The sequence below is a fragment of the Peromyscus californicus genome, unplaced genomic scaffold, assembly GCF_007827085.1.
Source record: "Peromyscus californicus insignis strain IS unplaced genomic scaffold, ASM782708v3 Scaffold_19__1_contigs__length_69161282, whole genome shotgun sequence".
In the NCBI taxonomy this organism is placed as follows: Eukaryota; Metazoa; Chordata; class Mammalia; order Rodentia; family Cricetidae; genus Peromyscus; species Peromyscus californicus.
The window spans coordinates 43,321,840-43,393,928 of NW_026294491.1; the positions used below are offsets into that span (position 1 = coordinate 43,321,840).

Genomic DNA, 72,089 nt, shown 5'->3' on the forward strand with positions numbered 1-72,089 from the left:
CTGACTCGCCATAGGCCACAGCAGCTTCTTTATTAACCAGTCACAGCAACACATTCACAGCATACAGAAAGACATCCCACAGCACCCCAGTTTAAAAGAGAATCGACTCCTGATTTACCATGCAATTCATAGACGCTAGAAGGTGACTCCATAGTGAGTCTTCATTGATCCAGAGCAAAACCCAGAGAAGCTTACCAAATAATTCTGCTGTAAACACCATTGATTTACTGCATGATATATAGAGGTTCCCATGCAGCCTCACTGTGAGACTCCAACTGGCAAGCAACAACATGGAACAAACTGAGTCACCCAATGTGAAACTCTGGCTTAATATTCATCCCAGTGGGTATTATTATGTACCCAAGCTTAAATTTTTATGAATTCATTGTACTTTTCTCAAGAGAAGCCCTTCCATAGCCTTAGCTAACTGTGCAGCTTTATATGTCTATGGATAACAGCAAGCTGGTACGAAGACACCATGAGAGAGGACCCTCAGAAGATCACGTACCAGCTTCTGATGTGTGTTACAGATTTTCATCAAAAGTCACCAAAAGACTAATGTTACTAATGTGAGTGTGTCAAATCTGAGCAGGAAATAATGCCATGGCCATCTGGAGTGCTCATCCATTTTAAGGCAGGCTGAATTTTATAAATACCTTGAGAATGCTTGTGAATACTTTGACTTGCTGCCTACATTTTGTTTTCCATTTCAAAAAGTCTATTCATCACTATTTGATCTAAAAGGCTACATGTGTTAGTAAAAAAATAAATTATTATTCTAGAGGTGCTGCTGTCATATTCAGTAGGAAATACATATCACCTTTGGCAGGATTTTCAAATCTGAAATTGTGTGGACAAAGCCTTCACATTATAAAATGTGTGAGGTTTCTGATTCTAAAAAGCATTATTAACTTTGTGTTTTCATTCTAAATTTAATTTTAGATATACTTCTTTGGGAGATGTTTTTATTTAAAAGGTTATCATAAGTCTGTTATGATTGAGAAGAAGCCTGCTTTCCTAGAAATCTAATAAAATAAGCTCTTTTTCGAAAGTACCTGTCGAACATAATTTTTCTATATGCTACATTTTTGTTCTCTGTATAAATTATTCAAGTATGCCTTTCTTTTAAGCCTGCATATTTCTCTTCCAACTTATCATACAAATGTACACAGCAGTAAGAAAAGGAGTGAAGAGATTTCAGCCTTCCCTATCATTTAAGGAATGTATTGTAATTTAGCATGGTAGTGAGGTTCCTTTTAACTTTACAGGCAGATGAAAATATATGCTATGCAAGATTGTTCTAGAGAGTTCTACTTGTGAATGCTGGCATCTTCTCTTATATTTTCAGAGCATATTTATAAATAATGATGTTTAAGGAAATGCTTAAATCTCATTAAGATTGTATTTTCTCTCAATCAAAGACAAGATTCTTCTGACATAACACTACAAGTAATAAGCTAACTCTTAAATCATATGTATTGGGCTGAATGGTTACTGTTAAGATTGACACCCTGAGTTTTGATTCCCAGAACCTACTTGGTAGACAGAAAGAACTATAATGCATCCTCTGCCCTCCACACATGCACATGTGCCATGATACATATACTCACATATGTGCACACAAGTACATGAAAATAAATAATATATGTAATAAATAAATAGACATAAAAATTTAAATTCACAAACTAAAAAAAACAACTGTTTCCTTAACCTATCTAAAGCAGTGAGACTTATCTGGAGCTAAGAGGAGGAAAGAAAAGTAGAAGTTTAAATGACATAGGGTTGAAAGCCTGAAACTCATCCTGTTTTCTGTGTATTCTCCCCACCGTGACTATTCCCAAGGAAAGTCTTTTTTTAGACCATAACCCACAACTAGGAAAGGCTTAAACTACATGAACAAGGAAAAGAGACTGCACATTGCCACCTTGTCACAAAAATAAGTAATTCTTTAGTTCACTTGAAAACATGTAATACATTCTGTATAAGTGCCAAGTACTATTCAAGTGGCTTTTCACAGTGTCTAATCTTCACTTTTCTGGCCTGAATATGATCATAAGTCCACTAATGCAGAAATTTAACAGAGACAGCCTTTAAAACCCTTCCCAGCATCTCAGAGACAGCAAACTGTAGACCTGGGACTCAAACCCAGACAGCTAATTCCAGAGACAATACTACAGAAACCCCCTCAACTGCACTTCCCCAATAGACAAAACTTTATTTTGCTCAAAATTGTACTTTGTGTATAAGTCTTATGTAGTGATCTAAATCTACTATAGACACATGTAGTCTTTCAGAGAGAGAGAGAGAGAGGGAGAGAGAGAGAGAATAGTACAAAGGCCAGAGGACAAACAGGAATCTACTGCAGGAATCTATTCTCTCTTTTGATCATGTGGCCTCAGGAATCAAACTCTGGGTATCAAATGCCTGCTGTGGGATGGTCTGTATGTCAAATTGCTCTGATTGGTCAATAAATAAAACACTGATTGGCCAGTGGCCAGGCAGGAAGTAGGCGGGACAAGGAGAGAGGAGAATTCTGGGAAGTGGAAGGCTGAGAGAGAGACACTGCCAGCCGCCACAATGACAAACAGCATGTGAAGATGCCGGTAAGCCACGAGCCATGTGGCAAGGTATAGATTAATGGAAATGGATTAATTTAAGCTGGAAGAAAAGTTAACAAGAAGCCTGCCACAGCCATACAGTTTGTAACCAAAATAAGTCTCTGTGTTTACTTGGTTGGGTCTGAGTGGCTGTGGGACTGGCAGGTGACAGAGATTTGTCCTGACTGTGGGCCAGGCAGGAAAACTCTAGCTACAAGTGCCTTTACCCTCTGATCCATCTTTTAGCCTCCCCCTCCCAGTGCTATTCTTAAAAACATTTCAAACCAAATAAGTCAGAAGCTGTTCAGCCAGAGACCCTTTTTCATACTGTCTTTCCAAGAGGGCATTTGTGATGAAGTGAGACCACTCCCATGTCAAGAAGCTTTTCACTGCTGCTACTGCAAAGCTGATTAATAGTCAACACAGTGGACCTAATGGCACTGCTGAAAACATCCCCTTTTAAAGCATATAAAAAGCCATCCTTCCACATTCGGAGGAGATGCTGGTTGTTAAAACAGCTGTTTGACTTCTGCAGTTCAGAATAACAAACATAAGCCCCCAGGGCATAGAACTTGGAAACATGGGAAAGGTCTCAAAAGTGCAGCAGAGCCTTTGAGTTTTTCTTTCCCTAGAATTTAAGCCTTGTAGAAGGCCCTGTGAACTGTGGGACAGGACTTGTTAGTGCTTCTCAGTCTTAGACAAGCAGAGGAGCTATCTGGTATACTTGTGAAATTGCACACATCTGGACCTGAGGCATTGCCTTTCTTTTTGTTTTTAATTAAGAAAACTTTTTCATTCATTTTACACACCAATCAAAGATCCCATTCTTCCCTCCTTCTACTCCCCCCAGCCTCCCCTACCCACCCACCACCCACTCCCCCCACAAGAAGGCAAGGCCTCCCATGGGGAGGCACATCCAGTAGAGGCAAGTCCAAGCCCTTCCCCCTGCCTCAAGGCTGCACGAGGTGTCCCATCATAGGTAGTGGGCTCCAGGGATGGATTCTGATTCTACCACCAGGGGAACCCCGCCCCCCCCAAGCAGATCAAGCTACACAACTGTCTCGCCATGCAGAGGGCCTAGTCCAGTCCCATGCAGGCTCCACAGAGGCACTGTCTTTCTAAAGAATGCAGAGGTAATGCTGTGGCTACTGCAAGGAGACACTTGGAACTGTGTTGAGCAGTGTGCTCCGTGGCATCCTTGCGGTTCCTGCCATCTCTTTGCCCTGCCTTACATGCTCAGGATTCATTTCTTTTCTTGCATATCCACAAGGCCGAGAAACATCTCTGGAAATACAGAACATGCAAGGATAACATTTTTTCTGATCAAAGGGAACAGAAATATCCTATTAGGTCACTCTGGGCAACACAGGACTTACCTGACACAGGGCGTGAGCATGAAAAATGAAGTGTCCTTGATATGGGGAATGCTTTTAGTCTTGTCTCCACAAGACTCTACTGGGGCAGATAAACTTACCAGTTAAATCTTTGATTGTTACCTGATATTGATAGTAATAAAGATTTAATGCACTGTGGATGAGGAGTACAATTCTGAATCTGTAGATTTCAGCCAAGAGCCCCCTTAGCCTCTGCTTAACTTTAAGCTTCCATTAATCTTCCATTAATCTAATTCAGAGCAAAATTTTCCCTTGAAGTGTTAGATTAAATCATACTAACATGTAGTATCATGTTTTTAAAGGAAGGTCCAAAGCAAAGGTTGTCAACCTGTGGGTCACGACCCCTTTGGGGTCACCTAAGACCATTGGGAAACACACATGTTTATATTAAGATTCATAACAGTAGCAAAATTACAGTTAGGAAGTAGCAACAAAAATACTTTGATGGTTGACGGTCACCACAACATGATGAACTGTATTAATGGGACACAGCATAAGGAAGGTTGAGAACCATTGGTCCAAAGGAACATAACACAACATATTTAGGAAGCTTGCTGGAAGCAGTCTGACTTTATGTGAAGTATTTTTAACTTGTGAAAGAAGGGAAAGTAATTATCGTTGCAGATTTGCTGATAAAGGTCAAGAGGACACATTCACTTTACAGATGGAAGGATTGTGGCTCAAATAAGTTTACTTCTTAAAGATTGCAGGCCAAGATCATAGCAGACTTGCTGTAGGTAATAATGCATGGGGTGAGGTGATGCTGCCCAGGGTGTCACTTAAGTTCTGCCCTGCATGGAGGATATGGCTAAAACTGAGGGGCCAATAGTGCCTTAAAGAGCTGAAGTAGCATTGAGTTTGCAAAGACAGAGTTCGGGAAGGGGATAGGTAGACATCTTAAATGTGTAGAGAGAACAGAGTATATACATCACTAGCCTTCCCAGGCTTTATAAGCAGCAGATGACCAATGACTGAACACAGGGAATTCTAAAGGGAGGTCAATGAAATTAAAGAATAGAGAGGATAAATATGCAGATGTTTTAGTCTGAAAGAGTAACAAAGAGGCCATGAGTTAGACACTTGATGTGTTGAGCTCACTCAGGAAGCCTGTAGAATGTTCAAGAGGAGGTGTGTTTTGAGAAACTAACTCAGCAATCATATGCCTGGCATCAGAAACTCAAGATATGGGACTTGCCATTGGCACCTCCTGGCTCTTCATCTCATAAGGACTCCTCCTACCTAGAGTATTCATGGTTTAGTAGAGAGCACAGCCACGCAGAAGAGGAGTGTGAACATTTCACAAGCTAAACCAAGAAATTTAGAGTAGGTGAGTTCAACTTCATATACATGGCTTGTAAACATAAAGAGTACATATTTGGGCTGCTATTTTAGCACACATTTTCTTTTTTTCTAATTTAAGAATTTTTTTTATTCATTTTTACATACCAATCACAGATCCCCCACTCATCCCTCCTCCCACTCCCCTCCAGCCTTCCCCCTCACCCCACCCTCACCCCACCTCCACCCCACCCCCTGTCCCCTCTTCCAAAAGGGTAAGGGCTCCCATGGGGAGTCAGCAAAGCCTGGTACATTTAGTTGAGACAGGACCAAGCCCCTCCCCACTGCAGGCTGAGCAAGGCGTCCGACAAAGGTAATGGGCTCCAAATAGCCAGCTCATGCACCAGGGATAGATCCTGATCCCACTGCCAGGGGCCCCTCTAACAGACCAAGCTACACAACTGTCTCCCGTATGCAGAGGGTCTAGTCCGGTCCCATGCAGGTTCCACAGCTGTAGGTCTAAAGTTCCTGAGTTCCTACGAGCTTGGCTAAGTTGTCTCTGTAGATCTCCCCATCATGATCTTGACCCCCCTTGCTCATATAATCCCTCTTCCCTCTTTTCAACCGGACTCCCGGAGCTTGGCCTGGTAGCACACATTTTCTATCATGCAGAGAAGGCAACAGAGAGAACCAACATATACAAGAGACAGCGTGATAGTGGCATAAAAATGAAAGCAGGGTTACCTACCATACTTCATTCCCTGAAGAGGTCCATGTCTCATCCTCCTACATCTAAGGTGTGGGGTCTATCAATAATATAAAAAAAAATCCACAAAATTAATCAAGTCTAATTTGATTTCTATCATGTCTAACCAAGAGTCTTAAGCATGGAAAATTAATGTTATTCATAGATATAAGAATATTTTTAAATAATAAGAGGACTAATCAACATAATCAACAATGATCAACATTAAATTTCAAGATAAAATAAAGAAAAGAGATGAAGGGAGATAAGAAAAGAAAACCTACACTGTCCAATATCTTGGAAATCAAGAGGAAACCATCTCAATAAGAGGCAGAAACCAATAACGATCAATTCTGCTGTTCTGCTAGTCATGAAATATAGAGGAGGAGCTGTGGTCAGGGGCTAACAGGAGGGTGGTCACTATCAGCTTCAGGGGTCAGTTGGTGTGTATCGATAAGGAAAGAACAAGAGTATTTGGGGTCCACAATGAGAAGCTGTGCATAGTAAATAGATGAGTAGAAAGAGCAAGATTACATAACACAACAGTAAACTTTAAAGAGAAGAAAATGGATAACTTTGTGTGAGGTTATAATAGACATGGATTTGGGTGTTTTGTTTTGTTTTGTTTTGTTTGTTTTGTCTTCCTCCAGGTATGAGGCCATGTGTGATAAACACATTAGAAGGATGTCAATGTGTTAAACTGAAGGCAGACAAGCATATCATGAGAGGGGCATACCATAGAGAAAGGCATCTGAGGAGCCAAGAGGAGCTTGATACTGAATAGACCTGAGGAACGTGATGAGGCTGCAGGAAGATGGCAGCTCCGTGGATGGGGACTGAGGAAGTAGTGCTGCCTGGCTGGTACAGCCCCAATTTTCCTTTTTCAAGTCCACAAGTCATGGGGTCTGACTGACCCCTGCCATCCAGGGGGAAATATGGGTGGGGCCAAGGAAATCTATGACCCAGAAAAGACCTTAGTGTCATTTGATCAATGATGCCTCTACACTGTTTTTTCTATCTCCTAATGTATATGCTTTGTGCTGTGTCTGTATATAAGCTCATAATATAATTCATTTAAATGAAGCTCCAGCTAAGAAAAAGTAATATCCATGTTTTTCTAACATCTTTTCTACAGATCATTAAATAGGAAATACTAAATGATAAAACGGTTTTAGATTGGTAGAGGAAAAAATGTTTAGTCCTTTCCAGACCTATTTGCTCCAGATTCATCCAGAATTTAAGAAATCTGAATTAACGTCAAACATCACATAATTTAACTAACATTTCTTACTTTTAACATCTCTTGAATATGCCCTGAACTGTCACTGATGCCATATCTTTACAGTGCTACTGTTTCTTTCTCTTGTTGCATGTATTTAATACCTATTAAGCAAAATATATTCAAGTGCAAGTCATGCAATTGGAAACTTCTTTATGGTATTAGAATATCTAATACATTTTTGTGTTTTCATTCATTGAAGATTTGGTTGCTTTCCCATTTAATATTAAGCTTTGCAAGGATAGCTGAGGCCCTCGCTTGATGACTGTTTAACAGTACGTTGCTGCCCTCTAGCTTAAGTTTGAAAACTAACGTGCAACCATTTATTCAACAAGTTTTTGTCCAAGCCTCGTAAATTGACAGCCATTGCTCTTAACTGAATCACATCTTAGCAGTTGCACAGAATTGAATGTCCAGGGTTATTTGATTAATTTCTTCTCTTTCTAGCTAAAATTAACATGGTCAACTAAGAAAAATCCTAATCTAAAAAAGAAAGCAAAATCTCCTAGCCTCTTTGTTGTGTGACACACACACACACACACACACACACACACACACACACACACACACACATACACACACATACACACACACACACACACACACACATACACACACATACACACACACACACACACATACACACACACACACACACACACACACACACACACACACACACACACTTTAATTTGCATGTTCTCCCTTCCTTTAGGCTGTTAATGAAATTCTGTGTCTTCTCCTAGCCTCTTTGTTGGGTGGCAACCCCCCCCCATCCCCCCGCCATTCCCCACCCCTGTTTTTAATACACCTTCCCCATTCCTTTAGGCCATTACTGAAATTCCATGAATATTCTTTTTTTCATTTCTCACATTTTTGTTTGTTTGACTGCTTGTTTGCTTGTTTATTTTGGAAGAGGACAGTGGCACATATGTCCTGGCTCACATGGAAGTCAGAGAATAGACTAACAGTTTGGGAAAGCCCATTCTCTCCTTCCTCTGTGTAGGTTGTGAAGGTCAAACTTGTGTCGTCAACCTTGGTGGCAAATGCCTTTACTGAGCCGTTTGGTTGGCCCCTCAGTGAATGGTCTCATCTATCACTCCCTAAATAGCCAGATAGGAGATTCAGATCATTTATGCCCTCAATGAGTACTGAGTATTTGCCAAAGATTATTTCTAAAGATGAATACATAATTGAAATCGAATCAATTCAAATCCTAAAAACTGTCAGAAATTTCAGCAAGGTAATTTTATGTTCAAACATTTATAAAATTATTTGAGGCATGAGTTTCTATTCTTTGAGAGATGTCTGAAATGTTTTCAGAGCATGCTGTTCCTCTATGACGGACGGCCTTTCTGTCATTAGAGGGTTACCAGGCAGAGAGTAACTTAGTAGGCCGGTCCACTTCATTTTAGTCAAGCATATTGGTGAAAGCTGGGGCAGCAGCATTTAACTGGGGTGCGTATTAACAAGGAAAGGTCCAGTTATTTAAGAATCTGCCTACATGTGGGGTTTAGATCCTTAAAACTGACATACAACCCTCGGGATATATTTTGGTGCTGTATGGACTGTATAGTCAACAGTGTTTTGGAATAGCACAGATACCAAGAAACAGACAGAATGGACATGAGGATTTGGTTCCAATTCTTCCAACATCCTCTGAGCCTTACATCTTTGACTTCTAACATATACACATACTTTTCTCATAAAACTGTAGGGCCAATGAAGGAGAAAGCACTTAGATGACCAATGTTATAACCTCGGAACTAGTAGACCTTCATTTATCCTGAATCTAGTGTAAGCATTAAACTATTCCTTGTCTTCTGATTAATGAGCATTTCTTGCTTCTTGCACTTCCTTTTAGCAACTATGTTTCAGCATATATATTCAAGATACTTTAAATAGGAAGTAATGTATCCTTTAAAATATTCAATAATTCGTAGAACCTGAAAGGCCCAGAAATGCAGGTTTGGAAGATATACTTGATGCTCCAGAGAGATTCACAGAAACCATCACTGGACAGCAGCACCACCTGGTGTCAGCACCACAGGCTCCTAACACTCTGATGCCCGGCACTGCTGCCTTACTCAGGCCTACTCACTGTGGGGTTCACATAGGCTCCATGTCTGCACCTGGCATGGCAGTTTCACACCATGGCTGTAAGAGAAACTGAAAAGGTGAGGTTCTGATTTCCATTCTGAGAAACAGAGTCAACAGGGAGGCATTGCACAAAGTAAGAAAAACATTGAAAGGTTCCTTGTGCCCCAAATCATGACTATTCCCCTCCAACCATTTAATACCATCTCCATCAAGCTCATCAAATTTAGTTTCCTCAACAGTTTCTGTGAACAGAATGGTTCTAAAGAAAAATATATCTCAGGGCCAATAAAACCATTAATCACTGTTTTTCATAGTTGTGTCTGTGGCTGCTTCCTCACTGTCTCTGGGTATATGAACATGTATACATTACATGGTTTTAGGACAGTACTACAGTGTAGTTTTCTTTATGCTCTAATTGACTGACATCTTCAAGTCTAGAACTCATTCAAGGAATGAGGCCTATAAAGACAACTATGGAAAGATGTGTGTTCTTCGTTCTCAGAATTCAATCCTAATCAGGAAATGTTATCTGAAGTGTTTTAGGCAACAGAAGAAAGAATCATTGTTAACATACGAGGTATTTAGAAACAGATGTTCTAAGACCTAGAACAGAAAACTCTCTACTAATGATTCTGACCAATAACCCTGCATCATAAACATTGGTAATACTGCTCTGGTTACCAGGTAGCTGAAGGTACATCAGTAGATATCTAACTGCTCAGTGTTAACACATTCAGAATTTACTACATGACTTCAAGTTTTATTCATACTTAAATTTTAGATCTTTCATTACCTTCAAAATCACCATTTCAAGCTTTACTGTTTTTTTCAGACAATATAAAATGAAATTTTAGATTATAAAATATCCTTTAAAATAGTAACATTTTATTATGCTACTAATGTTTTAGTTTTTACTCTTAAAGCATAGTTTTTAATTTAGATTCTTATGTATACTCATTTAATAACCAACTTTAAATTCGGTAATCACATTTTCCTCTAAGCGTTGATTAGAACAATTATGGTAAATGAAAATAAGAAAGTAATTTCTGTAAGGATATTCAAAAGACATCCTTTTCAAGCCATAAAGAAGCCTTATAAATAGTTTTTTTTTTCAGCATAGGGCCTATATTTAAAAAAAGAAACAAACTGTTCCATTCTCTTTAAGACGTGTAGATCCCAAACCTTCTCATTGCCCACCCATTGTCTTTGCCCTAGTCTCCCCTAGGACTGAGGTTGGCTTGCCACACAAAAGGGTGGTCAACATGTGCTACTGAATGGATTTCTGGTCTCTCCCTGCAGACCAAGAATGCAGAGGCTCTAGCAGAACCTCCCTCGCTCCATACTAGGAAACACAGGAGCAGATCAAAGAAATAGAAAAAAAGAGTTCACTAAAAATTTTAGTTAACAAAAAAAGAGTTAACTGAAAAACATCTACCTGCCCCAAGTTCTCCTTAGTCCTAAACTGTGTTGGCCAATGCTCACTTTTCACTTTTTTTTAAGTGAACAAAGGTATACAATTGCACACATCTAATGTGAGTCTCTATAGAGGCTACCATATCAACACATACTCTAAAACTGACTTGTAGTGTGTTGTTGAATGTTTTCTGCTGATTACCACACACTTTGACTGAAAACTCTCCCAATTATATAATGTCCTGACATCAGAACCTTGCATACTGTACTTTTTAAATTATGCTGATAATGCTATAAAGACAATGAACTAAAGAATGAAAACACTGTGATTAGCAGAGTTTTTATAGCATCTTATAGACATAGCAGTAAAACCAAGAAAAACACTAGACAAGTTTCATTAAGGCTTGTGAACTTATAAAAAAAAGATTCTCTACAGCTCTATTAGAGTGAGAAATAATACGATTTTTTGCATGAGTGGATCCCTCTAATTAACTCAGATCCCCATCCCCAACCTCAGAAATGAAAAGTTTTCAGAAACTATCTTTCACTGGACCCTTTATCTTTATCCTTTATCCCCCAATCCTTAACACAGACACAGACACAGACACAGACACACACACACACACACACACACACGCACACGCACACGCACACGCACACGCACACGCACACGCACACGCACACGCACACACACATGCACACACCCACGCACACAAACAAGAAACGTGGTACTTTGTTGCAAATATTTCATCATTCTACCTTCTAGAAGAAATTGGCTTGCCTCATCTTCTAGGAGCCAGTCAGAAAGAGGGGTAAAGACAGAAAGGGGGGGGCTGGAGAGATGGCTCAGAGGTTAAGAGCACTGGCTGTTCTTCCAGAGGTCCTGAGTTCAATTCCCAGCAACCACGTGGTGGCTCACAACCATCTGTAATGAGATCTGGTGCCCTCTTCTGGCCTGAAGGGATACATGCAGGCAGAACACTGTATACATAATAAATAAATAAATCTTAAAAAAAAAAAAAAAGACAGAAAGGGGAAGGCACGGTGACTGCTATTGTCCTCCACAGAACTTAGCTCAAGTTTCCACAGACTGCTTCGCCATAGTCTCCGACTGAACTTAATAACAGCAACGCGTTCAACACAGTGGAGGCTTGGAAAACCACTTGGGTTTTTGTGGTGTCTTCCCAACTGACACACTGAGCTTTCATTACCGAAAACAGAATTTCCTGTTCTGAGCTTCACTTCCTTCTCGCCGCATGCTGGTTCCCTCTAACCTTTATTCCATCTGTGGATTTTATTCTGTTTCCAAACATGTCTTCTGCTGAAAGATGAAAATAAGCTTACAATTAGTGAAGGGCATACTGACTTTCACCGTTTACGGGATGCTAAGAGCTTTAACAAGAGGAGTGAAGTTAAATTCTGCTGTGCTCCTTAAGTGTTTGCCATCTCAGTGGAGACCACAGCCAGTTTTAATTGAACATAAAAATCTCCTATTTGATCCTAAGCAGTGGAGCAGTGTTTTCATTTGCAAGGAAGTAGATATTGAACTTGTTCCCAAGGGAGGCTAAATTTCGGTGATAAGTTGCAAGATTATCACAGACAAAGAAAGGCCTGGAACATTTTCTAGTCTCCAGAGAAACACCAGCCTCTGTGGCAATGTAATTAGTAATTTAAGTGTGTGTTGAAGCTGCAGATGGAGCCTGGGCTACCCAGGCAGGCATTCTCCCTCTCCGCTCAGGAGCAGAGCTGTTTCAAAGGGATGTCTGCTCTGAAGAATGGAGCAAAGCTGTCCGAGCAACCCAGGCCACTTTCGCCCTTCCTGCATCGTGGTGCATTGTTTAAAGAAAGGCTTCCACCACATTTTAAGTCTGACCTCAGTGTTACCTGATTCTTTGTCCTTTGATTCTAGGGGACATTGAAGCCTTGAAATCCCTAAGCCTTTAAAGAGGTGATAGAGAAGTATCAAACGTGAAAAGAGAACTTCCGGGCCCGTCATGTCCTGCTTTGTGCAACTTGACACATCTGAAACTGTCATAGCGATGCACAGCGGACCTCAAGATATTCTCATCAATAAGATTTTGCTGGCCGGGCAGTGGTGGCGCATGCCTTTAATCCCAGCACTCGGGGGGGCAGAGCCAGGCGGATCTCTGTGAGTTCGAGGCCAGCCTGGTCTACAAAACGAGTTCCAGGAAAGAGTTCCAGGCGCAAAGCTACACAGAGAAACCCTGTCTCGAAAAACCAAAAAAAAAAAAAAAAAAAAAAAAAAAAAAAGACAGAGGATATCTGTCTCCCAGGTGGGAAAGACCTATGTCTATACTTGATAGTGTTTCATCTTTTTACCCCAGTCTTTAAAAGTCTGCCTCCTAATACTTACCTCTTTCTTGAACATATGAATATGTGGTTTGCCCCAAACACTACCCGGGCTAACAACACAAAGGAAATGACAGACTGCCAGGCTGAGTAAGTTTGCATATGCTGCTTCACCGCAAATTTATTGTTTATATCTGAGACCAGAACCTCAACAGTCCCATTTCATCTGATGTGTGTGTGGGGGGGGGGGGGGGGCACAGAAGCCTGTCTAGTATTGTTAATAACAGAGGCTCAATCTTTTCTTTCTGATGGCTTAACTACGTGTCATAATAACATCTCCAAAGTCAAGAGTTCCATCCTATATAAAATACTCCAGGAATTTGTTCCCCTCTGCGTCTGTTTCTTCATTTTCCAATTCATACTTCTTCATGGCAACAAAATAGCGGATGAAAGTCTCCCCCAGAGCCTGCTTCAGACACTGATCTTGCTCCAGGGCCGCCAGGGCATCCTCCATCTTCAAAGGGATCTCGGAAGGTTCTGGTTGCTCAAGATCCTGACTCTCCTCTGAGCCAGCCCAAGCACCGTCACTGCTCTGAAGTCCATCCAAGCCTGCCGCCACCGTGGCGGCCAGCACCAGGTAGGGGTTCGCGGTTGCTGAGCCCAGTTTATTTTCTATCTGGGTGCCTTTGTCGCCGTGACACTTGATGTTCAAGGCACAGCTGTTGTCGTTGTATCCCCACGTGGTGGGCACACTGTCCTTCAGGTCTCTGCTGTCCTTGCAGTAGCGCTTGCGGCAGCTGACGGCAGGGGCCATCAGGCAGCTGAGAGCCGCAGAGTGCTTCAGGAGGCCTGCCAACCACTTCTTCCCCGTGAGTGTGAGCCGCTCCACCCCAGAACCACTGCAGAACATGTTTGTCTTTCCACCGACATCCCAGACGCTATGGGACAAAATTCCTGAATTGCAGAATCCGGTCTCGATGACAAGGCTTGCTATATAGTTGTATCTCCTGGCCACTTCTTTGACACCTGTTCTGAGGGTGAATGCGTTGTCGGCTGAGTTAATGCCAAACTCAGGGAGGAAACAGATCTCCATCTGCCCAGGCCTGGTAGAAGATGAGAAACTCTCCACGTTGGCTCCAGTGTGATACAGGCCATCAACCAGCTCCTGCATGAAGGGCTGGTCATGATTACTCAGTAATGTCGAGGCAGGAAAAGATATGGTCTTGGAATTGATCACTTCGGGCACACCAAAAATGCAGAAATCATAGATGAAGGCAGAGAGCAGGGAGAAGCCGGCATCCTGCAGCTGGCGCAGCTGCTTCTTGGCAATGTACCTGGGGGAAGTCGGCAGAGGCTCGCCAGTCACCGTGAAGGTGTCACAAATCACCCGCGCCGTCCTCTCCGCCCACGGCAAGACTCTAAAGGTTGACAGCTCTGGCATGAGGACGATGTCACTATTGAAGCACGTGGCTCTTATGTGATTCACCTCATTGTCCTTAGGGTTCGGCATCAATTCCAGATAACCACGGGGCATGAAAACACCGTGGATCACTTTTTCCTGAAGAAGAAGAGAGAGGATAAATGAACTAGGTCCTGAACCGTGAAGACAAACGGGAAGAAAATCTTGGTAGTAAGAAATGTAAGTCTAATATCTGCGAGTTTATCTCAGGTAAATGTTTTAAGATTCAGAATAAATATCCAAAAATTCAACATATTGAAAGAACTATCTTTTCATAAAGATCTTTTTACAAACATTTTTTAATATTTTAATGCAAGTCTTGATATGCTCATAGATGTGGAAAACAGCAATAATAAATGTTTCACATAGCTATAAATAAATGCTTTAAGGATGAAGAACGGTACAATATAGCAAAAGACAGGGTTTATAACTTTGTGGAAATACTTAAAATTATTGCAATCAAAAATATTTTACAATGCATTTCACTTTATAGTGCAGTTTCCAAGATCTCAGGTAAGGCTTTTCTTTGATTTGTTCTGTAGTATTTTATTACTTATGTATTTTTATTTTTACTTTATATATTTAAGGGGTATATTGTGGTCATCTCATACATGTAAGCAATGTGTACTGATCACATGGTTTCCATTGCCTCAAACTGCTGATAAGATATCTAACAAGTCATTATGAACTATACTTACTACACTGTGTCAGAGAATTGAGACTTGCAACTCCTGCGTTTCCATGCTCATTAACTAGCCACCCTCCATTTTTCTCCCTTCCACTTTTCCCGCCTTTTGGAATCACCATCCTGTTTAGATCAACATTTTAGTATCCACATGTAAAAGAGAACATGCAGTATTTGTTTTCTGTCTCACTTGTTTCTCTTAATTTAATATGTTCCAGTTTCATCTATTCTGCAGCTAATTATAGGTTTAATTTTTTTATGTCCAAATAATGTGCTGTATATATACATATGTGTGTGTATCACATTTTTCTCCACCTTTTCATTCATCAATACTAATCAAGGTTGTTTCTATATCTAATTATTGTGACTAGTGCAGTAATAAATAGATCCACTATATGATCCAGCTCTCTCACTTGTAGGTAAATATCCAAAAATTATCAGTCTATTAAAAAGAGACTAGTGAAGCCATGGTTGTGCTTTATTCTGTTGTAACCTCCAGTTGATTCTTGGAATTCTACAGAAGGAATCCTACATCTTTGTTGGAGAGGAGACTTGGGCCAGACCAACAGGACTCAAGACAGCTGTCTCAGGCCACAAGAGCCAGGACTTCTGAGAGACTTACTCCTCTCTTCACTTGTTCAACCCACTTAAGAGTTATCCACTTGATTGTCTCACCAAGTCCTAGAAAACTTTTCTGTGGTTGTGAACCTCTGTCTCCAAAGTTACTCTTTCCAAATAAAGTGTCCAGGTCAGTGTGAGCCGGGTGCCAGCAGGTCGGACCACTGGTTACAGCTCTTTTACTAATAGTTGGAATGGAGTGAAGCAAGTTTCTGGATGGTATGAGTCAGCATCTATGTCCATAAAACAAGTGTTCAGCTAGACAATGGCTGAGGCCCTTTCCAGCAATGTATCTCTTAAGTCCAGTGGACTTGCATGTTGAACTTGGCTATGTCTCAGGCAACAGGGAAGTCATGAGATTATAAAGCTGGACAGACATATTTTTGAAAATTTTTTGAAATTGTGGAAGAATCTCAACATGGGTGGGAAAAAGTCCCTGACTATCAAAAGCGGTTTTCATAAACTCATGAGCATCGTGGGGTTAGTACAAACATCCTAACACTCCACAAGTGACATTAGTTTGCTCACATCATCCACAGAAACCAAAAAAAAAAAAAAAAAAATGGCCACTGTGCAGGGCCAGCAAATCTGCAAGACCATATGGACTGGCTCCTTCAATGACCTACCACCTTTACATACACTCTTAAATGCCACTTTGACTTAACTGATCTAAGTCTGTGCTCTCCCTCCCCCTGCCCTTATTTCTTGGTTGGTTGGTTGGTTGGTTGAGACAAGGTCTCATGAAGCCCAGGCTTGCCTTGAATGCACTGTGCTGGTCTAGAATACCTCGTCCTCTTGCCTCTGCTTCCTGAGGGCTGAAGTTACAGGTGTGCACCACCATATCTAGTCCCCAAATTTGCTTTTACCAGCAATAAAGAAGGGACTCGCACACTCTTTTGGAAATTGTACACATCAATTTTATGCATATCCACGTGTGTGCACACATGTTCACTTGCATCCACATGGTGAGATTTCTGCATGAACTATTTTAATACTAAATTTTACTAAAAAAAGTAATGTTATTTCCCTATTTGATTATTTCTAGTTCAAAAATCTATATGGTGGTAGCATGTATCTAAAATGAAGGGTAATGTATTTCATTCATGAAACCTCTGAGAGATCACACAATTCAAATCTGTATCATAGCTGCTTTGCTGTGAACCATGGAAAACAGCTGGTCACCATTGGACTCCAACAGTCCTTTGCAAAATGGAAGAATAGCAAAAACTCACACTTTATTCTCTAGGTTCTTTAATCTGTACAGTTGAGAGCACTTTTTTAATATACATACATTCTCTTTTTTTACACATTTTAGACATACATCAGAACTTAAACCATTCTCCATTAGCTGTGGGATATATTTAAACTTCTATACATATGTATGAATAGCTCCATCCATGACACTAACTATCTTAAGCTATATATATATATAGTACTAAGTACTGAAATGGCTTCATACTTTAAGACAGCTCTCTCTGAACCTGATGGAAATTCTTGCAGACTAAGTTGAAACCCTGTGGCACCTCTTATTGGGAGCACAATGAAGGGTCACCTTTTCAAACAGCCCAAGAATTGGTTATGAGATCTATAGTAACATAATCATACTTTTATTAAATCTAGGATAGAATTCACATTATCCATATATAATTTAAACCAAATCAACCCTTTGAGAGATCAAAGCACTATAAGTTTGTTGAAAGGTTGACTGTGCTAATGTCTGTAAGACATTCTGTTCGGTGTCAGGCACATGGGGACCTTTCTAAACAGTGGAGATGCCATTTCGTCACAGGTTTTGACTTTGGCCTCGTCCCGTGGTACACCAGCCTTTTCCTCTAGTCTCAGCAGATGATCTGGTTTTTTGTTTTTAGAAAATCAATGTTTGCATTTAAAATAGGAAGTAACATTTAGTCCAGATAAAGGATAAAAGGAGATTAAAGCTGAGCCGGAGGCAGTAAATACAGGAAAAAAAAAAAAAACAATATCACTGAACTGTTAAGTGATGGGTCACAGGCTAGGGTCTCAGCACTAAGGTTGCCTGGCTGCTTTAGTTTGAGAAAGTTTTTCTGAAGTCTATAAATAGAGATCATGTTATCTCTTCTAGTCATTCATAGTCTAGCCTATTCATTTTAATTTAGCATTTTATTTCCATAAATAAAAATGATTTAAATTTGTACATATAATCCCAGTGCTGAGAAGGGGAAGTGAACATGGGCTCCCATCCCTAACCAAGAAGTTATCTGAAATTGACACCCACTTGCAGAGAAAAAATTAGTTTCCTCCAATAGCGTCTCACTGGGTATATTAGCTACACTTTGGGGTAGACTTCATTCATCTCAAGTGGTAGATGTCCAACACAAAAAGAACTCAAGACTATTTTTGTAGACCTTTTGTCTCAAATTTCTTTGGGTTTTTTTCCCTGTCTGACTGGTCTTTTGCTTGTGTATTTGGTTTCCATTTTTGTGGTGTGTGTGAGAGACAGAGATAGAGACAGAGAGATGGAGATAGGGAGTTTCTTGTCTTTTTATTTTGGTTTTATTTGCTTGTTTGTTTTGTTCTTTAAAGAGGGAAAGAAAAGGCATGGAGTGTGGAGACATGAGGAGGATCTGGAAGGAGTTATGGGAGGGGTGAAGCATGATCAGAATATATTGTATAAAAATGTTTTTCAATAAAAGAATCTAAGCTACTTTTTTATAAAGCCACAGACAGACTATTGATTTCATATTTTTGCCTAAGAGATGTCTCACACATAATTCTATATGTGTTTGTGTGTGTATTTCATATTAGCTTATACAAATGAACTTACATGTTCACAAGAGTGTCCAAAATATATTATTTAGCCTTAAATCATTAATATTTGTGATAAAAATATTAATTATTTATACCTTCAAAAGTTCTAAAATAAATTTAAAGAGTTTTGTTTAACAATGTATGCTCTAGATTATAAAATTAGAATAAAAGAATAATGAACAAAAACTATCCAAAGGAGAATTATTTGAAAACAAAGGCTAAGAAGAAGCAAAACAATGAGAAGGATGTGTGTTGAATTACATCAAATTCTCAGGATAAAATAGTTCCTTCCAAGCCAAGTCAGGGAGGAAAAGTCTTTTGATATGTGGAGTATTGAACAAGAAAACCAGTGCTCTCAATAGCAGTGTTAAACGCAGACATTTTCTTCTTTGTCAATGAAATCAATCTTCCACAAATGTAAGCCAAAGGATTAGCTCTACTTCGGGGAAGCTCTATTTCATGGAAGCACTGGAATGGTGTCCTAAGTGTTTGGTTTTCAAGTGCCACCAGTGAAATAGATGATTAGAATTTGTCAAAAAACAGAATAGCAGACAGGTTGATGTTGTGGTCTCAGGCAAGTGTCTGAAATGTCAGTTGTGCTTTATCACAGAAGAGAACTCATGTGAATTATCCTCTGATCCTGCCCATAGTGATTTCACATTTTCTTATCAGAATTAATGAACATGTAGAGTTCTTAATAAATGTAGAAGAAACAGTATCTATAGGCTTTTTACAGACAAGACTAAATACTTTAAAAATCATTGATTGGTTGATTGATCATGTGTGTATGTGTGTGAGCATGTGTGTGAAGGGGTGGTCAGATGACAGCCTGTGACAATCAGTTCTCTACTTCCACCATGCAGATTCAAGAGATAGAACTCAGGTTTTAAGTGACAAGCACTTTTACCTTTCCATCCATCTTGCTGGTTCCCAAAGAATGTTTTATGAAAGAAATTTAAACTGTTCAAATTCTCTGAAAACTGTTTCGAAAATAGCCCCTTTCATCAGCACAAAAAAAAAATTTACAATTTGATATTTAAGCAAAAAGATATGACATGTTATAGAAATAGTTGGTGTTGTAGAATATTATTTTAAGGTGTGTTACTTTAGTTTATGTTGCATTTGTTTAACTCTGTAAACCCGTGTTACTGTGCCTTTCAAAAACACTTGATGGTCTAATAAAGATCTGAACAGCCAATAGCGAGGCAGGAGAAAGAAATAGGTGGGGCTGGCAGGCCAAGAGAATATATAGAAGGAGAATGAGTGAGAGAGGAGAGGAGGAAGCAAGAAGCCAGCCACCTAGTTATACAGCCAGCCACAGAGTAAGATTGAAAGTAAGATATACAGAAGTAAGAAAATGGAAAAGCCCAGAGACAAAAGGTAAATGGGATAATTTAAAGTTAAGAAAAGCTGGCAAGAAACAAGCCAAGTTAAGGCCGGGTATTTGTAATTAAAAATAAGCCTCTGCATGTGCTTTATTTGGGAGCTGGGTGGCAGGCCCCCAAAAAAGTTGTAAAGCCCATTGGCACACATCTGTAATCTAAGCTACTTGGAAATATGAGACAAGAGGATCACAAGGTCTAGGTTGACCAGGACTGTAAAAAAGGATCCTTTATTTTATATACACATAAATTGTGTAAATAAATAAATATAATTCTCAGGATGCTTTACTTTTACATTTTCTTAAAGATTGGTACTGCCTGATACCCCTTTCTCACAAACTTGATGTTTAATAATCCCAACAAATCAGTCACTAAAATACACATGATATAAACTAAACAAAACAACCCTAGAAAAATCCTTAAAGGTAACCACAAATGCAATGCTTCTTGATATCACTATTTTCAAAACAATATTCACTAAGTCATCTAATGGCAATTGGGTATTTTCATATCTGAATTGCTGCTGAAAGGATACGCTTTTTATCTAGCAAGTCATCTCTACTTAATCATTTCTACCTTTCATGTTTGTTCTTGGGTCTTGGGTTGCAATTTTCTCATGTCAAATAAAATATAATCTTTATAATTGCATTATGAAAAGAAAAGAGAGTTCTGTAGAGTAAAATTGTTCAAGGCAGAAGGACTGAAATAACCAGCCTTAATTAGTTTCCTATTTCTATTGGGTAAAGGAATTGCTATTGTGTGTTCATCTCCTTGGGGAGCAATAATGTGGGAAGGGACAAGGAAAACAGCAAAACAAATTATTGCTTTTCAACTCCAATTGCTATGTAGATTACAAGAAAATGCAGATGAGTAATAAAGATTATTTGCTTGCTAATGGTCATGAAATCACACCTATCATAACTGGAAAACTCACTTGGAAAAACTGTGCAGGGATGCTCTTAGATCTGGAGACACCATGCAAGTCTGTTGCTTCAAATCGTACAAACTGGAGGTGGTTTTTGGCCATTTCTTGTTTAATGTGTTTCATTCTAGAAGAAAGTTGAGGCGGGATCATAGTCTGAGCGTTGTCCCTGTTGTGATCTGTGGAGTAATGATTTGAAGTCACTAGATCAGGATGGCCCAAAAAGCAGAAGGGTAGACATGGTGAATTAGTCACTAAGGTTACAAACAAGAGCAACATAGGCCGATCACGTGGATCATAACTTCACACAGGGATCTTACCTCTCTCTTACCTGCTTTACAGTCATCCCAAGAGCACTGTCTGAGTACCCTCAGAAAGCGTTCATCAGTTAGGACATGTCTAAGAAGATGGTGATGCCACAGTGCTTGCTGAAAGCACTTGCCCATGGAAAATAGCAAGAAAAGAAAGAAAAACAAACCAAAACAAAAATGCAAAAAAAAAAAAAAAAAGAAAGAAAAATAAAAAGAAACCAAGCAAACAAAAAAAGCAGTCTTTGTTTATGGAAGACAGTGGGCAGTCTGACAACACTGGAGACACATAAGTTGACTATACATGCCTATCATTAAAATTTTAGAACTTCTTGGACTAACCTGTAATGTCTAAACTGTAGGTTCCTATGTACTTGGAGGTAAAATTGTATGTTTATTTTTTTTGATGTATTGACCCTTTTTTTCCTTTCCTTTCATTTTCTTTCATTTTGTTTTCCAAAAGTTGCCTTCCATCTTTGTAATGACATGTGAGTCTTTGAGGTGCATGACTCTGTCAAATTTTACAATTATTTAAACAAGGAAAGAGATCAAGAATGGGAGCAGAGATGAAAACTTGGGACCACATGGTTGATTTTAAGTCAGAAATCTAATAAAATGTCCATTTCCAGAATTTTAAGATAGTCTGAAAATTCTAAAATTGTGGAGCTAGGGAAGACTTGGGATACATAGTTAATGTAGCCAATCCATTAGCCTGAGTCCCAGAGAGACACACAAAATAGGAGCCTGAGTCTCCCCCTAGTCTCTCTCCCTACCCCACCCACATACACACCACTGTCAATTTGGAAGCTAGAGTCTATTTGGAAGCTGGATTCCTGGTAGGGGGCTTGTTAACAGGGTATGAATAGACAATCTGTACCCATGGACAGAAAGCCAGGTCCACAGTATGTATTATAAACACCACTATCAAGACTTCGAGGGAGGGTGACAGAACAGAGACTCAGCACAAATCAAGACACCCCCAACCATGGCCTTCCTTTTAGGCCTGGCATCCTTCCCACCCTCTGTGTGTCTCTGCTTCTTCATTGTTAAAATATTGCCTTCTTCATGAGCTTGTTATGAGGATTAAACAAGGTATTTAACAATACTGTGAGTCAATAAGCACCATGTAAGTGCTACTTAAACACAAAAGGTGTGAGCCCAATTACTCTAACTCCAGTAAATAGCCTCGTGATCGTGCCTGCATTTGAACACCTATCAATCTGTCACACCACTGACATCAAACAGCTATAATTTTTAAGTGATAACTGGGTATCAGTTTTCAAGATATAATTAGGCTTTAAAATAAGCATAAAGCTTGACAGTATAAAAACACAGACTGAGGAGATTTTAAATACATGAAGCGTGAGGAAAACAAATTACTGGTTCCACCTATGCACATATATTAGATATAATGTCCTGTCACTGATACGTCTGGCTACTCTGGGACTCCTGAGGGTTTATAACTACCTTCCATTTAATACAAACAATTAGGCTGTAGCAATTAGAATGTCATGGGCTAAATTAACAGTTGGTGTGCTCCCACCTTACTCTAAAACATTGCGTGTTCAGCCCAAGTTGAGTAAAGCTGCTTATATAAAACTCATAAACAATTTAAAATATGGAAGAGAGAAGAAGTCATTCTATTATCATGCCAATGACGAGATGGCAGGAAGTCTTACAAGCTATGTCTTATCTGTATCTTCCAAACGTCCTACAATTAATATATATTGTATTGTTTTTTATGTTTTTCTTGTCTTTTTTAATTTCTAAGCATACAAACTAACTGGTTTCATTATGACATTTTTTTTTTTTGGTTTTTTGAGACAGGGTTTCTCTGTGTAGCCCTGGAACTCACTCTGTAGACCAGGCTGGCCTTAAACTTGGAGATCCATCTGCCTCTGCCTCTGCCTCCACCGCCCAGCTCCTTATGACATTTTTAACCATATGTGCCATTGTCCTTTGCTCTATTCACTGACTTCTTCCTCTGTTTGCCTAATCCTCTCTGTTCACTCCAAATATACCCTCTTTTATTTTACAATGAAAAAAATATTCATCCACTTACAGTCAACCACTCAAGGTAGGTATTTTTATCATCGCTTACTTTTCAAACTGGTTCCGTACCTAAGAAGTAATCAGAAAGAACCCTGCCCTAAAACATACCTTAAATTACAATATGGGAAAACTATAGGCATTAAACATGCCATCAAAGGGAAAGGTGAGATAATTTGGAGACATGAGGAACTGTAAAAAATAAAGCATAATCATCTGGAACATCTGTGTAACATGACTACACTGTAGACAGGCCAACCCCAGGTTCATGGGAGCCCATCCATGCTGAGCTGAGGCTGAGCAGTGAGCACATGCCTTAGTTTTCTAGGGCAGCCACAGCTGGTGCTGAAGATGAAGTAGTTTAATAGGTATCCGTATTCTTTCAACTGAAGACTAAAAGTCCAAGATCAAAGATATCAACAGGGATGTTTCTTCAGAGGCTTCTCTCTGGGGCTTTGAATTGATGATCTTCTAATATCTCCTAGTGGTCTTCTCTCTGTTCGAGTTCATGTCTTAATGTCTCCTTAGGAGTACACCAGTTACACTGGGTACATTTAACCTTATGCCTTTTTAAAGATCCTGACTCCAAATGCAGTCTAAGGTGCTGAGCACTAGACCTATGAAAATTGTGGAGAGGTATATTTCAGCTAATTGTATTATCCCCTTTCCAAATTCTTCAGTGGCCTTGGTGCGAAGTGCTTGCCATGTTTCAAAGTCACGTGTTTGCTATCTATCTATCATTCTTTTACATATCAGCCCATGAAAGTAGGGCTTAGTTCTGCTTGCTGTCATAGCTTCAATGCCTATAGAGATGTTGGTCATAACAGGCATTCAGTAAATACGCCTTTAGTGAATGAGTATACGTGTGAATGAATAAATTAATATATCCTGTATGATATGACCTTGTCTGATTATTAAATAAAAATTGTATCATATATTTTAGAATTTATATCCTTAGTATCAATTTTTTTTCATTTAAAAATTCAACTCTTAGCCGGGCGGTGGTGGTGCACGCCTTTAATCCCAGCACTTGGGAGGCAGAGCCAGGCGGATCTCTGTGAGTTCGAGGCCAGCCTGGGCTACCAAGTGAGTTCCAGGAAAGGCGCAAAGCTACACAGAGAAACCCTGTCTCGAAAAACCAAAAAAAAAAAAAAAAATTCAACTCTTTCACCAAATAGGAGAGAGCCTGATCTAACCTAATTTCATTTTCAAAGCATCTCCTCATCTTGCTGCATCGTAGTCTGAATGTCTTCCCTTCAAATAAATCATATTTGTTACTTCCAATTAAGCCTTTCGGTCAGTCTTTCCCAGCTGTACATGATGAATAGCAGGCAGATAATTACCAGTTCAGGGGCTCATTTGTTTTTCTTCCAGTGTGATTTCTGGGAGGTGTTCTCCTAGCCTATCCCCTCAGAGGACTAACAAATTAAATCAATGTGCTTTTAGAGGGGAAGTTTTACTGCTCTGTTTAGAGTGGGAAATAAGGAAACTAAAATTAAAGAAAGGAAACCTCAATACTCAAGAGCATCTTGAAGGCCTTGGAGAAATCTCATCTGCATTTTGAGACGATGTGGTATAGTGGGTAGCTGTTCTGTCTATGACCTTGAAGCACCGCCCCTAGAGATGCAACGGTAACTGCACCACCTGCCTATGACCTTGAAGTACATGCCCCTGGGGCATGGCCTCTCTGTGACCCCTAAGACCTGAGATGAACGTAGGCATCACTCCCTTCGCTCCCTCGTGGGACTTGGATGCGGGACTGATCCAGGTGGCCAGAACTGTGTCCCAGAACCTGTGTCAATTCTGTTCTGTACAGTGAGTTTTTCCCCTTAGTAAATTCTTTTGCCCATTAAACAGGCTCCATGGATTTCTCATTATAATGAGGATATAGTCACTTCCCAAGAAAGCTATTGTCGCTTATAAGAGATGGATTGAACAGGAATGTGAGTTTCCAGAAATACCAAATTCAGGGCTGGCTCAGTGGGTAAAGGTGCTTGCTGCACAGCGTGATGAGGAGAGTTTGATCCCTCTACCCCAGGATGGAAGGAGAGAACTGACTCCCAAAAGATGTCCTCTGACCTCTACATGTGTTCCATGACTGATGTGAACTGGCAGTTACACATATATCATAACACACACTGATAATAATAATGATGATGATGATGACCACAATAATAAATGATTATCATTTATTTAGACAAAACAGAAATACAAATTCAAAAATGGAGACAAATGCCTGTAAAAATGCACTCTGTGACACATGCAGCCTGTTCCTGGGAGTCTGCCCTCCCTATCTAGAGTCCATGGGCCTTCATCCATGTGGATGTCATGTGCATGCTTACTGTGAGAACATCTAGTTAGTGTAAGGAGGCCTGGACCTCCAGGCACAGTGCCAGCCACAGACAGTGCTGGGGAGTCCAGGAGGTCCAACAAACAGGTGCCAGCCATAGAAAAAGTCAGCAAATAAATAAATGGTAAAATAGTGTGGCCACAACAGAGCTGATCTTTAAAAACTTAGTTATTTTTTGAAAAATCTGAGTCATTGAAAAAAATACCCATCAAAATTCCTTCTACTTATTTGAGGGACTGGTTTTCACATATATTTTTATAGGATACATTGGTGGTTTGTTTGGACTTATAGGCTGTAAGAGTTTAATACAGCCTATTCCATAAGGGTGGCCACATCCTTAGTCACAACTAGGTGAAGAGAGAGTGCAGAGCACACTGGTGTTTGATTTAAAGATTGAGATGCCTGAATTCCATCTTTATTTCTCTGTCTGAAACTAGAACATAGAAATCAAAATACACAAAAACATACAAAACATGCTTCATAAAGGCAACATGGCCACCATGCTTTGTTAGTCTTCCCAATGTTTAGAACCCTATTTAAAATTATTGGGAATATTCACTTATTAGGAAATCTTATGTAACAAAATTTTGAGTTCAAACTTTCCTTAAAAAAGATCTGGCAATGCTTGGACACTTCTCCACAGTACCACAGGCTGGAGCCCTGAGGTAGCCTGAGTGATGTGGCCATCTTTTACCTCATGGGGCAGCAAACTCCCGTTTTAGCACAAAAGCAGCCACAAGCAACCTGTATTTGCAAAAAGAATCCATCATGCTGAATCTGGCCAGTGGGCCATAACTTGTTGCACCCCTCAGGTTCCTACCTCTGTCCACCACCCTCTCATTTGTATTGTATACTCCTAGCACGCACAGGTGTCAAAATGAGCGCTTCTAACTCATTTGTGGAGTGCACAAAACAAGGCACAGAGAACATGAAGGATGAGAGTTGTCATGGCAAAGGGTTATTGTCCTTAAAATGGGAAGTATGTCTAGCACTAGCAAGGCAAGCTCTTAGAAGCCTGAGGACTTTCTCCAGCCAGAGATAAACTAGACATGGAAACAAAGGGAAACTCAGACCAACTCCAAACAGAAGCAGCATCCAGGGCATTGCTGTCCCTCAGACATAAAACCAGAGAAATGCTTCTGAGAGGAAGGAACCACCATATTACCAGGAAACAACCTAACAAGGACCTGGGGTCTCTCCACATACTGAATGAACTTGGATGTGAATCTGTGGTTTTTATAATGCTGTTTGTGATCATGAGTGATGCTAACAAAAGGAAACTAAGACAGATGGACGGACCCTCATAGTGCTCATTTCCTCTTGGGTTCTGTGTATTATGAAGAAGGAGAGGAGAGAAGGAGGGTGAAGAGTGCCCTGGTCCCCTGGGAGTCCACTTCCCAGTTCTTAGAAGGATCCACCTGTCATGAATGTGTGTATTTATCTAGAGGTTGTTTGTGTACCATGCCCGGAAGTCAAACAGTGTCATTTGTGATGATGACTTTGTACACGGCCCAACTTAACCCAGGAGGACTGGAAACAGAGTTCAGTCACGTGGCAAATGCACCATGTTCCAGTAAAGTCCCTGGATACCAATACTAAAATGAGCTTCCCTAGCCAGCCAAACACGTTGACCAGTGACGGTGCTATACGCTCCCACTGGGAGGGAACAAGCCAGCAGCCATGTTTAGTACCTGGAGTTTATCCCACACATGGTTTTAGTCCTTCATGTTATAAAAGTTATTACGTTATTTTAAAAAAAAGTGTGGCTGTGAGTATAACAGTTTTCGTGGCTTCTGTCTGTCCTGTTAGCAGATAGGCTTAGAGAATCCTAAAATTAATCATGAAAAACTCTACAGCTGGTAATTGTCATCAGAAGTGAGGATAATGTGTTGCGCCCCATTTCTCCAACATCATACCCCTTTGGATTCCCACTTTTCCAAACCCTATTTATTTAGCCTTTTCTTTACAGGTTTTTCTCACACAACAAATATCTCCTTCTAACCAGTTTCTATCTTTTGTATCCAAGAGGCTGTTAACCAACACACTCATGCTCCAGAATAGTTATTCAGAAATTCAGGGACTTTGAATGATCTATTTTCATGTTTAAAGAAGACTTGAGTGCTCTCCCATGACCATTCCCAATTTTCTAGATCCGTAGCATGAAGGAGTAAGGAAGCTGCAAAGAGCTTTATAAACACAGATGTGGAAATTCTCTTATCCTGACTCCGGGGCTGGCATCTTTATCATCAGCACATCATCTCTAGTTCAAAGGTAGATTCGGAAACAGTGGCTAGAAACACTTCCCTGATTCTTCCAGAATCTTTCCAGGTAATTGCTTACCCTCATTTTGGTTGAATTCGGCATCAGGAGCATTAGCTGGGGTGCTGGGAAGTGATGGCTTTACTCCTGGCATCTGATCCGGGACATGTTTGTCATTGTGGAAGGAACAAGACTCAGAAGAGACAGGTTTGTTCAGATCTGCTGTTTGGTTTCCAGTCCTTTCTATGGTGGTAATGGGAAATGTCAAAACATGTTAGAGTTGCTTTCAACTATCTTTAACACAGCTTGGAGGGAAATGCTAGAAGGATACCCTTTCCTGTACAGTGACACACCAAACCTGGACATTAGGTGTGGTCTGCCCTAGATGCAGACTGTAAAGAAATACATTGTCTGTAATAAAAAAAAAAATTAAAATAATAATAAAACCTGTTAATGTCTGCTTTTTATTGTTACCACAGGCTAACAATTCTTTTTGCCTCTCCTTTGGAAGACCAGGTATGACCTTGTCTATACTGACACGTAGTCAGCACTATTTCAGATCTGTTAGAGTATTGCTGGAATTTCAGCATGTGGATAGAAACTCTCCGGACCTCTCCTATGGTCTCCCAGGTCCTCGGTCATAATCTTCACATTCATTCTCAGTGCAGAAGAAAGGCTCTCTCCCACTCTGCTTTGCCTCTCCCATCCCCATCAGCGTCCTACGCCCTTCCGTTGAATTCTAAATACTTTGATTGGCTATGTCCATGCAGTTCGTGGAAGCGTATATTTGCCATCTTTCACATAGCAATATTTTGCATCTTACTGTCCTTTTGCTTCTCCAGAAGAAGAGAAATGTTTTATGGAAAGGAACACGAAATAGGAACTGCCACTGCCCACACCAACATGAAAGGTCACAGCAGCCACATACCACTGGAATTGGCCATGGTGTTTTCACCCCTCTCCATGGAACAAAGATGTGGTTTGGTGGCTTTCTTCCTGGTCCTTCTCAACTTATTCGTCCTGCTGCCTTCGGCTTCATCACCTCCATCTTTTCTTGTATCCTGTTGTAATTCGTAAACAAAGACCCACATAGCACACCACACCACGCAAGCAGCTGGATACGGGCGTCAAAGGTGCAAGTCAGTTGGACAGTTGGGTTGAAATTGACCACAGGACGGTCTTTAGAGAAAGTAAACTGTCACTTCCTTACCCCTTCCACTCAAAGAGGCTGAATTTCCTCTACCTCCTTTGATATGTGTGGCTACAGAAAATTATTAAATAAAGTAAGCTCTTGTCTAACTATTTGGTGTTTCTTATTTTTCACTTTAGAATGTTTTAAATTGTTTAGTCCTTAATAATTGATAAAAACCTATTTCTTTTTTTAAAGTTTTATATTTACGAACTCTATGTTCTCTAGTCTTTTTTTACCAAAAGCACAAGGTCCTGAAATTTTTGGATTCTCCTCTTTTCCCTCACCCTTCTTGCATCAATATCTACTTTGATTCAGACAGGAGTTTCATTCACTTATGCCTTTTTTTGAAATTTGACTTTTTAAAAAAAATTTTGTTAGAGTATATGAATGAGCTTCACCATGACATTTTCATACATGTCCATAGCACACCTTGTCCAGATTCACCCCCATTGTTGCCCCTCTTGGCCTCTGTTCCTCTGTTCTTACGGCTGATTTTAAATGTATCAGAAAGTCTAACTCAAGTTATTTTATAGATTAATAAAAATCTAAAATATATTACAAAGAAAAAAAGCCAACCAATCTACTTTCAATTGTTAACAAGAATTTTCTAAGTAGGGTGGTGGTGGCACATGCCTTTAATCTCAGCACTCGGGAGGCAGAGCCAGGCAGATCTCTGTGAGTTCAAGGCCAGCCTGGTCTACAGACTGAGTTCCAGGAAAGGCAACAAAACCCTGTCTCAGAAAAACCAAAAAAAAAAAAAAAAAAAAAAAAAAGAATTTTCTATCAAGGAGTTTGACAGTGAACAAGGTTGAGGCAGGCACCCCATCGCTGGAGTAGAAACAATCACCTCTGCCAAGCTGCTGTGAACATAGTTGAGCAAGTATCCTTTGGTATTATTGAGTATTTTTTGGGTATATGCCCAAGATTGGTATAGCTGGGTCTTGAGGTAGATTGATTCCCAATTTTCTGAGAAACCGCCATACTGATTTAAAAAGTGGTGTATAAGTTTGCATTCCCACCAACAGTGGAGGAGTGTTCCCCTTTCTTCACATCCTCTCCAACATAAGGTGTTATCACTATTTTTTATCTTAGCCATTCTGACAGGTCTAAGATGGTACTCAGAGTCATTTTGATTTGCATTTCCCTGATGGCTAAGGATGTTGAACATTTCTTTAAGTGTTTCTCTGCCATTTGAGATTCTTCTGTTGAGAATTCTCTGTTTAGATCTGTACCCCATTTTTTAATTGGATTATTTGGTTTCTTTGATGTCTAGTTTGAGTTCTCTTAATTGCTAAGCCAACTCTCCAGCCCTGTAATGTGTTCTTAAACTGTTATCCCTTGTGTGATTACTAGGTATTTTGAGCATCACTTGTCCTTCAGTGTCACACTAAGTACCGTTGCTGGGGGAGAGACAGGCCTACTGCCATCCAGTTGTGCCCAGAAGCCCAGTAGAGTCAGCCATAAATTCTCCAGTTATGAGAGAGTTGAGAAACTTTTCTTCTTCATCCCTCATCTTTTATGTTAAATTAATTCCTGACATTTAAAAATTATGGAAAGTATAATGGAAAGAAATCCATATTTTTCAGCAAGGCAGTAGGGGTGACTGTGAGCAAGGTAAAAATTATATATATATATATATATATATATATATATATATATATATATATATATATATATAAAATCAGGACAAAACTGAGTGTTTTCTATACTAGATAAAAATACTAACTGAATCCTTGTTTCCGGAATTGCGTTGGCAATGTGCAGGATTGACAGTTTTGGGGCAATACTTTGACAGGCATTGGGCAGACAGAACCAGTGTCAGCTCCTTCCTAGAGGGAACATCTGCCTTTGTTCAGTCCCGGTCCACTGGTTCTGTCTGTTACTGTGGCACTAGAGTTTTCTGTCCCTGACCCAAGGTGACCTAAGACCACTTCATTTTTCATATTATGAAAGACTTCAACTGCTATAAAAATATTTTAATGCCTGGACTGCATTGCAAGAGTCTTTGAGGATCATCTTTTATTTTTACATCTTTGATTTTGCCTTATCCATAGCAGGCTGTGTTGCTGCTCTTCAGAGCTTCTAGTGACAGGAACTGAGGAGGTTTTAAATGTTACACAGGTAAAAAGCATTTAAAAATATTACTGAAAGAGAACATATAATGAGGAAATAAAGCATGTTTTATGAATTCAGTAGGGGATATTATGTAATGGGAATGGAATTTGATTTAGGTCAAGTGTTTGGCTGTGACGTTGAGGGAAGTACCCCAAATAGAGTGGCTTAGGTTTGAATTCTTACTTGTCCATCATGATGACCTTGAGAAAAATCACCTAATATTTGTGTGCCAGTGATAAAGATAATAAATGTTCTCCTAGTCATATTTCGAGGACTATGTATTGGTAGGTTTTTTTTCACCAGGTCATCATTCATGCTGTAGCTGAGTGGAAATCCGAGATTGAGAATGAAAATGTTCTACTAAAGTGGGACAGCTTGGGGGTCCAGCACATTTGTTTTAGCTATTACAACAAAGTTCACCAACCTAGTGTAGGAGAGAAAACTCATAAGAGAATGAAATGCATTCTTTATTAGGACCAACTCCTCTCCTTTAAAAGAGAAGCATCTTGAGTATGATGCACACACTTCGCCATTCTGGGACTCTTACTGCTGGATTTTTCAAGTCAGTACCTCAGTAAATTACTCTTGTTTTTGTCACAAAAGCTTCCTCTTGGTCAGCTCATATGATGGCAGAAAATTAATTTGGGCCTTTGGCTTTGAAGGAGAAGAATGAAATCTGGAAAAAATAAGAAGACTTTTATGGGAACTTCACCTTCCATGGACTATTGTGGCCTTGAACATTTGTAAACTAGAGATTCCTTACCTCAAGGGCTACGCCAGGAAATTTGTATGACAATGTGCTTAATTTAGTATATTGTGACACTCTTGTTTATTCAGTTGGCATTGGAGTTTGAAGTTGGAGCTGTCTTAACCTTCGTCTTACATAATTCCTCAATCTATAAATTGAGGGAGTTCCTGAGGAGCTCAGACTCAGACAAAAGTCAGCCAGATCAGAGCCCAGTGATGCTTGTATACCTTTCTAAACAGCACTTCCTGTAACTGTCTGAGATATGTCCATGTAAAGGCATTCAAAAACAAAATAGGCCGGGCGGTGGTGGCGCACGCCTTTAATCCCAGCACTCGGGAGGCAGAGGCAGGTGGATCTCTGTGAGTTCGAGGCCAGCCTGGTCTCCAAAGCAAATTCCAGGAAAGGCGCAAAGCTACACAGAGAAACCCTGTCTTGAAAAAACCAAAAAAAAAAAAAAAAGAAAGAAAAAAAAAAAAACAAAATAGTATATTTCTGGCTATGCAATTTTGGAAATAAGCACATGCCCAATATTACTGCTTGATCTTATAAAAAACATAGTGGGAAATTTTTGCAAATATTTGAATAATGTCCTAAAGTAAGAGAAAAAAGAAATTATCCTAATAAGTCCTATTCAATCAAATATAAAATTATCTGAAGTGAAAAGACTACATTTTTTGGATAAGTCATAAAATTATAAGAAAAGCCTATCAATAAAACTCATTACTTTGTATGCTAACCTAAAAATTAATAAAATAAAAACCTGTTTCATGAAATACATTCTCATCTGATAACGATAATCACAACGCATCATGGTTACATATCACTAGAGAAAATCCCTCTTTTGTTTTCAGAGACTGAATTGGTTTTGTGATAAATTGATATAGCTCTGCCTGCAACTGCCCTGGATATGTATTCATACGACTTTGCCCCAGATACGGACTCTTCAGAACCTGCTCTTTAAAGAGGCAACAGCTCAAAACATTTAGAATAGTCTTTGCCTTGACGTTGTCACCATCCTCTCCCTTCAAGCCAAAATTTGAACTTTGCAAACACACACACACACACACACACACACACACACACACACACACACACACAGACACTTTGCAAACACACACACACATACACACACACACAAAAAAAAAACAGAAAAAACAAAAAACAAAATCTTGGCCTCTGTTCCTCTGTTCTTACGGCTGATTTTAAATGTATCAGAAAGTCTAACTCAAGTTATTTTATAGATTAATAAAAATCTAAAATATATTACAAAGAAAAAAAGCCAACCAATCTGCTTTCAATTGTTAACAAGAATTTTCTAAGTAGGGTGGTGGTGGCACATGCCTTTAATCTCAGCACTCGTGAGGCAGAGCCAGGCGGATCTCTGTGAGTTCGAGGCCAGCCTGGTCTACAGACTGAGTTCCAGGAAAGGCAACAAAACCCTGTCTCGGAAAAACCAAAAAAAAAAAAAAAAAAAAAAAAAAAAAAAAAGAATTTTCTATCAAGGAGTTTGACAGTAAACAAGGTTGAGGCAGGCACCCCATCGCTGGAGTAGAAACAATCACCTCTGCCAAGCCTGAGACACAACAGTGGTCATGGAAAAAGAATCTGGACCTAGTGTTGGTGTTTTTAGGATTTTGTTTTTTGTGTGCTACCTGAAGCGGGTGCTTGGAATCGAACTTACATCCTCTACAAGAACAGCAAATATTCTATTTTTTCTGTTTCTTTTTTTAAAAAATTAATTAATTTTATTTCCCAACCACAGTTTCGCCTCCCTCTGCTCCTCCTATTCTCTCTCCCACCTCTCCTCTGCTCTCCCTCAATCGATTCTTCCTCTGTTTTCTGTTCAGAAAGGGGCAGGCTTCTCATGCGTATCAGCAAAACATGGTGTATCAAGTTGCCATAAGACTAAGCTCCTCCTCTTGTATTTAGGCTGGGCAAGGCAATCCAGTATGAGGAATAGATTCCCAAGAGCCAGCCAAAGCATTAGGGACAGTTCCTGCTTCCATTGTTAGGAGTCCCACAAATTGACCAAACTACACAGCTGTCACATATATGTAGAGGGCTTAGGTTGGTCCCATGCAGGCTCCCTGGTGTGTTGGTTCAGACTTTGTGAGTTCCTATGAGCCAAGCTAGTTATTTTTGTGGGTTTTCTTGTGATGTCTTTGATCCCTCTGGCTCCCCCCTCTCTTCAGCAGAATTCCCAGAGCTCAGCCTAATTAGCTGTGGGTCTCTGTGTCGATTTCCTTTAGTTACTGGATAAAGGCTCTTTGATGGCAATTGGGGTAGCTATCATTACAGTAACAGGAGATGGCCAGTTCAGACTACGAATTCACTATTGCTAGGACTCTTAGCTGGGGTCATCCACGTACATTCACGGAAATTTCCTTTGCATTTGTTTTTGACCTGACCCCCAAAAGCCCCTCCCCATTCATTTCAGTGCTCTCCCCTCCATTCACCTGCAAACCAGGTCCCTCAAATTCCCATGCCCATCTGCCCCCAGTTCACCCAGGAGATCTCTTCTATTTTCTCTTCTGAGGGAGATCCACGTGTCCCTCTTTGGGCACTTCTTCTTACCTAACCTCTCTGATCTGTGGATTATAGCATGATTGTCCTTTACTTTACAGCTACTATCCACTTATGAGTAAGTACATACTATGTTTGTCTTTCTGGGTCTGGGGTACCTCACTCAGAATGACTTTTTTTTTAGTTATATCCAGTGCCTTTTAATTTCCTGATGTCACTATTTTTAACAGCAGAGTAATGCTGCATTGTGCAAGTGTACCACATTTTCCTTTCCATTCTTTGGTTGAGGGACATCTAAGCTGTTCCAGCTAATCTCTCTCTCCTCTCCCTCTCTCCCTCTCTCCCTCTCTCCCTCTCTCCCTCTCTCCCTCTCTCCCTCTCTTCTCCTCTCCCTCCCTCTCTCAGTATGGAGACTTCTCTGAAAATTGGGAATCAATCTGCCTCAAGACCCAAGGATACCACTCTTGGACATATACCCAAGGAATGCTCAATCATATCACAAGGACACATGCTCAGCTATGTTCATAGCAGCATTATACATAATAGCCAGAACCTGGAAACAACCTAGATGCCCCTCAACCGAAGAATGGATAAAGAAAATGTGGTCCATATGCACAAAGGAGTATTACTCAGCTGTAAAAAACAATGACACCATGAAATTTGTAGACAAATGGATGGAGCTAGAAAATATCATTCTGAGTGAGGTAACCCAAACTCAGAAAGACAAACATAGTATGTGCTCACTCATAAGTGGATACTAGATCCGCTCCTCTTTAGCCATTAATTCCTATGCTCAGCACCTAAAATATCCATTATTTTTAAGAACTTTGTTTTTTTTTAATCCCATCCTTGCTACCATTTCCCTTTCTACTTGTAAAATCTATGACGTCTCCCTTCTTGTTTTGCCCTTACCTTGTCATTATAAATTTAAAATTAAAAAAGATTAATCAGGAAGTCAAGTATCCGATTACAGATGATGCTCACAAGATTCAGCACCTTAATACATGCTCCGATTATTAAATGACAGCTTCCCAAGCATTTCATGGCTTATTGGAATATTTAGGATTGAAATATAATAAATTTTAGATGTATCAAATTCTTTATAAACTGGATATTATTTTAGTTGTGGAACATTTCCAATTCATGTTTATGATAATGATAGAGATAATAACAATGGTTTAATATGCCTCACCCAATAAATAAATTTTAGTTTTTTAAACTCTAAACAATCTAGAGAAGAAAGACATTTCCTTTTGGAGTCATTTAATGCTGCCTCACTGGTCATTGTTCAAGAAAAATTTCAAAAATCACTTATTTACTTATTTTTCTTTAACCAAAAATGTTTGTAATAGAGACAAAATTTATTTTTACATCCCTAAATATGAAGTTGTAAGTTTGTCAGATATTTTAGTAGAAACTCCTCAGTAAGATAAGTGATACTTAGGTTTTGGTGTTTGTTTCTACCTGTGGGAATGCTCCATTTAAAATAGACATCTGGAGATGGAGAGGTTGGTCAATGATTTAAATTGAGTCCTTCCTGCTCTCACAGAGGGCTGAGGTTTCTCAGCACTCATATGGGAAAGGCACAGTGGCTCTTGATGTCATCTCCTGGACTATGTGGGCACTAAAATCACACATGCACACACACACACACACACACACACACACACACACACACACACATACACACACACATACACAGACGCACACACACACACACACAGAGGCACACACATGCACACACACATACACACACACAGAGGCACACACACATAAAATATTTAAATAAGGTAAAATAGGTTTATTTCAATGCTTTGGAAATTTAATTTTTCTTTTAGTGTAACTAAGATATTGTTCTTTTTATTGATTTTAATCATGTTTTGTGTTTGAGATAACTTTTTCTTTTCCTTTTTTTGGTCCTCTGTATTCTATATGTTCCGTTATCATTAGCTTTCCGCTTGATAAATGTAGTTTTAGAATTTTTACACAGAAACAGAAAATAATTTTTATTTTTTGTTTTTGGAACAGCTTCTTAGCCTTACTAATCTAGTTTATTTGTAATGATAAATAACCATATTCATATGTACATATATTCAAAATGTGTATATTACTGTTTATATTATGATTGAGTAGGAAGTTAAATTATTTTATAAATTAAAGTAGGAAGCCAATGATATATAGAGACAGTAAGTCTGTAATTCATCATTCATTTTTACTTGTTATGTAAAACAGATCATTTAGAATTCAGAACTGAGTTATCTTTGTAAAATTTGTAAAAATATATACTCCTAAATTATTTCAACAGTAATACAAATAACTTCAGAAACATACAGCATATGAAATGAGAGAAACTAGATCAATAATTTTTAAAATGAATCAGTGTGTTATATTCTGATGTGATTATAAATTTTGAGATCAGATTTGAGCAGATAGTAGCAATGCAAATTAAGTCTAGATTAGCAAAATAATTTATTTTGTTATAAATATAAGGAGACCAAGTCAACCTTATGAAGAAATTAATATTCTCTCCAGAATGCAAAGATATATATTTGAGTCGTTGTTGACTATCTGTTTCTGAATCACACAGTGATAAGCCTTAATTCTTATAGCTTACTCTGTTATTTGCCAGCTTTTCAAAAACATTGAATTAAATGATTAGTACAGAAAAGCAAACTCTCATAAAAGAAACAGTACCTCACATACCTGCTAAATTCCTGGATAATTTACTTTTCAGAAATAAACCTCATGTACCTGTGGTGGTATTGTGTTCCCCGAAATATTGTACATGATAATAAACTTATCTGGAGTCAGAGAACAGAACAGCCACAATATTAAACATAGATGATAGGCAGTGGTAGCACACGCCTTTAATCCTAGCATTCCAGAGGCAGAAATCCCTCTGGATCTCTGTGAGTTCAAGGCCACATTGGAAACAGCTAGGCATGATGTCTCAAGCCTTTAATCCCAGAAAGTGAGCCTTTAATCCCAGGAAGTAATGGTAGAAAGCAGAAAGGTATATAAGGCGTGAGGACCAGAAACTAGAAGCATTTGGCTGGATAAGCCTTTAGGCTTTGAGCATCAGTTCAGCTGAGACACATTCAGATGAGGACTCAGAAGCTTCCAGTCTGAGGAAACAGGATCAGCTGAGGAACTGGCACGGTGAGGTAGCTGTGGCTTGTTCTGCTTCTCTGATCTTCCAGCATTCACCCCAATAACTGGCCTCAGGTTTGATTTTATTAATAAGAACTTTTAAGATTCCTGCTACATGTACCTGGCAATATATTTATACAACTAAAGCTCTTTTGGTAGTCTATGTGATAGTTCAGTGGGAAACCTGAGTATTTTACCAGGACTATATGATAGACGGAGCGAACTTCCTACTGCAAATTGTTCTCTGATGTCCACATTTGTTCCATGGTATACATGCATGCATGCATATGCACACAGGCATCCACACATATACCCACACCCACATACTGAGGGAAGGGTGAAATAAAAAAAAATTACTGGAATTTGGTTTCTATTTCAAATGCAGCACAGTGACATTTAGGAGAGTTTATGTCTAACTGAATTTTCTAAAATATAATTATGCTCATTGTCATAGTTTAGAAATATAATTTCAGAGTGCAAAACAGTTGACACTTAGTATGTTTAATTAAAGAATATTTACCTTTAAGGAACAAAGAAAATTATGCAGGTTATAATTTAACAGATAGTTAAAAAAATGATTCTTACCAACTATGCTAATATGCTACATGAAAATTGAGAGTTTAAGACCCTCTTGGCCTTTCTCTCTTGATATTGAACTGAACAGATTAAGCTTCAAAATTTTGCAGGAGAATGATTAGTGTTGCAGACATATTTTCCCATGAGTGGCTTGCTATCGTGATTCATTATTTAGACACCTAAAGCAGGACAGTAGAGTCTGGTTTTTCACCCCTGAGGGGTTCTCTTTCCACTGAACAAACAGTATGCCCAGAGTAATTGGCTTATATGTAATTTCTGAAAAATTTTAGTATTTCTTTTTTGGATCTGGGCAGCTTTATATGGGTGAAAGCCACTTGTTTTCTGAGGTGGAGTCCCGAAATGTATTCATCCATATCCAGTTTTCACAGTTCATCACAGAAACAAAGCAAGGACACAAAAGTTAAGATACCTTTTCACAGCGTAAAATAAAATAAAAACCAAGCATTTAGAGTATGAAGACAAACTATAATTTATAGTTATTCATGTCATAAAATACTCATTTGAAACAAATAAACTATTATTCCCTCCATAAGCAAATTTTTCCTCTGTCTTGATAACTTTGCTTATAATGTCTACAGCTTGGCATACTCACACAGGTGTCTTATTACTTCAACTTTAATCTTACAGTCTTCCCACTATAACACAGGGGAGATATGTCTTTGCCTAAGGAACTATCTAAATATAGGGGCATATGTAAGAGGGAAACCTATAAATTCCTAACACTGAAAGATGATATTAATTACAACATGTACTCTAGGTAGGTCTAGTAGCTGTGTGTTTGGAATGATTGAGGTTTGCAATACCTTACTACTGTCCCTGCTTTGTCTTTTGTATCCACATGTGAACTCTGTTTATAAGGGAGGAAATATCAATAAAGTATGAGTGGAAGGCAGCAAAAGAAAGAGTTTCCCAGTATAATAAGCCATGGTTGCACACATTCTGTATCACAAGCCATATACATAGTCCTTGGTTTACTCATTGCGATGTCTCTCTTGAACCTTCTTGCTATGGCTTAATATAAGTCTGTCATTGTGAATTTTAGCCTGCTGCCTTGATCAAATTAAAGAGCCTTAACCTATAGAAATTCTGTCAAGCATTAAATTCAAACCCTAATTAAAACCTAAAAATTTTCCTTCCAATATAGTAACCAGTGTTATTTAGGTTCTAAATATCACTGGTTTTATTCATCCACTTTTAATTTTTCTTTAACGGTTACATTTTTAATGTCAATACTTTAAAAACCATTGTTTAAGACCCCTGTGTAGCTGTCATGGTTTGAGGTAAAATCATCAAAGCATTTACTGAGCACTCTAATTATACCAGTGATGGGCTCATGAAAGAAAAGCAAGCTAAAAAAAAAAAAAAAAAAGGACTGTCACCAAGTTTTAATCTCTGCTACAAATACTGGACTCAAGAATCAATAGTCATCAAAGTTATAAGAATACGTCAAAGAGAAAAGAAAAAGGATATGCATCTAGTCACCTTAAAATGTGTTAGTTAAGGAAAGGGGAAGGAAAATATTGACTGAAGGCATATTGGCAGAAATGCACCATACACTTACATCAGATGATCTAAACATGTGTTACTGGCCCAAGATTCCTACTCTAATGACTTGGTCTAATAACTTCCCCATGTACAGTGAGTGAGTCCATCACTTACAGTCTACCATTGGAACCCTGAGAGCAAAACGCAAAGTTACTGTGTCATCTAGATACAGTGAGTTCACCATTTAAAAACAAATGTTTCTGTTGGACTTGGTGGTGTGTGCCTTTCACACCAGCACTGGAGAGGCAGAGGTTGGTGGACCTGTGTGAATTAGGAGCCAGCCTGGACTACAAAGTGAGTTCCAGGTGAGCCATGACTGCTTAGCAAGACTCATCAATAATAATAATAATAATAATAGTAATATGATAGCAAAATTAGTAAAGAAAAAGTGTTCCTGCTAATCAGCCTTTGTCACATGAATCCTTTCCTCACTATCCCTGCAACCAACATTGCCCCTCTCCTATGACTGCTGCTACTGCACTTCCATAAATCACAATGTTAATCATGCTAATTGCTTTGCTGAGGATTCATCCATGATTCATCATCACTTTTAGAAAAAAAAATCAGTTCACTGTTCTCTGAGGCCTGGAATAATCCAGCTTCGTCAGTTTTTTCCAGCTTCTACATCTGGTCCTTTCTTATGCAAACCCCATCTCCATTCATTCCATTTTCCAGTTTTATCATTTTTTGGTGTCCCTATTTGGTTCTTCCCTAGGACCCTATTGATTAGCTAGCTAGCTAGCCCCCGTGAGAAATGCGAACTGCTCTGGACACATCTAAACACTAATACTCGAGGCGGTGTGCTATGGCTCCTCTGGGAGGTAGCTAGTTAGGACTGCTCGGCTTGAAATACAACTTTCTGCGTGTTTCCCTTTCCCAGACACCAGCCCCCATCTTCAGCCTGCCGGCTCTGACCCCCCAAGTGTTTCACCTTTGCTGATAGCCCTTCTCCCCAGGCACCTGCTCACAGACAGCGTGGCTAAGCCTGTCTACTTTCTTGACCCCTACCTCAGAAAACCTCACCATTTTCCTCCTTCCTCCCATCTCTCACTCTGGGCAGATCTCCAGCCTGACTGTTTGTTGTTCTTTTTGTTATTGTTGTTGTTTTCACTCCAACCCCAATAAACTTGTACCCAAGTCTCCTTGTAAGTCTACTTTTAAATTAAAATAATTAAATTATTAAAAGTAGAATGCCTATAAGACTAAGAACCTACAGACAGGCCCCGTGCCCCCTGGTGACAACTCTGCTCCAGGGTGATTAATGTGTCTGTTTGGAAGGAAGGAGTTACAAAGAATGATTGACATATTTTCTTATGAATCTTTCTTTAAAATAACAATTAGAATTGCATGTTGTCACTATCTACAACATAATCCTTTGACATATGTATGCATTGGGAAAATGGCTGAATCAAGCCATTTAACACATGCATTACACCAGATACATTTTGTTTTTAGACCACTTAAAAATCTGCTCTGTTAGCCGTCTTCAAACATACAATTATTTTTATTAACTATAGCCATCACAGTGTACAATAGGCCTCTTGAACTTATACCTCTTGTCTAGCTGAGTGGTTGTGTCTTCTGACAGAAGTTTCTGAGTTCCTTCACATCCCAGACTCTAGTACATACCATTTCAATCTCCGTTAGTATAAATTCAAAATTATATATATATATATATATATATATTGCATATGTACACATTTCTTTGTATACTTACTCATTGATAATTTTTAGGTTGATTCCACATCTTGGCAATGATTAACAATGCTGCAATATGAGCCATGTGGACAATGGCCCTCATAGGCTCATATATATAAATGTCTGATCCACAGTTGGTGGAACTGTTTAGGAAGGATTAGGAGTTTTGGTCTTTGCTGGAGAAGGTGTGTCACTCAGGTAGACTTTGAGGTTTCAAAAGCACAGACCATTCCCAGTTAGCCCTCTCTCTCTCTCTCTCTCTCTCTCTCTCTCTCTCTCTCTCTCTCTCTCTCTCTCTCTCTGCCTTGAGTCTATTGATCAGGATGCAGGACCTCAGCTACTGCTCCAACCTAATGCCTGCCTGCCTGCCTGCTGCCATGCTCCCTAACATGGTGGTCATGGAATCTAACTTCATAGAGTCATGAGTTCCCAAATTAAACAGTTTCTCTTACAAGTTGTCTTTGTCATGTTTTTGTTGTGGCAACAGAAAAGTAATTAAGACAACCACAATGAACACAGAAGGATCTGTGTATCCCTTCTACACAGATGCCATATGTTTGATTGTAAAACTCAGTAATGGAATTACTGTATCATGTGAGTAGCCCTATTTTAATGTGAGGTTACAGTCTATTGTTTGCTTTGTGACTTACTCATAAAACTCACAACTACTAATTTCTTCCTTTCAGTTGATAAACTGTGTGACATCCTTTTGGAATTCTTACCTAGTTATGTTAACTGACTCTCAATATCATTAAAGCAGTTCTCTTCAGTCTATATGCTAGTCTACCCAGGCTTATGGCAATGATTAGTTCCACCTAAGTACTACTATCCTGTGTCAGGAATTGTTTAGAGTAGAGGATGGCATGTCTAGTCCAACAGGCTACTGAGCAGACCATGATGTCTCTGAGAATAAAGCAAATAAAATCTCCAACAGAAAATTCTGTACCAGGAAATTGCACCTAAGTAACAGCTTCAACAAAGGAAAAGAAAATTTTCTAAAAAAAACTGAACACTCCTTGTGATTTCTCATAATATGAAGACACGTGGCAAAGGAAGGAGAGTAATAAAGACAGCAAGAAATTCAACTAATTCCCTACACTTTTGCTGTTTTTCATTAATGTGTTTATAAGTGAAGTGAAAGTTACCAAAGAAATCAAGGTTTTTATTTGGGTGGGAGCTCCACCTCAACCTCTGGCACCCTGTCATCCCTATACTCTAAGAGTCTGGAATGAGTCTTGTGGAAGATCTACCTCAACTACCCTCCCCATCTCTTTCCTAAACCTGCCCATTCAGAGCCCACCAAACACAGCTCCTCCCCCAGAGAGGCTCAAGACTACTTCCACAGGGGATATAGAAGTGGCATCCCAGAAAACAGACACGTGATTCTCCCTGTCTCGAGTCCTGTGTCCCTGTCTCCTCTCTGTGCCTGGGAATCGCCCTGGAGTGCTTTACCCATTAAACCTGGGCTTTCCAATTCAGTCTGATTCGGTGTGCTGCATCGGCAGAGAGGCCTTCAGGAGGCCTAAAACTTATCAGATTTTATAACTAAAAATAGATACACCTGCATAAATACAATGAAAGTAAAATAAAGGTTTGGTGGATGATCAGAAAAACAAAAGGTAAGTTTTCAAGAAATATATTTCAAAAAATAAGAAATGGGAGCTGGAGAGACTGCTCAGTGGTTAAGAACACTGGCCACTATTCCAGAGGGCAGGTTTGATTTTCAGCACCTGCATGGTGGCTCACAACCACCTGCAAGTCCCATTTCAGGGAACCCAGTGACCTCTTCCGGTTTCCTAGGACACCAGGCACACATATGGTATACAAACTTACATGCAGGCAAAAAGTAAGAAATAATGTATGAAAATTTAAATATATGTGCAGTATGTAATCTATATGTATGATATTAGGCTCTGTGATAGATGTTAAAGAAAGAGCTAAGACTATTATGGAATTGTCAGGAAGATACCAGATAACAAACTATTGTAATTTAAAACATGAGGCCTAACCAACAGGAACGTTTAAAATGTTACAAGAGAGGGCACTCCAGTCTGTAAAAATCAAAGCATACTATGTACCTAACTGAAGTATTGCCTTTAATGGTTAAAAATAGACATGTGCATTTATGCAAAGGTATGAGCACACAAAGAAATGAGAATGTGTTTTTGATGGGTTTTTTTCCTGATCAATGCTGCTGAGGATTTGGCTGGATACGTGGCTTCCTGGCACCAAAACTAAGACTAATAACAGTTTTTGCCACTGAAGATCCTGGCAGAATGTGTCGGGGTTGGAGAAGGACCCACCCGAAGGAATTTCCTCACACACACCATCTGCCCATCCGAACTGATGGAGCCTTTGTTCAGCTGCCATGTTCTGATTTGACTTCTCGCTGCTGTAACTCACATCACCAAAGTGCCTGGTGTGGAGGCAAAAGCCTGCCCTGCTCTCAACTTTAACTGGAAGGGAAATGCCATCCTCCATCTCTCACCCTCTTCTCATGCGTCCTTCTCTCCCTGAGACTACAATCCTATATCAGAGACTAGAACGGGGGTTTTTCAGTAGAGAGCCAGATAAATGTTCTGCTGTAGGGTGGTGCTTTTATAGCGTTTATTAAATATGATATTCTATTCAGTTACCAAGAATTTTTCAAAGTCAGAGTGGTTTAGGCCTGTAATTCCAGCACTGAGACACTGAGGTAAGAGGAACAGGGCAAAATATGGGGCCAGCCTTGGCTACACAGTGAAACCCTGCCTCAGAGAGAAAAAGAATGGGACCGTTTTCACAAAGCTAGGGATCCCTTTTCAAAACTCTGTGCTAAAACTCACACTGCTGGTTTTCTGTCTTCCTAAGAGTGAACATTCAACATGTGATCTAGACCGTTCTTCTACGGGGTGTAGGTCGGGATACTCTTCGTAGAAGCTGAGACTAGAAGCCTGGACTGCAACAGTCAGAGTTAGGGCAGGAAACACAGTGCCTCCTCAGACTCAGCAGCAGGAGGAGAAGCTTTCCTGGTGGAAGTGGATGTAAGAATGGATGTCTCCAGAAGCTAACGCTCTCCACAGCGGTCCCAGTCACTTTCTTCTCAGGGTTAGCCATGGCTCCTGCTGAGTGTGTCTCTGTCTTGCACAGCTTTGCCAGGTTTCTGCGTAGAGAGTGAGTCCGCCCCCATCTCACCTCCCAAACACATTGCTCCTCGTCATCATGTGTAGAACATACCCTGTTCTTCCACTGACATCATCTCTCCTTTCACTGGATGGAAAAGCACAGATGACGTCTGTTCGCTGTATGTCGCTATCTCACACACAGTGCACTGGCTGAGTGCTATACTCTACACATAGTAGGTCTGCCTCTCACATGAAACTTTCTTAACTTAGTTTAGAGAAAAGCTTCATTCTTCCTAACCATAGCTTATTTCCAGGGCCACATTGCAGTCTTCCAAAAAATGTTCTGTTGGAAGCCTGGTGCTGGAATTTGGATCCGTACACATGAAGCAATGATAAGAGATGAAGCAAGTTCACAACTGGTTACCGTCCTATGTTTCCGACCCATTGAATTCTACCACTACCTAACACGGAGTATGTTTCAACCAAATCTCTCTCTCTCTCTCTCTCTCTCTCTCTCTCTCTCTCTCTCTCTCTCTCTCTCTCTCACACACACACACACACACACACACACACACACACACACACACGCATGGGCACACAGCACACACACTTGCACACACACATGCACACACATACACACACACTTCTCACTTTTAGTCACTTGACCCCAAAGCAGTTCTTACAAAGAATAAATAAGATTATGACAAAAAAAAAATCAAGGTGGGATGCTTGAGAGACAGCTCAGCGATTAGAGCACCAGCTGCTCTTGCATAGGACTAGGGTTCAATTCCCAGCACCCATGTGGTGGCTCACAACCACCTGTGACTCCAGTTCTAGGGACCCAACACCCCCTTCTGGCCTCTCTAGGTAGTGTACGCACATGGTGCACAGACACACATATGTAGAAGGAGAAAATAAAGTGAAAAGAATCCCATTGCAATAGCGAAACTGGAGAGGCTGAGGCAGGGGGATAGTGAATTCTGGGCCAATTTAGGCTACAGATTGAGATTATATATAAAATTTTAAAAAAAATCTAAGGTCACTGTGGTGGCACACGCCTAAAGGCCCTGCACTCCGAAGACAGAGGCAGGTGGATCTCAGAGTTCAAGGCCAGCCTGGTCTGCAGAGTGAGTTCCAGGACAACCAGGTCTACACAGAGAAACCCTGTCTCAAAAAACAAAGACAAACCAACAAAAGCAAACAAACATCAGAACCAAAAAACTACCATCACCAACAAAGAAAAGACCCCAAAGCCCATTCCAGGGCCTCAGCCCTAGATGTGGTGAAGATTGACTTCCGACCTGGCCCTGGGAACTATCCACCCAAAACAGCTCCTCTGCCTCTTAAGTAACACTGGGGACATCCCGGCCGGAATCGGATGTGTAAACCCTGACTGCTAAGTCCCCTGGAAGCAGCTCCAGGGATGCAGGGACCCACAGCCCAGGCTGGGCAGAGAAAGTCTTGAAGTTAAGTGGGGCTCCTGTTCCCGATGCCTATGCTTAGGCTTTCTGCTCTGGCCACTTTGGGGTTTCTCTCCTGTCTTTGCTCAGAGAGGTTCATGAGTCTCTGAGGGTCACACAGCATGGAGACACCTGAAGTACTGGAGGTGTGGGAAGAAGTATGTGGAGGGGAGAGCATGGAAGGCCAGTCCCCACAACTGCTTCCCCTCATCCAGAGCTTTTTCTTTTTTCCCTTGGAGGGGCAAGGAGGGGGCAGAAAATGCAACAAGAGTGAGTTTTGAGAAATGTAAAGACCATTCTTTCGGCAGTAACCAAAATTTGAATAAAATTTTATGGCATTCTTATTCATCTAAAGCCTAGTGCCTAACGACTATCATTTTAAGTAATTGCTCAAATTAAGCAAAAGTGGCTAGGTGAAAAGTCTGAGTTGTTCACTTGTTAAAAACTGACCGTGGAGCAGAAGGGACTTCTCAGAAACAGGCATACAACAAATCACAGTGCCCTCCACCCCGCTGGTGCTCAGAAAATTTACACGGTCATCAAACCTTCACTGTCAATATTTTGGTAAATAATATTTTGCTTATTAGCTTCATACCTCCTGTGGAAGGTCCCCTTCATCATTCATCTCACCACTTTTTAATGGAAATCAGCTGTGGAAACCACGCTCCCTTCAGCGATGACTTCGGGGATGCATTTATATGTAGACCTCCAACAAAGGCAGCAATTGATGAATTCCATGGAGATGCTTTCCAGGGAGATCCAGCAGGTAATAAAAGATAAACATCAGGCTCTGTCGTGCCCAAGGCACAGTGTGTGAAAAATGCTCTGGAACAGCCCAGTGACAAATGCTCGTTTATGCCTGACTCCCTGCAAACAAAGGGACACAAAGCTTAAAATTGTGTGGGTTGACTTTTTCCCCCCCTCCGACCTAGTGGATATTGTTATATAACAGTTGTGTTCTGGGATGAAATCTATTGTTACAATCAGATGGTGAAACGTTTTTTAGACAGCTGTGGTGTCAGAGCCCAAAGACAGAAATACAGATGGAAAAACACGGCTGTAAGTGACCTAGATTCGCACCAATAGCAACGACGTTTTCTTTTGTAATTCACGCACTTGTCCTCCGTTGTGGGAACCTTCCTGCCTCCAGCTTAGGCTGGCTCTTCTTTCTACTACCACAGCTGTCTTTCTTCGGCCTTTCTAACATATCCCAGCCCAACCTCATTGTCCTCACCGAACTTCATGAAGTCTGCAGGCTACCTGCCACACAGGACCCTGGAATCAATCCTAACTCCAGCAGAATCAGTGGGGAGTGCTCTCTCTGTAGGACTCAAGGGGGCAGAAATTCCATTTCTGCTGCCCTGCAACTGCACATGAAGATGGGAGCTTGCTAAGGCAAACATCGGGTGTTTCTTCTGAACCAAACCAAATGCACGCGTGAGCCTACAGTCTCCGTGGCTGGGCACTGCTGTCCAGGTCTTCTGAGCCTGGCAAAGCCTCTGCCATTCGGTCAGGCCAGAAGCCGGCTTCAAAAGCCCCCTTTCATGAGGACAATGACCACTGTTCTTGTTTGCTTCTCACGGCCCTCCTCCTCTTGCCTGCTGGCAACGCCCCTGTTCTGTGCTGGCGGCTCTGCACTGGGTCTTGGTTCTGGTCTAGCTTTGATCCTGGTGCTCACCTGAAACAGCATCCTGAACGTCCTCCCCTCATAATTCTCCACGAGAAAAGCATCCCCACCTTCCACGGCACGTTGACGTGCATGGGTCTCTTTTCTCTCCTCCTCAGCCGGAGTGTTTCATTTTCACCATGCTGTGTGCCAGAGCCTTACCCAGACTTCTTGTTGATTCTCTTCTCTTAGAACTATTTCTTCTTCCAGGACCCAAAATAGGCGACAGTATTCCATGGGGAAATGTCGGTGAAAAATTCTAAAACGCTTCTCTATGTCGGAGAAAACAGCCGTAGAGGGTGGGTTACGTATTAGGACGATCTTTTTAATATTTTATCTGTGTGTGGGGATGCACATGACACAGCGTACATGCGGTGCTCAGAGAAGAGCTTAGGAGAATCTGTGCTCTCCTTCTGCTCTGCAGGTCCCAGGGATTGAACTCAGGTCCCCCAGGTTTGGTGGCAGGTGACTTTACTCACAGAGTCACCTCAAAGGCTCACATCTCCCTACTAGGATACTTTAAGAGACAAATCCTTTCTTCAGAGCAGCACGTCATTTTTCCTGGGAGTTTGTTATCTTTTCCATCTTCTTTATCATATTTTAGCAATCACATCACCCCAATGTGGATTCACGAGCTTCTTTATCCTCTCCTGAGCTTTTGATTTCAGATCAGCTATCTAATATCATTTATGTCCATTTTTCAAAACTTAAAGCCCAGTTTAAACAAACTGGCATGTAGTATTTTTATGGAGATCCAGGATTGGATATGCATTATTTGAAAGCCTTTCCTTCAAGCGGATAGTCATTATTTTATCTTTATAATATCATCTCTTTCTTTTCTTTTATTTCTTTGTCTTTGTTTTCAAATTCCGTGAGCTTCAGTATCTTCTCATTTTACCAACTCTTTCTTTCTCCTTTTCCTTTTCCCAGTGCTGTGTCTCCAATCAAACAGTGAGGACCTGTGAGACGGCTCAGTGAGAAAGGCACTTGCCACCAAGGATGAGTTTGAACCCTGGGACCCATATGGTAGAAGGGGGGAACTCACTTCCGCAAGTTGTTCTCTGACCTCCACAAGAATGTTGTGGCACAGGTACACACATATACATACATACACACACATACACACACACACACACACACACACACACACACACACACACACAATGAAAATGCAATAAAAATTTTAATCAAACCGTAACTTAAAAAATCCAAACATACATTTTATAATAGATCTGCTCTTATTTTCAAAATTAGAAATTAGAAACATTTTTCATTTTTTTCTTAAAGTTTACAGAACTATACATGCTTTTTTTTCTAATTTCATTTGAATCCTAATAGTGATTCTCCTTATAAATTTCACTTTTTAAACATTGTATTTGTGTATTCACTGTGTATGTTCACACATGTACATGTGTGTGTTGGAGCATGTATGGGATTCAGGAGGAAGCTTAAGAGAGTTTGTTTTCTTACTATATGGGTCCTAGGCATTAAACATAAAGCAGAAGGCTTAGCAGCAAATGCCTTTATCAACTGACCATCTATCCAGCCTTCCTTATAGATTTTAATAACTTATTTAGTTTATAGAATCAAGATAAAATAGAAATTTACAAGCAATGTTTCTAGATATTCATTATATCCAATGCCTCTACTTATATTTATAACCATACCTTTTTTTTTCTTTAATCCTCCAAACAATATTCTAGTTTGGAATTTCTAATATTCAAGATAATAAAATTAATATAAGACACAAAGTTCGTATATTCTAGCAAATAAATCAGTTAAGCAGTCAGAGTTTGTTAAATTGCTTATTTGTTCTTTCCGAGAATTTTCATGTCACATGCAGAACATTTGTCCCTGCACACATGACACCACGATAACACACCACAAGTTAGACAGGTCTTAGCTCAGGAGTTCCCATGACCAGTTACAACATCCTTACTGGCCAGGTTTTGACTCTGCTATGCTTGATGGCTCAAGACTTCACTACTTCTAACTTCCCAAGAAAAGTAAGCATCTTCAGTTTACTTGTTATATGCAGACATTTCCCTCACTCTGCATGGCGGATTATTTTAATGACAACTCCCTCCGTGTCCATTCCCACTAGTTAATCTATATAACTACTAAAAATAAATTGTATTTTTCAAAATCGCTTATCTCAATTGCACCAGTTATTCTAATATGCAGTTTAATTTTTTTTAAATTGTGGCAATGCATTATAGTAAAAATATTTCTTACATTCTAAGGCACTGGAACTTTTGCTGGACCCCATAGCCAGAGTAATTATATGTCTTAAAGTCACATAAGACTAAATACTGTGTCCCACCGTGTACTCAGCCTGTTTGTTGAACCTGCCTTTAAGAGAATAATGTAACACCTAATTTTACTTTCCATGAATTTCCCATGCAATCTGCTTTTTCATAGCTGTAATCTTAAATTAGGTACTCTTCTATGCCCCTGAACCAGACGACCACAGGCCTGTTCTAACAATTATCTACTGAAAACAGCAAAAATAGAGGTTGAAATCAATCTTCTAAAATGAATCCCCACACAAATATTGAGCACCATATTTGGGTATCAATATTATTGTTTGTAGCATTGTTTGTTGTCTAAGTCAGTTGAGGTCAGTTGGAATTGATGACTCAACTCCTTTTAAAATTCTATTAAAGATTTCTGTACAGTACCCCATTCCTTCCTCATGTGATGCCTTCTGTGACATTCAATAAGAACAGAGCAAACCCCAAAACCCTTCGTTAGGGACAGACACATAAAGGAACATAGGGACAGACACAGATGCAGGGACAGATTCGTAAGACAGCCTTCAGACAGACACAGTTTCAGACTCAAACAACAGACAGACAGAGAATGGAAGACAGAGGGACCATGAAGTAAGCAATTCAAATCTGGACTCATGCTCGGTTAAATGACAACACCAAAAGGGAAATGCTTTGATTTCATTCTTTAATGTGGCACATTTTTGGTGACTCAGAGTTAATCACTAATGTGCTTAATCCACACATTTTTTTCAAATGATATTATTTCTTCAAAACTAAGCTCAATGTCTTAGAAGGAGCTGAAAATTGCACATGCCTAATATTTTTTGTAATATAGTTCAGATGAGGCTACTATGAAGAGCTGAGAAAAGTTATTAAAGCAGGATTACCTTAAAATAATCTTTAAGAAAAAAATAATAATCTTTAAGATCTTGTTTCTAAAAAAAAAAAAGTGAACATTTTAATGCACTATAGTAGTAGATTTTACAAGAAAGACAATTGGGATTCAGGTCAGTGCGTATGGGGTCTCTGCAAACACCACAGTGTCGATCCAGGTGAGGCGAGAAGGAATCTCGTTCCAGGACTCTGTAGCCAGTGTTGATTCAAACTTTGAGAGTCTGTCACAGTGTAGTTTATTTCAGGCATATTTAAGCACAGCACAATTTGGGGGGGAAGAAGTTTCCTGGTGATAATTAATTCTATTCCATGTGCACAACAAAGTTTCAGACATAGTCACATGGAAACTCTTGTGAAGTACAATGTCTTCTCTCTCTAGGAGGACAGCACTATAGCTTGACTGACGTAAACTTAAGAGTCTGGGGGGGATGATACAGCCTGGCCGTACGTATATCACAGAGGTCATCAAGCTATTACCCACATTCATTCCCGCCCTGCTGGGTGGAAAACAGGTTATACGTCTCTCCCTTTGTATGGTGATATTTTATTTGTGCTGAAATGTGATTTTATTTGTATGTTAATAAATAAAGTTGCCTGGGGATCAGAGCTAAAAGCGAGCCATTTAGCACAAGTCCGGCGGTGGAGGCACACGCCCTTAATCCGATCACATGGCAGGCAGTCTCTGTGTGGTCAAGGACACAGCCAAGCGGTGGCATGAACTTTTAATCCCAGTACCAACCATAAAGACCTGGAGGTCCGTATAGACAGACAGTCATGTGGTTGGGTTTAGAGCTAATGAGAAGGCAGAATAGAAAGGCAATAAAAAGACAAGTTAGACATTAGAAGCTCTCTCAGGGGAAGGACAGCAGTGAGTGGTAAGCTAAAGGCTATTCGCTAGTGCTCTGATCTCTTGGGCTTTTACCTCTGTATTTGGCTCTGTGTTTCTTATTTAATAAGACAATTTAGAATTTCGTCTACACCTTTAAAGAGACAACTCGGAATGCTTAACATTCATGGTTTCCCTAGCGCTCATCTGTGAGCACAAGACCGCCGTGTCTCCTACAAGCGGGTGTATGTGGACGAGCCAATAGCCTACTATCTACCAGGGTAAGATGGGAAGGAATTCAGGTTTTAAAATGCGGCATCGGGGCAGGAGAGATGGTTTAGCAGTTAAGAGCCTGTACTGCTCTTGCAAGAGGAATAGAGTTTGTTTCCTAGCACCCATGTTAAGCAGCTCAGAGCCACCCATTACTCCAGCTCCATGGAATCCCACATCCTCCTCTGGCTTCTGAGGGCACTGCATTTACATGCACAAAATCACACTCAGACACATAATCAAACCCAAGCACCGTGTAAGAATATGTGAATTCGTATGAAGTGGAGACTTTTGCTAATCCTTATGTCTTTGCCCTGTGAAAGCAAGTAAGTAGCACACAGGTTTTAAAGCACTCTTCACTGCCCTGCGCTGTCCAAGCTGAATGGTGAACGTGCATGACCACTTACAGCCAAATTGTCCATCTCTTGTACGAGGACACAGATGATTTCAAGTTTTCAAGGTCTGGGATTCACACCACATGATTAGCACTGATGAATACTGAAGACATTGGATGAGTCAGTCTGTCCGAGAAATGAGATGCTCCTTTACTCAACAGAAAGTGAGTGACAACTGAAGGCCTGGGGGTGGAGGAAATGTTGCTTGATGGCACAAAGAGAAAGCTTGAGATGAAGATGTATCCCACACAGTGCTATCTCTTCCTTCTCAGACACCTGTTCATTTGATACTCTTCTCAAGTTTTCAATGAGAAAAAAAAACAAGTCTTAAAGATAAAAAAATTCTTAAGAAAATACTGATGGACAACTCGCAACCTGAATTTCTCGTCAAGAAAGAAGCAGCAACCTTTCTCCGGAAAGGCTAGTGTAAGTATTGTGCGTTTCATGGTCATACAATCTCCATTTCAAGAGCCCACCGCTGTCACAGTCAGATGCAGACAGCCACAGGCAACAGGTGAACACATGGAAGAGTTTCACTGAAACTTTAGTTACAAAAGCCAAGTGGAGACTAGGCAAGGGGCCGCTTAGCCTACCCCAACAAAGAGGATTTGGTCAGTAAGTACACATGCTTCCATTTTGTTGTCCTCCTCCAAGGATTTTTTTTTTTTTTTTTTTTTTTTTTGTCAGTGCTGGTGATTAAACCCAATGCTCTGGACATGCTAGGTAAATACTTTCATACAGAATTACATCCCCAGCCCCTTTACTGCTGATCTAAACAGAAAATGCATGCCCATATGTCCCATACATATTACTTCACATTTGAAAACAAAGGTAAAGCATTTAAAGAAGTCAAATAAACAAATAAATAACTTGCTTTTTAAAAAATGTCCTTTCGTTCCTGGACGTGGTGGCACATGCCTTTCATCCCAGCAGTTGAGAGACAGAGGCAGGAGGATCTCTGTGAGTTTGAGACCAGCCTAGTCTTCAAAGTGAGTTCCAGGACAGCTGGAGTTGTTTCACAGATAAATGCTGTCTTGAAAAAAAAAAAATCTCCTTTCATCAAGTCCACATGTCTGATAGTATTCTTATTTACAGGAGTGGCATATATTCTCTTTGGAGTCAACAAAAGAAGGAATAAATTATGTCTCTTTAGAGCACTTTGTTTCCTTCTGAGACTCTTGGTGTGTTTCACAAGGTAAATGCATGTTTCCTTGAATTATTTATAATTTGATCTTTAAAACACAGATTAAGAATCCAGTAAATTGGGCTGGAGAGATGGCTCAGCAGTTAAGAGAACTGGATGCTCTTCCAGAGGACCCAGGTTCAATTCCCAGGACCCACATGGCAGCTCACAACTGTCTGTAACTCCAGTTCCGGGGGATCTGACAGCATCACACAGACATACATGCAGGCAAAACACCAATGCACATAAAATAAAAAATAGATAAATAATCCAGTAAATCAAATGAGTGTTTTTAGAGCAACTGTAATTTGAAACATAGAATTCTATTTATCAAGAATTTATGGGCTGGAGAGATGGCTCAGAGGTTGGGAGCACCAACTGCTCTTCCGGAGGTCCTGAGTTCGATTCCCGGCGACCACATGATGGCTCACAAGCATCTGTAATGGGATCTGGTGCCCTCTTCTGGTCATACATGCTGTATACATAATAAATAAATAAACCTTTAAGAATTTATGGCACTGGGCAGTGGTGGCGCACACCTTTAATCCCAGCACTTGGGGGGAGGCAGAGCCAGGTGGATCTCTGTGAGTTTGAGGTCAGCCTGGTCTACAGAGCGAGGTCCAAGACAGGCAACAAAACTACACAGGGAAACCCTGTCTCAAAAAAAAAAAAAAGAATTTATGGGGCTAGAGAGATCGTTCCGTGACTGAGAGCGCTTGTTGCTCCTATAAAGGCCCTAAGTTTGGTTCCCAGCATCTATGTATTAGTTCATAAATTTCCTCTTCTGAACACCTTGGGCATAAGGCATGAGGGTGGTGCACGTTCATCCGTGCAGGCAGAACACTCATAAACATAAAATAGAGATAAGCAAATCTTTCAAAAAAGTTAACAAGAGGAAAAAAATTTATATGCTTCAAGAATTAATGCAGGTTTAGGCTTGTAATCCCAGCTGTTTTGGAATTCTCATGCAGGAATATCACAAATTCAAGACCTGCCTGGTTTATCCCAATCTGTGTAATTTAATGAGCTTGTGTCTCAAAATTAAAAATAAAAAATTAAACTAGAATTCAGGGTATATTGTTGCATACTGCTAATCCCATGTCTCAGGAAGCAGAGGCAAGTAGATCTGGATCTCTGTGAGTTTTATACCAGCATGGCCTACACACTAAGACACTGCCACTAAAAATAAATAAATAAATAATAAAAGGGATGGAAAGACAGCTCAGCAGTTAAGAGCACTGGCTGCTCTCCAGAGGTCCTGAATTCAATCCTCAGCAACCACATGGTGGCTCATAAGCATCTGTAATGAGATCTGGTGTCCTCTTCTGGTCTGCAGGCATGCATGCAGATAGAACACTGTATACATAATAAATAATTAAATATTAAAAATAATAATCATATAAAGAAGTGCTGGGGAGGTAGGTCCTTGGTTCAAATGCCTAAAATATATGTTGTAAAATATTAAATTTTATTCTTAAACTTGAAAATACTGAAATAAAAGTAAATTTTATCAATAACAAGATCAATTGCTTTATTTATAAATATTTATGCATGTATATTTTGTGCCATTAGAAAGTTAGTGATTCTTTACTACTTCATTAATTCATTTTTTTTCCATGTATAGCTTTAGACTACTGCAGACATGGCTGAAAGCCACACCATTGGCCGGCTCTGAAGGCAGCTAAGGTAACCATCTGGTGTGCCTTCCTGGATGTAAGGTACACAGCCAGATCCATGATGTCAGCACACTGTGGTTTAAAAGTCTTCCCGTTAACTTAAAATTAGTTTCCCAAAGGAGAAAGCAAATCTTCAAAAGTGGTTTGCGATATACATAAAAGTAACAAATTGTCAATAAATCTATTTTCAGCATTTTTCGTTTCACCAACATTGGTTCGACAACTCTTACGTTCAGAGAACTGAATCAGTCAAACAGTTTCAGCCACTGAATCACGACACAGAAACAGTCAAGCTTTCCCCTACCCCTCTTCGGAGACAGCATATGGGAAGACTGTTCAACTCAAGGACTTCTCTTGCCAAAAACCTTGTCATCTAATAGAACGGATCCAGAGAAGAGCGACTGAAATGATTAAAGATATCATGGAACTTGTTTTAGGAGAACAGCTTGCAGAAGCTGCAGTTTACCGAGCGCCAACGAGGGGAAACAGTATGTTGTTTACTACGAAGTCACTGCTTCTGATGAATTATTTAGCAGAGCTGGAGGAGCAGAGGATGTAAATCAGGTACAGGCTTCAATCTCGCCTTTCACTGTAGTGAGTACAGGAGAAAATGAAACCACAGTGCTTCTGGTTTGGTTTCCTGTTTGCGTATGTGTTATGGTGTAATGTACAAAACACCAAGTCCGGGCCTTCTTGGCAGCGACTCCTAAAGAAATCAGGTCATAGCAATCCTGATGGGACACAGGGGATGGATGATTCGTAAGGCAAATCTACAGAAGAGAATAGTTCGTCCCTCAGTTACAAAACCATGTTTTAGGCCACCACAAGGCCATCACAACCGCGAAAGGACACTTCTACCTGGTCTCTCTCCAGGTCTATTTGCAAACATTTTAATTTAGCATTGTCGGGGAATGTGTGCATGTTCTTAGGTATTCCTGCATTTATCGCAAACATGCATAATGTAAGTGAAGTCAGCTATGCATATAGAAACATGACATTCTTCATTCGAAGGCATGTAAAGAACTTGCAACTGTGTATAATTACTTAAAAATTATTCAAAAAAGACCCAAGCTATTTAAAAAAAAAGCCACCAAAACATTGTTTTCAAATGCCTTTTTATAACTCTTAATTTAAGCAACTCTGATATATGTGAACTACAAAATGCATGAACCCATTGCCCCCTCACACACACACACAAACACACACACCAAACATACATCAATTGATCAATCAATCTATGTAGAAGAGGAGGAGGAAGAAGAGGCAGAGGAGGAGGAAGAGACACAAATGTCCCCAATCAGCTGCTCTCTTCCTTTTATTCAGCCCAGGACTCCAGCAATGGGATGGTGCCACCTAAAGTTGAGGTACGTCTTCACATATCAATTAACCTAATCTGGATAAACCCTCACCGGCATCCTCAGAGGCTAACTCAGCCTGTGTAATCCTTCACAGGCACACCCAGAAGTTTGTCTCTCAGGTGATTCTAAGTCCCGGCCCGGCCAGTTGACAGTACTAACCAGTAACTAACCATCACAGATGCAGTAGATGGAAGGGTCTTTCAAACTCTTCAAAACAGTCGCCTACTCTTCAAGCTCTTCCTCTTGCCTGATCTTTTGGGTTTGGAGGAACGAATCCAGACCCTCGAACATGCCTAACACTAAATCACATCCCAAACACAGCACAGTCATTTGAGACCCAAAGAAAAAGGAAATAACTACCGGATATCTTGGAATATGATGAAAGATCCCATACAAGAATCCAGGTACTGGTGCTTGTAAACAGACTGAAGGGGAGGCAGAGACAAGTGGATCCTGGAAGCTCACTGGCCAGCCAACCTAGACAAATTGACTAGGACTTTTAGGTTCACATCTCACTTGTAATAACAAGAGTTTTAGTTTTTTTTAACACTTATTTGTTTATTTGTTTTATGAGGAGGATACACTTGCCATGGCACACACGTGGAGGTCATAGGACACCTTGCAGGAGTCTCGACCAACTTTAGGGAGTAGTTTTCTCCTTCCACCACATAGGTTCCAGAGATAAAGCTTGGCTGTCAGGATTGGTAACAGGTGCCTTTACAAGTTGGACCATCTCAGTGGCCCCAACAAGATCTGCTTAATACTTGAAGCTTCAGGAGCTAGGGATGTAGTTCAGTTGATAGAGTGCTTGACTGTCATACACAAAGACCTGAGTTCAGTTCCCAGAACCCCATAAAGCCGATCGTGGTGTCTCAAACAACAAAGAGGTGGGACTAGAGAGATAGTTCAACAGTTAACAGAGCTTCTCTTCCTCAGGACCTGGACTCAAGTCCCAGTACCCACATCAGGTAGCTCACAGTCACCTATAATTCCAGATCCAGCAGAATATAACTCTCCAAGCTTCCATGGTTCCTGCAAAACACATGTAGCATACACTCACATACACATAAATGAAGATGGGAAATCTCTAAACATAACTTCAAATTTCTTATAATAATCCCCTGCCCTTTCCTATCATAGCTAGAAAATAAGTTGAACATTATTCCATAACAACAAAATGAGTGAAAAGTAAGTCTATAAGCTAACTCACTACATAGGCTTGCTTCATTTTCAGATGAAGTCCTATTCACATGTTTAACCCATTTCATCATAAAAGAATAGGCTTTGGGGGCTAGAGAGATGGCTCAGAGGTTAAGAGCACTGACTGCTCTTCCAGAGGTCCTGAGTTCAATTCCCAGCAACCACATGGTGGCTCACAACCATCTGTAATAAGATCTGGTGCCCTCTTCTGGCCTGCAGGCATACGTGCAGGTAGAACATTGTATATATAATAAATAAATAGATCTTTTAAAAAAAAAAAAAGAATAGGCTTTTATTGAGTCACATATTGACTCTTCTCTAGTTATTCTCATCAGCCTGAGATAAGATGTGGCTTTCAGGAGCATATCACTTTTAATTTTTATAAAACCAAAAAGTCAGAACATGCTACTTGAATAAATGTATGTGTCAAAAAAAAGAAAACTACCCAACTCCCAGTTCCCAATTGACAAATATGCCTCTCTGTCTCACTCTTCTCTGCTTCTCTGTCAGTCCCAAAAGATCCATAATGGAAACCCCAGCTCTAACAGATGACCCCTATGGGATGAGGATAGCACGCCTTCCAGTAGCAAAGGGGGATAGCTGAGCCTGGCGGGGGGGGGGGGGGGTGGCCCTTCTGCAAAGTCCAAGGAGCTGCAGTGACAGGAAGAATTCTAAAACTAGATCCCCAAGACTCCTATCTGTGCCTGCTAGTTTTATGGCAACTTGATACAAACCAGAGTCCTCTGGGAAGAGAGAACTTCAGTTAAGAAAATATCCCCATGAGACTGACCTATAGGCACACCTGTGGAGTGTATTCTTGGTTGATAATTGATGCAGAAAGACCCATATTACTGTAGGTGCTGCCAACCCTGGACAGGTGGTCCTGAGTTGTTCAAGAAAGTAAACTGAGCAAACCAGGAAGCAAAAGCCAGTACAGAGCATTTCTCCGTGGCCTCTGCATCAGTTCTTGCTTCCCGGTTCCTGCTCCAACTTCCCTTTGTAATGGAGTGTGACCTGAGCATTGTAAGGTAAAATAAACCCTTTCCCTCCCCAAGTTGCTCTTGGTCATGATGTTATGGCAGGGCAATAGAAACTCTAAGACACAGTCCTCTGCTTATTTCCATAAACGCCCTATGTTCTGATGAGAGAAAATGTGCTAATGCAATTAAAATCCATGGTTTTAATATATGGAGATTATCTAGGTGCCCTAACCCAACTGCAGGAGCCATTTGAAATCAGTTTCCTCTGACTAGCCGAAGCAAGAGAGTGACTCAGAGAGACTAAAGGGCCACCAGAAGGAACAAATACAACCTGAAGACAGAGGAGATCACAAGTCGAGAAAGGAGAGCAGCCAATGGATGATATGGTAGGCCCCCATCTGATGACCAACAAGAAAACAGACTCAGTCCCGAGAAAGAATGCTATATCTACCATAACATCTGAAAGAGTTTAGCAGGTCTTTTTTTCTTGAAGTCTTTATCTCATAGCCCAACCCCAAATCAAAACTTCAATTTTGCAAATATATACCAATTTCTGTGCTGTGGAATGTTTTGTGTGTGTGTGTGAGTGCCCTTGTGTGTATGTGGAGGTCAGAGAACAACTTTGTGGGGTTGGTTATTGCCTTCCACCTTTATGTGGGTTCCAGGAATCAAACTCAGATCCTTAGGCCTCCATAGCGAGACCTTCACCTGCTGAGCCATCTTGCCACCCCTCAGAAATGGGATTATAAAATAATAAATAGGTACAGTGTGTGTGTGTGTGTGTGTGTGTGTGTGTGTGTGTGTGTGTGTGTGTGTGGTTTGCTAAATTACTGGCAAATTTCTTATTCCAACATAGAAAACAAATATAATTCCAAAGGAACATAAATGTCAGAGTGACCTGAATGTCTCACTAGCAAAGCTAAAATCTAGAAAGAAAGCAATGTCAAATCTAAAACCACCTCCTGCAAGTATTAAGCAAGAATGAAGCTATGCAGTGATGGCCCAGAGACCCAGTAGCTCCTTGATCTGAAATTAGTCACATAGCCACTTAGCTGCAAGGGATGCTGGGAAGTAATTGTCTCCTTTGTGGTTATCCATACATCTTGCTAGAAGTCATGGGCTCCATAATTAAGGAAGCATCAAGGATGAGTCTGAGTAGCAGTCTTAGGCACAATGACTTTCCCTGAACAGGTTTCCCTACTTAATGAAAGAAGATTGTTTCATAAACTAAGTTTACAAAATGAAACTGTTTGTTTCTGGAATCCTTATTTCATCTCCTCAATCCATTTGTTGATTGTTATGCTAGCTTTATGTCACTTTATTGCCACTATTCTAAGATATATGTTATGACACTTCAGCTTAACCGGAAATACATATTTATTCTCTACCTGGCCCTGCAACAGAGTTCCTCACACTCTAGCAATTTCCTGAGCAACAAGTGTGCTAGAGGAAACGTTGGTCCTCACATTGGAACTTGACCCCAGTTGATGACGGAGCACCAAGGCCTTTAGAGTTCCCTGCTTGATGGGATTGTCCTCATTGCTACCTCAGTGATATGGGAGTTGGCCACCAGAAAGACTAACTCACAATGACAAGCTCAAAGTTCTCAGCCAGGACCTCCTACAGTGGGGAGAAGCTGCAAGTTGAGTTAATAATTGATAGCGTCCCTATTGTATGAGTGTATAGTGCAGGCAGGTCTCCACTATAGAGCAGAGGGTTTATAGATGGACTGCTGTTTACCTTTCTCCTCTGGGAGCGTGCAGAGTACCTTCCAGGACCATGAAGAGTAGGGGTGAGAGTTCTAGACAAGCACAAGTTCTACCACTGCATGTTTAATAAGACAGGTGTTGTCTTCAGCAATAGGGCTTCAGCATCAGTTTGTGGCAGTAGCTTGAGTTGTTTGAGGTTTCCATTGGACCTCTTTGGCCAACAATTCAATTAGATGTAACCCACTCCTGGCACTAGAAGTTTTTCTTCCTGGTGGAAGATGTCTACTTATGGCATTTCTTCTCCATTATTTTTTATCTTACTGGTCTTTTGCTTGTTTGTTGTGGTTTTCAATTTTGTGTTTTTATGGGGGTTTTTTTGGTGTGCATGTGCGTGTGTGTGTGTGTGTGTGTGTGTGTGTGTGTGTGTGTGTGTGTGTTTCTTGTGCTTTTTCATTCTTCCTTTATTCTGATTTTTTGTCTTGTGTTTTTGTATTTGCCTGTTTGAGTTTTAAAGAGAGAGAGAGAAAGAAGTCCTGAATTGGATGGGTCATGAGGTGGGAAGATCTTGGAGTCAATAGGGGAGGGCAAACCATGATCAGAATATATTAAATGAACTTTCAATACAAATAAATAATTGATAGAGACCACCAGGAGACTATGAGCTGTGTTTCTTAAACACTGAAGACATGGGTCAGCATGAGTAAAATGTCTTCCTAAGATCTAGGAGCCACTCTGGCAGATGGCAGGACACGAGTAGTCAACATTGATGTGTGAAGAGAAAAAAAAAAAAAAAAAAAAAAAAACCAACGTCTGGTGTCTACGTAAGGAATTCAGAGTGCAAACGAGAGTATCAAGGAAAGGATCTTCTATAAAAAAAATCTGCTTTCGTAGTCCCTTTTCAAAACTCCTCTGGACAGGAATTTTGAAGCCAGTATCTTTAAAACAAGCAATAAAACAATGTTGTAGTTTTGAATTTGCATCAACTTGTAGGCTACCTTGGGGGAAACTGACTTCTTTACCATTCGTAGTGGCATTGTAACGGTATTGTTCTCTACTTACTTGAGTTGTCTGTGTTCCTTAGTTAAGCTGAATGGTTTTATTTGCTGATCAGATACACAATTTTCAAGTCATTTCTAGAGTTAGTGAGGTGGCTCAGTAGATAAAAGTACCGGCCACACAACCCCCGGCAACCTTGATTTGATTCCCAGAACTGAGGTAAAACAGCCCAACGCTGTGCTTCCTGCCTCTAGTCCCAGCCCTTTCACTCAGGTGGGAAAATGGGAGGTAGAAACAGGAAAAGTGGCCAGAAGCAGTAGCAAGTGTGACCCTGCTTCAAAAACAAGGTGGAACGGGCGAGAATCAACTCCTGAAAAGTTGCCCTCTGACCTCTACATGAGAGCCTTGGCACATCCACCTGCACATCCACCTCCCCACCCCACCCCCCCCACACCTCCCCACCCCACCCCTACACACACTAAATAAAAATAAATCTTAAAGTCATCGTTTTCTGCTTTATTTCATTTCTACTCCATCACCCCATGGCTCATGCCCTCCTTCATTCATTCATTCACTTTTTCCCCCCTGGGGGGATTTTTCCAATGGGATATGAGTCTAGGAAGGTCTCTAGATAAGGGGATGTTTTTCAGTTGATGACACGTGATTCATTCAAGTAAATGCGATAATTGATGCTAAAGTCCTTTGAAAATGTGGAAAGTTACTAAGTAAATGTGTGCTCTTATGTTCAATTAGTCACTAGCTGAAAATGTGCGAGCTGCATGACTAACAGTGTTTGGGAAGCCTCTTCAATAAATGGTAACTCATTAAGAATCTGAAATACTTGTCGAGTCATATGTGACTCACACAGCGCAGTCCATTAGTCAGGAATGACTTGTGCAGAGCTATTCCTAGTATTAGAAAAATGTTAGCTATGGGAATGAAAAATAAGATGTCGGACTAAGCCTCTAGTCCTTGACACCTCCAAAAACTGAAGCGGGAACCTTTTCTTCAGCTACCAAAAATCAAACACAACCATTTACTCATAATAGAGGATAATAAATGACTCGGTCACTCAGTATTAGGCAAGAGCTAAGGAATTTAATCAAACTGAAAGATTCAAGAGAATAATAAGCTGGAAAAACAGTGGCCACATAAGAAGAACAAAGACTGTCAGCCAGATGCAAATGTTGAGGGGATGTCCATAAACTCCTGGCTTATATAACATTCTGATTTTTGTTATTGTTATTATTTTTAGTTAATAAAACAATCTAGAACATGTCATCTCTATAAGGCACCACCAGGCTTGTAGAGAGACAGAGATAAATCATGCAATTCAACCTAGAGAAATAAACCCTTTGGATGGAGCAGTGAAGCTTCTTTGAGTACTAACTACAGTAGAAGCATAGATTAAGAAAGAAAGAAAGAAAGAAAGAAGAAAGAAAGGAAGGAAGGAAGGAAGGAAGGAAGGAAGGAAGGAAGGAAGGAAGAAAGAAGAAAGAAAGAAAGAAAGAAAGAAAGAAAGAAAGAAAGAAAGAAAGAAAGAAAGAAAGAAAGAAAGAAAGAAAGAAAGAAAGAAAGAAAGAAAGAAAGAAAAGGCTTTTAAAGGGTAGAGGTTAATGCAAAGCCCTTTGGAATCGTGGTTTGCATTGGTATGTGGCCTTTTGAAACAAATGCTGTTTGTTCTTCTGGAGATAATGCCAGGCAAGAGCAGCCAAAGCTTGAGCCTCCCTGTGCTGAGCAAACACGGGGAAACACTCAACAGTGCATTAAGAAAGGCAAGGCGTGGTTCAGGCCATTCCCAGGACCTTGTTTACCTGCCAGGCAAGCCTTCAACCCGTGGATTGTTACTGAAGTAGGGGAGATATTTAACTTAGCCAGAACCGTGCTTTGGAACTATTTCTTGAGGTGCCCGACTGGAATGTGAAAGGGGAGTGTTAAGGCAAACTGGAGAATGGGGCCAAATTACAGAATGCTTGCAACTTCAGATGAGACACGTGGTCAGCAAAATTCTGCAAGGGCTTCTAGATTTCCAGGCTGCAGACAACTTTCTTCTTTTTATAAATGTGTTAGGGCGTCGTGTACGTGCCATGGTGGGTGTATGGATGTCCGACGACCTCTTCTTATTTGTGGGGTAGGTTCTAGGCCTGACCTCAGTTTGTCGGGCTTTGCTTCTCAGCAGGGGCTTTTTTAACCTGCTGAATAAGTCTCACCAACCCTATACAATCTATTGGTTATTCAATCACACACTAATTGAAATTTTCCTATGAGCTTTGTGATGCGCTTAAGGTCTCAGATCTGTAAAGGCAGAAAACTTACGCAGAAGAGCCTGCCCTAATCATGAGTCCCTGACTGTCTGGAGATACACAGCAGCAGAAGTCAGAGAGAGCCAAAGGGTGAAAGGCAAGCCACACCTCAGGTGACTTTGTCACAGGCTCAGGGAAAGTGGCCTCTGAAATTTGAGCTGCAGAGGCCAAAAGCCAGTGAAGGACTTCAGTCACACTTGAGATTATGTCCATCTGTGCTTCCACAGATGTCTGAGGGTGATGTGGTTATATTCTGTGCTCAGGACGTCACGATGCTAACTAACATGGAGGCGACTCAGTGGAACGATGCACTTCCAAACTCGTTCACAAAGGGAAAGTAGAAAAAGATTGAGTACCTGATACACAACTTAAGCTAACTCATAACTTTGGAGTTAAGAGAACTAAGTGCACCTGGCCGTGGGTGGCGCATGACTTTATCCTAGCGTTCGGGAGGCAGAGCAGATCTCTGTGGGTTAGAGGCCAGCCTGGGCTACAAAGTGAGTCTCAGAACAGCCAGGGCTGTTACACAGAGAAACCTTGTCTCAAAAACAACCAAAAAGAAACAAACAAACAAGAGAATCAAATGCACGAGGTTATTTTTGCTAGATGAGGGACATTTATGCATCAACACAAGTACTTCAATTTCTTTGTGTCCAACTTCCCGTATCTGTAATATGAAAACAATTACTTCACTAATTACCTTACAAGCTTGTTAGCAAGACCAAATCTACTAAGACATTCAAAGCATTGCAGACTATAAAGTATTTGATATATTTTACTTAACTCCAGCACTGATCCAGCCACAACCATCCGTCTGTAAGCCAAAGCAACCTGAGATAAAGCTGAAAGTTTCTTGACATTTACTTTCTTTCTGTATTTAATGGATGACACACTGAAAACTGTGCTCGACGTATACTGCGGAATCATCACGCACAATTCAGAAAACTAATTAGCAAGAAAGGAGATTGGTTTTCAGCCTAATAAAAAAGAATTGACCACTCAGTCACTGCCAGCCAGTGTGCTCACAGTGCCACAGCCTAACAGTGAATCCTGCATTCAAATCCTAACCTCCAGATTATGATGCATACTCCATGAATCCTGCATTCAAATCCTAACCTCCAGATTATGATGCACCCTCCGTGAATCCTGCATTCAAATCCTAACCTCCAGATTATGATGTATGCTCCGTGAATCCTGCATTCAAATCCTAACCTCCAGATTATGATGCACACTCCATGAATCCTGCATTCAAATCCTAACCTCCAGATTATGATGCACACTCCATGAATCCTGCATTCAAATCCTAACCTCCAGATTATGATGCATTTTACCTTCGGAAGGTGACTGGATCCTGAGTGTGTCAATCGAAAGAACAAGATAAGGATCAGAGATCCCTGGTCCCTCTACCAACGAGGTAGCCATGAGTAACTCACGGGTCCCAAATCCTACACCACTTCTGTCTGGTTGTCCTCATCCTACAGAACAGAGATAAATATTTCTGCTCTTATAGCCTACATAACTTACGATAGACTAAGCAAAAAAGAAAGAAAGAAAATCATTTTCCACAGAATGAAACTGAGTGGTAACCCAGTAAACTTGATTGCTTCAAATTCAGTTGGAAAATGATATATTTTTCAATGAGATTTCAGTTATATAAACTGTAGCCTGTTCAAATCTAAAGCTGGTTTTGTTTGTTTATTTGTTTTAATATACTAAAGGAGATCTCGGGAAAATTAGGACTTTATGTCAGGATCTCCCAAATTGTGTGTGTGTGTGTGTGTGTGTGTGTATATATATATATATATATATATATAGAGAGAGAGAGAGAGAGAGAGAGAGAGAGAATATATATATATATATTCTCTAAAAGATTGTGTATATATATATATATAAAATCTCTTATAGAATAGGTAGTTATAGTACCTAAAAGTAAGTTACTAAAAAATGTAAATTATTTTTAATAAACAGATTGAGGCGAAGATGTTCTTTCTGGTAAAAGAAATACAGTTTGTGAGAGAGTATTTGTTACGTAAGGGAGCTATACCACAAGTAAACAGAAGGTGGCAGCATCTGCACGGCCGCTATAGCCGTCACCGTCGCCTTGAGCTAATGATTCACCAAGTGTGGGACTTTCCAACACTCACTTATCAGAAACGCTACCTGTGTGTGAGCACATTCTTTGATTATATTCTTTCTATCTTAGGATAGCATGCTTGTGCCTTATCAGAGGGACTCCATTAGAATTGTTAATCTTTAAAATGTTCTGAATGAGTCATGTTAGATTGTTCGTCTAACTCCGAAAGGAAGACACAGAATCCCTTCCCTCGGGTAGGTTGGACAGATGAGGCTATGGAATTAGATGGGGTGCAGAATTCATACAATCAATGGTACAGGATTTTTTAAAACCTAAAATAATCATTCAATTCATTAAGAAATGAACTCATTAATTCGCTGGTGGATATGTTTGCGTACTCAGGAGCCCTAGGGATGATTTTCTTCACAACACACCCTGGTATAAACGAACAGGTGGAGGTTGGAGAGGCGGCTCAGTGGCTAAAAGTGAAGGCTGCTTGCTGATTCCCAGCATCCAAAACCCACAGGCAAAGGGGGGTGCTTCAAGGTTGGGGTTTGAGGGAAAATGAGATGGTGTTTAAAACAAAAATAAAGCAACCAGCCACAGCATCACCCCAGCTACCATATTTTGTAGTCACTGGCAGAGGGTCCCTCCGGAGACACAAACTGTTTCTCCTTTGAATGCAGCAGCCCACTCTGTTCTCTGTTACCCTGAAAACTAACACAGATGTGTGCTCCTATGCAGTTCTCACAGGTGAGTCTCCACACCTAAGAGGTCTCTGAAGAAATAAAAGGCGAAGTCTCTGTGGCCCTGGAGGCTGTTATTTCCCGTTGCAGAGGTGCATGGGTGCAGCTTTAGGACACCAGAGGTCAGTCACAAAGGTGACAGACAGAGCAAGCTGCAAAAAGGCTGCCTTTCGGTGCTCCGTAACAGCCACGAAATGGGCAGCAATTTTTCAACACACATACACACACACACACACACACCCCACATACACACACATATGCACAGCTTGTATACCACACACACTATACACACACCAGACATACACACACACTATACACATGCCATACATACACTATACATATACCACACATACACACACCAGACCATAAACACCCACAGACACACAAACACACACACACAACTACACACAATAATACACTCTGCATACAATGACTTGGCCCTCAGTACTCAGTGGAGCCTCTAGACCTACTCAGTGGAGCCTCTAGACCGTGTGGATCCTCCCCTGGCAACAATACCTTCAGGATGTGGTCAAAGGTGCATAAGACTCTTCCCACCAAGCAGTTTCAATTATAAAATATTTTTTAAGGAACCATAATAGATTACAAAGTAAAATTTATAAAGTAAAAATATATTCTTATATTACTAAAATTGTGTCCCAACTCACTGATAGCTAGACTGTTAGTTTTCTTCCAAAAGGGGACACATTGTTTTTTCAATGGAAAAATAAAATATTTACCTCTGCATCCTTTTGACAAATATTCATTGAGTGGCATGCACTGTTCTGAGTACTGAGGTGCAAAAGAGAACACAGTATTTCATGTCCCTTCCCTTGAAAAGCTTAGAATCTACAATGCCAGACAGAAATAACACAAGTAAACAAGCTAAAAGCCTAATTATTCTATATCAGGTGACAGATCCCAAGACAGCCAAAGTGAAGTGCCACAATGGAGTAACTTAAAATAACCAAAATGTGAGGGCTAGAATTACCAAGAGGGGCTTGGCCAGGCCAGATCGATCTGAACAAGCATTCCTGCCTTTCTCTGCTGCCTAGTGTTTTGCTGGCAGTGGCCAGGGCTGCTTAACTTGAGAGACATCACTCCAGTCCTCTAGCCTCCCATGATGCTCTGTCTCTCCATGTGTCCATCCATCTGTGCATGGCTCGCTGTGTCCACACGTTTTCCTTTTGTATAGGATACCAGTTACGTTGGACTAAGACCCCATCTGATCATCAAATCGAGATCTCCACCACGAGTACCTTGTTTACAAATTCACAGCCTGAGCTGCTGGACATGAGGATTTCAACAAATTGTTTGGAGAGGACACACATAACTCAACTCACCACACACGCAATGAAAAAGTGAATTAAAAAGAACCGAGGTGAGATCAGAGGCCAGGGACAGCGACACATGTGATAATTGCAGTAATCGGGGAGGGGGAAGGTAGGAGGATAGTGAGTTCAAAATCCACCTCGGCTCCATGGTAAGACGCTCTCTCAAGAAAGAGAAAGAGATGAGGAGTGCAGTGAGTATAGGGGGGTATCTGGGGTTCAGCTCAGTGGAGTGCTTGTCTAGTAAGCATGTATGAGATGCTGCCTGAGGACCTGAGTTCAATGCTCAGTAGAGTGAATGGGGGGTAGGCCTGTACGGGAAGAGGAAGAAGCATGTCTAGGTGGACAAGAAAGGGACATTTAAAGAGAGATGGGAAGATTTGAAGAGATAGGGGTAATTAATTGGGCTATGCATATAGCTAGTAAGTATCTTTCCCAAAAGTAGGAGTTTGGTTTTTTTTGTTGTTGTTGGTTGGTTGGTTTTTGTTTTTTTGTTGTTTTTTTTTTTTGAAACAGGGTTTCATCGTGTAGCCCTGACTGTGCTGGAATTCTGTAGAACAGGCTGCCCCAAACACACAGAGATCTGTCTGCCTCTGCCTCCCAAGTACTGGGATTAAAGGTGTATGCCATCATTGCCTAGCCAAAAGTAGGATTTTAAGTGCTCAAAGTGTACTATAATCATTTTTTCACTCTCTAAAATATTTGTTACGATTAGAAAACCCTATAAATAATGACAGCCACAAATCACTCCTCCTAAGTTCGAATAAAGAGATGATTCTCAGTTATTTCCAACAAGAACAGAAGAAACATTATCTGTATTCCATGGGCACTGTTTTTAAAAAATTAGTTTTTAAGGTGTGCATGTGTGTATATGCGCACACACACACACACACACACACACACACACACACACACATATACAAATGCAGGCATGCCCACATGTGGATTTGTGTATGTGAATATAGCACTGGAGGAGACCAAAGGGGGTCTCAGGTACCCTGGAGCTAGAGTTGCAGGTGGTTGTGCAAGAACAGCATTTTCTCTTCACAGCTGTGCAATCTCTCCAGCCCCCAGGTACACTGTACTGCGGTGAATACGGCAGAGAACAGAGAAATGTGAGGTCCCTTTGCCTTTACAAAGTCTAGTATTTTCAGATATGGTTTCACATAGCCTAGACAGGCTTCAAACTTGCTCTAAAGCCAAGGACGACCTTGGATTTATGATCCTCCTGCCTCTACTTCCCAAGTGATGGGAGTATAGGCATGAACTCCTTTTTCTTGACCACTGGTTTAGAAACTGAAGACACTTCAGGAAGTGTAGAGTGAATTCTCATGACAACAGAGAGCCATGGCCACTCATGAGGGAGCCATAAAGCCTTCCTGCTCTAAGTACTTACGTAACAGAGAACTTTCTGGAACAGTATTCTTAAGGCAACATTACTTTGTACAGCATTAGCTTTAGCAATGCAGTTCATAGCCCTCCAACATCACTGTCATGAAGTCAGCTTCTCCTGGATGGCCTTATCTAACTAACCCTCATCAGTTCCCCGAGGTCCCATGTTTAAAAATGTAGTCAAATTACATCCTCACACCTCCCCCCCCCCACCCCATACTTCACAATGAGGAAACTGTTCAATATCCAAACCATAATTCTCTTCTCGCTCCTAGAATTCCCTCACCCTTGTTCTCTCCATTTGAAAATACAACCCTGCCCTAGGTGTAGAAAACGTTGGTCTGTGTGACTATTGCTTACTGCTCTGCAGATAGACTATGTTACACAAAGGCCACACACAGATGCTGTTCTCCATTGCCACTAACTCATATGAGGAGAATATTTCTGAATTAGCTGGGCAATGTTCACGCAGGTGCAGAGCCAAGGTGGGTCCCCACTGTGGCAATTTAGGTCACACTCTCACCATACTACAATCAAACAGCACCAGACAACTGGTGAACCATGAGACCTGCTTTGTAAACCAGAGGGGGAAGCATTCCCTGGTGCATCTGTTCTAAAAGTGACTTGAGACTTGGGCCACCTTCAGAGTGCCTTCCAGAAATGGCCCATAAATTTAAAACTGAGCATCATCTCCTTGAGAGCCATCTGGTGCTGATTTTCCTACCGCACCTCCTGAGAACCCAAGAGAGCCAAAAGAGGAAGGAAATCATAATTCTTTTCTTCGCAGCTGCAGAAGTCGTCATCAAAGTTTGTTTTTATTTTACCTATAAATGAGACCCAGCATTCAGAGCAGGGCAGGCTTTATTAAAGCAAGGGCTTAGGGGCCAGCAGGGAATGACTAAACTTGGCTATATTTAATCCTGATGGCTTTGGGTCATCTTAGCTTCCCAGAATCAGACAATGTGATTTTTCAGGTCCAGGACAATGATGGGAGAAATGCAGACCCAGAGCAAATCTGTGAAGGAATGGTTTCTATTTCCAAGAGCCAACACGGTGTTTTCCTCTGTTCTTCCCTTTGCAGAGTACATACGGTCTTTCTACCTCTTCTCCTTTTTCACGGTAAAGCCTTTGAGTCTACTGTTTTTATCTATGCTTATTGCGCCAATGTCAACACCCTCCCTACTCTGAATCTTCCTTAAACTGTTGACTTTAAGAATTACATGCATATAACTCATGAAGGTAGATGTAAATTTTGATGACTATATTTTGTTTATGATACAAAAGAGATAGAATTATTAAAAAAAAAACCCTAGGGCCACTGTGTCCTTGAGACACCAGGTGGAGAGCTCTGTCCCACACACAGCAGCCAGATGACGGTGTGGTACAACTGGAAGGCTCTTCCCACATCTCTGAACTTAACACCTGCTGAGAACCCTGAGTTGTGAGAATGTTCAGTGAAGCTTGGCTTCCTTGGTCAAACTGACCTAGGGTTCTGTGCCCCCCCAAAATCCAAATAAGCAAAAGAAGGTTGGAGGATGGTCTGCCTGTCTTAACTCACTGTTAGTAAGTTGATTCAACTTTTTTTCTTAAGAGTATATTTATCCTTGGCGTGGGTGAGAAAGGAATAGGAAGAGAGGCAAAATAGTTGTTAGTAGCCACCGAGGGGATTTTCTAAATTCCAGCTGAACACAGAGTAACTGGTCCTAGGTCATGGTTTCATGTGGGCTCCTGGGGCTGATGATAACGTATAATCTATTTTCACAGTGTTTCTTTTAAGAGCTACAAAATGCAATTTAGAGAAGAGAGGTAATGATTAGCCTTATCCCAGCACTGTTTTACTCTCCCCATCAATACACCAGAGGCACTTCATTTCATAAAATACCTGCCCAAGAACCACAACCACCAGCGTGAGGCTCTGTATTTACACAGGCTATGGAAAGCAGGCTGGCATCCTCGCCAGCTCCCATTCCTTCTCACCACAGACATTTTGTTTGTACAGTTTGAAAATGCATTATTGAGAAATTATGATGAGAAAAATAACATACAAATGAGCATAAAGCTTGTTCCCACATTATATATATATATATGGGGGTGTGATAGTAACTAGAGCAGATTAATCTTGTAATTGAGTCAGTTAACACCAGTAATAAGAGAACTGTGAGAGGCGGTTCCTAATAATTGTGTGAGGTGTCACAATGAGAAAAAGCAGCTCTCGTTTTCCGATCCCTTCCTCAAAAAAAAAAAAAAAATGACTTGCGTTTACTTTTCTTACTTAGTTTTTAAAATTGGTGTATATAATATGTGTATTGGCATACGTGCAAGTGCCACAGCATGCATGTGGAGATCAGAGGGTAAGCTCAGCTAAGGCTCTTTGCCTTCTGCCTTGTGGGAGGGAGGGTCTCTGGCTTGAGTCGCAGTCAGTCTAGCCGGCCTGTGAGCGCCTATCCGTCTCTGCCTGCCATCTCACCATTGGTGCCCTGTTCCTATTGAAAGTAGCAACACCTACAGTATCTGGGTTCTACATGCTTCCAGCGATCTCAACTCTACTCCTCAAGTTTGTGCCGTAGGCACTCTTCCACGGAGCCATCTCCTCAGCCCCTTAGTTAGTCTTTACTAATAATCCTGAACTTCATTGTCATCCAGCTAAACTTGGGGAGATAAGGAAAATGCAGAGCCCAGGGAGCTGCAAAGTTTATCACGGTGTCCCCAAAGGTTAGGGGACACTGTGAGCAGATGTAGTGGGGGTGCCTTCT

General features: G+C 40.5%; 1 protein-coding gene across 2 annotated transcripts; it reads right to left on the reverse strand.

Moving 5' to 3' along the window:
* Window positions 1-13,365: 13,365 nt before the first annotated feature.
* Window positions 13,366-47,860, reverse strand: Lgsn (lengsin, lens protein with glutamine synthetase domain). Of its 2 annotated transcripts, none has more exons than XM_052745239.1 (6): window positions 47,746-47,860; window positions 46,663-46,934; window positions 28,864-28,996; window positions 28,017-28,178; window positions 20,982-21,148; window positions 13,366-14,674 (listed from the first exon to the last, which is right to left on the reverse strand). In XM_052745239.1, the coding sequence occupies exons 2-6, from the start codon at window positions 46,690-46,692 to the stop codon at window positions 13,475-13,477; spliced, it is 1,692 nt and encodes a 563-aa protein (XP_052601199.1). In that variant the 5' UTR covers window positions 46,693-46,934; window positions 47,746-47,860; the 3' UTR covers window positions 13,366-13,474. The 2 variants fall into 2 exon arrangements, with proteins under 2 accessions (XP_052601199.1, XP_052601198.1); XM_052745238.1 differs by lacking the exon at window positions 47,746-47,860 and adding an exon at window positions 47,302-47,574.
* Between the last annotated feature and the right edge of the window lie 24,229 nt (window positions 47,861-72,089).

Bases quoted from the DNA above. Each gene is read 5' to 3' on its own strand.
- Lgsn (XM_052745239.1), bottom strand. From the start codon at position 46,692: ATGAATGATGAAGGGGACCTTCCACAGGAG. The intron at 28,997-46,662 runs GTATGAAGCTAA...GAATTACAACAG, and splicing joins AAGGGGACCTTCCACAGGAG to GATACAAGAAAAGATGGAGG. The intron at 21,149-28,016 runs GTAAGCAATTAC...ATTACTCCACAG, and splicing joins CGAATTCAACCAAAATGAGG to ATCACAACAGGGACAACGCT.